The sequence below is a fragment of the Diabrotica undecimpunctata genome, chromosome 5 (genome assembly GCF_040954645.1).
Source record: "Diabrotica undecimpunctata isolate CICGRU chromosome 5, icDiaUnde3, whole genome shotgun sequence".
NCBI lineage: Eukaryota > Metazoa > Arthropoda > Insecta > Coleoptera > Chrysomelidae > Diabrotica > Diabrotica undecimpunctata.
Genome location: NC_092807.1, coordinates 30,102,993 through 30,164,676, shown reverse-complemented (window position 1 = coordinate 30,164,676; position 61,684 = coordinate 30,102,993). Strand labels below are relative to the sequence as shown.

At 33.8% G+C, this 61,684-nt stretch overlaps 1 protein-coding gene and 1 long non-coding RNA gene across 2 annotated transcripts; one reads left to right on the top strand and one right to left on the bottom strand.

The window, feature by feature from the left end:
* Positions 1-13,783: 13,783 nt before the first annotated feature.
* Positions 13,784-46,421, top strand: LOC140441225 (cytosolic beta-glucosidase-like). Its single transcript, XM_072531809.1, has 10 exons — positions 13,784-13,942; positions 19,560-19,829; positions 26,750-26,919; positions 27,032-27,289; positions 33,093-33,187; positions 35,552-35,693; positions 38,371-38,522; positions 41,371-41,508; positions 43,229-43,332; positions 46,253-46,421. Exons 1-10 carry the CDS (start codon positions 13,893-13,895, stop codon positions 46,380-46,382), a joined length of 1,509 nt encoding a protein of 502 aa, XP_072387910.1. The 5' UTR covers positions 13,784-13,892; the 3' UTR covers positions 46,383-46,421.
* Positions 46,422-50,478: 4,057 nt separating this feature from the next.
* On the bottom strand, positions 50,479-60,375 carry LOC140440583 (uncharacterized). The gene is made up of 3 exons (XR_011950873.1): positions 60,218-60,375; positions 54,482-54,642; positions 50,479-50,653 (listed from the first exon to the last, which is right to left on the bottom strand). It is a non-coding gene; the product is annotated as an uncharacterized lncRNA (long non-coding RNA).
* Positions 60,376-61,684: the final 1,309 nt, after the last annotated feature.

Sequence of the window (61,684 nt, the reverse complement as noted above, 5' to 3'; positions counted from 1 at the left end):
ATAAGAGATATTGGAAAAGATACAGAAATAAACAAAAAGATAGATGGGTAAAATTACCAAAGATAAGATAAGATAGGGAACAGGGGGCCACTTAATTTTTTGGGGTTTAAGGAGAAAATTAAGAAACCTTAGAAAAGAAAAGAGATAAGGAAAGATATTTAGGTTCAGAGATCAAACCTAAGAAAAGATATCACAGTTAATTATTGAATAAATTTGGTCAACACTCTACATAAACAAAAAATAAATATACAAGGTATTACACTTACTTACCTACGAAACTTAATAAGCCTGATCTTTCTACTGGTCAAAGGTATAGTTATATTTAAAGGTAAAAAGCAAATATATCAGGGAACGTTGTTAGGAGTCAACAAATAAAATACATACATAAAACAATAACAATATATTAAACAACAACACAATTACGACGCTGCTGAATGCAACACAAGTAATAAAGATACACCAACAACTATAAAATGGTGGTATACATATAAAAATAGGCAGAAATATAATTAGAAAATATCTTTACAAAGATATAAGTATAACACAAGCATGCACAAATAAAGTTTTGGCGAATCTCGAGATATTATAGCAAATAAAATTGAATACAAATCATAACAAACACAAAAGATAACAAAAATTAATAAAATTTAAATTTACAAAAATACAAAAAAGTTTACTGACGTGAAAACATAAAAATTTAACCAAACCGCACTTGGTTAAGTCGATTATTTGGTTCGTAACAAAAAAAATATAGAATGTTCTTTAATTGACTGCAAAATTCAGTAGCTACTCTCAATTACATTTGAAGACATGTATGATCTTTCGATACGTCCAGATAATGGGAGATGATATGATGCTATACCATGTTACTTGCCCAGATAGGTGGAGATATTAAAATTATGTCACTTACAGTAATTATTCCTGACGACTGCTGCTTTAATTCACTGAAGTTAATACTGTACTGGTATTAAACACTGAATTTATTTACCCTTGAAGGTGCTTTACAACTATACTTAAACTAATATAGTGTAAGATAAAAAAAACTCTAATAAGCAAGTGTATACACACTTATAAAGAAAATGCACAGAGACGGTAAGGTAGCAGATACGATATTGTGAACTAAGCGTCTTAACTCGACGGATGCCCACCGATAAGTTGTTTTCTCTACGAGTGCCCACCGAGAAGTTGTTTTCTCTACGAGTGCCCACCGAGAAGTAACTTGGTTCCTCTAAAATTTTACCAAGCTACCCAAGAAAAGGTGAGGGTATCTTCCCCCCAAAAATGATAGGCCAGCTGTATGTATTTCTGAGAAGATAAGGTTATAACGGCTATCGGAAAGTTCGAGGTAATTTGGCACGTGATAAAATATGAAATCCCGAGATTGGGTCTTTACAGAAAAATTACTATACGGGCCTTCGGAATATTTACAAATCTATCATAAAAGACCCGGATTAAGACGGAAAGGATTAAAAACCTTTCGGACGCAAGGAAATCCCGGGCATTCAATAAAATTTTGAAGACGGTAAACCGAACATAAGCGTATCATCACGGGGGTAAAAGGGATAAAAATAATTAATATTTTAATTATATAAAAAAAATGTTACAAGGAAGAAATGGAAATTTTTGATTATTTGCGTTGTGAAGTCGTCCACTAACTCTTATTAAATCAGATGCGTCTATAAATGTATTCAATTTTAAGATAGCCTTATTTTTTACTGTTTTCTGATGCTTTAAGTCTTTAAATTCTGATTGAAAGAATGTTATTTGAATGATTTTAACTATTCTCTGCTCAGCACCCATTAGTTTGGTAGCCCAAAGTACACCATTTTTTTGTTTTCATTATTTTTAAGGTTGTAAATATACTTATTGCAATATGCAATTACTCTTTGCAACCGAGTGAAAGATAAGAATTTACAAAAAGTTGTATATAGAGTAGGTTTCGAATTATTTACGGCATGTAGTAGTGTCTTTTATTTCAGGGACATCTGATAAATCAATATTTGGAACGAATTCATTGAATTTAGTGGTTGTGTTCATTAGAAAATGGGGCCCTTGCCACCATAATGAATTGTCTATCAGCAGGGCCAGTGTGGTACCGCGAGACAGAATATCTGCTATATAATTCCATAACGAAATTCGCTTAAATTCCTATATTTGAGTTGTACGGTTTCCTACGAAGATTGACCAACGAGAAGGGTGAGAATTTATCCACGCGAGTACAATTTGGGAGTCTGTCCACAGCCTAACCGAAGCTATGGAAGACATTTTTGGTGAAATAATAAGAACGATGTTTGAAATCACATAGGGTCTAAAGATAACCCAGCAGATATTCTGTCTCGCGATACCACATCGGCGCTGCTGATAGACAATACATTATGGTGGCATGGGCCCATTTTCTAATGAACACAAGCACTAAATTCAATAAATTCTGTGATGTATGTAAATAAGTAAATATTCGGAACGCACTCAGGTTGGTAACATTGTAAGAGTGAAGTGACGGACAGGTGCAAGGAAGAGGAAATAAACCATTCTGAATCTAGACACGATAGATACAAGTTGTTTTATTATAACCTAACCTCCACTCTCCAGAGTTAACCTATCCTATAAGCCCGACCACGTGTCATCACATGGTGCCGAAAACAAAATCTAAAACCATTAATGAATGTGCCACCATGACTTTAAAAAATGTTATTTAAATTGCAAAGGTATGATTATAATCTGATGTATAAAAAAAGAAAAGAATTATATATAGCTGATACGCTATCGAGATGTTGCTCAGAACTGCCTGTAATAAAGAATGATTTAGATATTGAACTTGAATCATAAATTTGTTTAGTAAGATTAAACATCAATGTTTCAAATAATCAACTGCAAAAAATCAAAGAAGAGACTAGCAAAGACAAAAATTAATTGATCTAAAGACTTTCACAAACAAAGGTTGGCCAACTCTACAAGAAACTGCCAAATGCCCCGAGAACAGAAGGCAAAACGTGCCAACTGCCAGGGTCAACACCCGGAAAACTTCAGAGGATGCCCCAGATGTCCAACCTGGGGAAAAAAACAGCCACAGAGACAAAGCCCCGCAAAAAAGGCCGCAACAAACATCAAGCGGACCTTCCTACGCACAGGCAGCAAAAGCGCAAAATACCGAGAACACCATCTTGATCTCGAAACAACAGCAAGACGGTCTAGTGAACTCAGTTAAGGAACTGGTCACTAGAATTGTCCACGAGGTGATTGCAGATATAAAGCTAGCACTGAACTAGTGCAAGCAAACTGGGGATACTTGAGGATAGGCTCCTGGAACCCAGGAGGCATAAGGACCAACCAGAATATACTGGACGAACTGGTCAATAGATATGAAATGGACGTCGTGGTAATACAGGAAACAAAGCTCACGAACAACATCAACATCAAGTTTCCAGGCTACGACATATACAGGAACGACAACACAGCAAGATCAGACGGCACAGCAATATTAGTGAAAAAGGGCATAGGTCACATCAGAATTCTAACACCACAACTAAATACTATGCAAGCAACAACAATAAGAGTACAAATGAGGCAAGAAGAAGTCAGAATTACCTCCGCCTACGTAAGACCACAAGACCTACTGATTGAAGACGACTTAAATACGTTCCTAAACAACGAACCCTCAATCATAATAGGAGACCTAAACGCAAGATCCCCAAACTGGAACGACAGAGCTACGAACAGAAACGGAAGACTACTAAACACATACATAGAAAATAATGACGACGTTATGGCAATGGGCCCCACAGACCCAACGCATTACCCAGGAAACGGACTTCCTACACACATAGACATTGTAGTAGCAAGAAACCTAGGACTACAAACAGAAATACAAACATTAAACGAAGGCACAACGGACCACAACCCCATCCTATTAGAACTAGGAACGTGGGAAGAAGAAAGTGCAATCAAAAGAGTTAAAAAGAAAACAAAGTGGACAAACTTTAAAAGACTCGTGAGCACTGGAATTAACATAGTTCCAGTGATCGACAACCCACGAGAAATAGAAGACAGAGTCCTAGAGTTGGAAAACATCATCCAACAAGCACTCAGAAACAGCACTACAGAAGAGGAAGTAGAAATGCACACGGGAAGATTTAAGGATATACCACAAGAAATAAAAGACTTAATAAGGGAAAAGAACAGAGCAAAGCAGACAGCGAGAAGGACAAGGAACCAGGCAGACAAAAATAGAGCAAATAGGCTAAACAGAGAGGTCAAAACAGCACTACAACAACATCGTAGTGAAAGCTGGGAAAATCACATAAGAAACATGGAGGAGCAAGGACCAAATGTGCAAAATATTTGGAGGCTCCAGAGAATACTGAGAAACAGCAGAAAGCAAATCCCTCCATTACATGGAGAAAACGGAATAGTCTACACCACAGAGGAAAAAGCAGAAGTAATGAGGAGTACTCTCGAAAGAGAGTGTACATTAAATTACCATCCAGATGAGGACATCGACTTCATAGAAGAAGTCGAAAGACAAAGAGGAAGACCCGAAAACCCGAACGAAATCATCCCTCCTACATCACCGGAGGAGTTAAACGAGCTAATTAAAAATAGCTCGCCGAAAAAAGCATCTGGTCCCGATCAAATAACGAACAGGGCTCTAAAATACTTACCAGCGAGAGCCATAGTATATCTAACAAATATTATCAACGCGATGCTAAGATTCAAGAAATTCCCAAACAGATGGAAAGAGGCTCATGTCATAATGTTACCAAAGCCCGAAAAAAACAGCACATTCCCGCAAAACTACAGGCCAATAAGCTTACTATCTGCAATCAGCAAGATTGTAGAGAGAATAATACTTATCAGACTCCAAGCTGAAACAGACAGATTAGATATAATAGCCGAAGCCCAATTCGGTTTTAGATCAGAACACTCCAGTGAGCTACAAGTACTCAGATTAACAGAGTACATAGCAGCTGAATTTAATGACAAACAATTCACAGGAGCTGTCTTCCTAGATATAAGCAAAGCTTTCAACAGAGTCTGGCATAAAGGACTGATCTACAAAATGAGACGATACGGTTACAGCGGAGCAATGACAAGACTAATCTCTTCGTACCTAAGCAATCGTAGTTTCAGAGTCCGGATAGGACAAGTCCTATCCGAACTCGGGAACCCGGAGGCTGGAGTGCCACAGGGAGCGGTACTGTCACCTCTACTGTACACGATATACACAGCAGACATACCTAGAACACCAGGTACACTACTAAGCCTCTATGCCGACGACACAGCGATAGCCGCTAAACACAGAAATGTAGACATAGCGGTAAACGACTTACAAACAGCGCTAGACGACATAGAAGAATTTAGTTTAAAATGAAAAATCGCTATAAACTCCGAAAAGACACAGGCTGTACTTTTCAAAAAGAGGCACCAACAACCAGAAGAACAGGTAACTGTGCAAGACAATCCCATCGAGTGGAAAAGTGAAGCAAAATACCTCGAAGTAATCATGGATAAGGGCTTAACGTTTAGCAAACATGTAGAAGCTACAGTACAAAAAGCCAACATGGCAAGAGCATTAATAGGAGGCCTAGCAGGAAGAAAAAGCAAACTTAGATTGAAAACAAAAATAAGATTAATAAATAGTATAATTCTTCCTATACTAACATATGCATCTCTCGCATGGGGACACATATGCAATACATCAAAAAAGAAAATACAAGCGGCACATAACAACAACCTAAGAGAAGCAGTCAACGTACCGAGATACGTAGCAGAACGATTCCTCTTTAGAGAACTACAACAAATCAGAGTGACCGACACAATGAAAGAAAAAGCTAGGATAAAGTTCGCGGAGATAGAGAACCACCCCAGCCACATATTGCGAGAGATATTGAGGTACGACGCTTTCTACAGATGGAAGCACAAAAGACCCAAACAACAAATAGTAGAATAAAATCATAATACTAGAGAGAAAATCAACAATCACACCAGAGAGAAAACAAAACACCAGAGAGAAAACACTTCAAAAAACAACAACAACGCACAATGAAGATAGTTCGTAGCTCATAACCTTGTGGACAATCGCAACGTACAGCGTGGACCCAGTAAATTTTATGTAGATAATTTATTATATTAATATGCACTAATTCTGATTTTATGTTCCAGGCATCCTACAAAAAAAATCCAAAAACAACAAAAAACGGCTTCGGCCACCTAAAAAATCAAAAAACTACTAACAAAAACCGCCACAAAAAAATATTAACAAAAACCACTAAAAACTCGGGCATGTAGGGCCCAACCCCTTGAGCACCAAGTCGCCGAACTGAGCCTAGCTCAGAGCGGAGACTTGAGGCCCAAGTAAGCAATTTTAGTTCGCGGATAAGCCACATTAAGATAACAGGAATATAGCGACAATGCGCTGTCCTGAGTTTTGAATTCGGTTAGGAAACCATGTTGGGGTTCTATTACCCAGGATCTCCACATGAAGAGCATTTGGCTGATAGTTGTGCCCCTATCGCGCATCAGAGTGCTATAGGGGGGAAAGGGATGGTCTGGAGCATTGGAGCGCGATGGAGTGACTCCTGTTTTTACTCGAGTTAATACACCTCGCTCCAATGAATTGTTTCACCCGAACGTAATTCTTAGGGGTGAACATTTCTCACAGGCTGGGTTTAATTAAATTGCTTGCTTGCTTGCAGGTTGGCCAAAACAAATAAATAATGTACATAAAGATTTAAAAGAATTCTTTAAGAGAACAGATGAAATAACCTTGTTTGATAGTTTGCTGATGAGGAATAGTCAAATTATAATTCCTCATGCAATGAGGAAAGAAATATTAAAAATAATTCACTATGGCTATCAAGGAATAAATAAATGTAAAATGTTAGCAAGACAATCATTATATTTTCCTTCCATGAAAATTGAAATTGAGAATGAAATTAAAGGTTGCCCAATTTGCCCACAATTTGAAAATGCAAAAGAGAACCTTTAACTCCACACAATATCCCAAAACTTTCCTGGGAGGAAGTTGGCTCTGATCTATTTTACAGAGGTCAAAAAAGTTATTTAATGGTGGTAGATTATTATAGTAAATATCCAGAAATTTGTCTGTTGAATGATACAACCAGTTCAACTATACTTACACATTTAAAATCGATATTTGTTCGTCATGGAATACCAAAAATCTTTTACTCCGATGGTGGACCACAATATATAGCCAATAAATTTGTTAAATTTTGCCAAGAATGAGAATTTAAATGCATAAAGTCAAGCTTAGAAAATCATAGATCTAATGGTCTAAGTGAAAGATATATTCAAACCTACAAAAAAGCGTTATGAAAATCTCATAAAGATGGTATAGATACTTATTTAACATTGCTACAACTTAAAAATGCACCAATTGATTCAAATTTACCATCACCATCTTAACTTTTAATGTAATAATAATAGTCTCCCGTTTTATACCGCTTCGCGGCTTTGGGAGTATAGCAGGGTAGTCTGCTATATCTAGGGCCTACGGTATACAAGGAAGGTAACATGGCCAGTGCTACGCTTCAACCGCCTATTATTACCCCTGGTTTTACCCAAGGTACTCATTTTATTCAGGCTGAGTCGACCTGGGGCCTATAGACACTTTTTTAAAAATGTCTAGTTGTTCTTGCCGGCGGTAGGATTCGAACTCCGGACCACCGGCGTGCGAGGCAAGAATCCTACCGCTTGCGCTACGCAGGCCCTGACTTTTAATGTCAAGAGTAATTAAAACTCAGATTTTTACTACTGACGAAATTCTAAAACCAAAATTATGTAGTGCTAAAATAGTGATCAGTAATTTTCAGAAAAGACAGAACATTCAAAAAGCTTTTTATGATAGAGGTATAATAAACTTAAAACCGCTTAAAAATAATAAAAAAGTTTATGTTAAAGATAAAAGAGAATTGAGACAAGGTCTTATCACACATAAATTAAGAGATAAAACCTACTCGATTAAATTAAGAGATTCTGATTCTGAGATTTTGTCGGAAATTGCAAGAAATAGACAATTTTTAGTGCGCATTCCTGCAACGTCTGATGATGAACATACAGATAACTAATCTGAAACTAGTGAGTCACAAAATCTTGAAAGTGTCTCTGATAATCATTCTGATCATCACTCTCCAATAAACTTACCTCCACAAACCTCTTCAGGTCGAATTGTTAAAAAACCTGATAGATTAGATTTATAAGTAATTTTATTATATAATAAAGGGGGTAAAGGAAGTATGAAACAATTGAGGAAATTCATAAATGTTTATTTAAAGATTTGTTAAAGCAATTTATTTTTATTTGGTCATTATAAAAAGAGGGGGATGTGATGTATGTAAATAAGTAAATATTCGGAACGCACAGGTTGGTAACATTGTAAGAGGGACGTGACCGACAGGTGCAAGGAAGATGAAATAAAAACGATTCTGAACCTAGACACGATAGATACAAGTTATTTCTTTATAACCTAGCCTCCACTCTCCAGAGTTAACCTATCCTATAAGCCCGACCACGTGTCATCACAAATTCGTTCGGAGTATTGATTTAACAGATGTCCCTGAAATAAAGGGCAATTTACACGCTGTAAATAATTCGAAACCTACTCTATATACATAACGAACATTCGAAACCTATATTCGAACTCATATATGCACTAACATATTTGTAGTACTCTTAATAATTAGATTTACTATTTTAAATACATTACAATAGTTCTAATTGATAATGTAATTTGTATATACTTAACATCCATAAAATCTTTATCTTAAAGTGTAAAGTTCAATATAACTTGTTAATTTTTAAAAATACCAGATGAATATCTAGCATCAGGTGACATTGTTATTTTACCTTTTTTTTTATCGCAAATTAATAAAAATATTGTAATTCAAATAGATACAAATTATCTTACTACATAATTTTTATATCTACATATTTAAAAAGGAAATGTATTTCATACGATTGTATTAATTGACTACAGAATTTTTCCGAAATATATTTTATTATATTGTCATAAATTTTATCATATTTTTTTATTCTAGAGTGTGGAAACGTTTTATGGAATATAATTATTTTTGCTGTTATTCTAGAATATTATAATAGACGCAGTAACAAGTGAACGCAACTGCATAGTTTCTTAAACATAATAGACCACGGAAGTAACGATTTTCGCAAGACACTCTTTGATACAGGTATCTAACAAAAACTTTTGATAAATTTGGTGATAACAATATTTGTAAAAAACAAAATATCTAACAAAAATTTCGCCTGAGAATGGGGACAATATCACAAATATTTAGCTATAAAAATTTCAGGAAGATGACTTTTTTCTTTATAGTAAAATGCTGAGGTGAGCGTCATGCAACTAGCGCCACGAGAAGGCGTCGTCACGGGTACCGTCACAAAATAGCAGTTCTTCACATCGATTCACTACTCTAGATTAATTCGTTTCTAGTCATCATATATTTACTCTAAGCAGATTTTAATTAAAAATTGCATGAAAAATAACTAAAAAATACAGGCATTAAATGAGAAGTAAAAAATTAAAAGAATATCTCTAAATTTTGAAAAGAACAAATGATATTTTTTATATTTTATTATTAGTTTAATATTTCGTCTAGATTTGACAGGTCTGTCAAAAATAAACAAAGTATGCTTTGTTAACACGTTAGCAGGTGGCGTTAGAAGCAAATTTAATAATAATATAAATTGTTTAAAGTATAAATGATAAATAAATAACAAAATTACTTTAATCAATTTTAAAAACAATATTTAAATTTTAAAAATGTAGAAAACATAGTATGAAGCTTCGCGCTAGTCTACAGTATAGTCTACTGTATCATTTTTTTTATTGAAAATGTTGTATGTATGTACAGCGTTAACAGGCCTTTTAGGCCCATTGCTGGATGGATAATTTCCATCGTTTTCTATTCTCAGCTAACAGCTTCCAATCTCTGATTCCCATCTCTCTGACATCTTCCATCACTGCATCTCTCCATTTCTTTCTTGGTCTTCCTCTCTTTTTTTTTGCCCTCAGGTACTCTCCAAGCAATATTCTTGACTAGTCTATTACCTTGCATTCTTTCTAGATGGCCGAGCCATTCTAGTCTACGTTTTTTCACCACATTTGTTATTGTAGGGTTAGCATACAACTGATACACTTCTGCATTAGTTCGTCTTCTCCATTCTCCCTCTACTACTTTTCCACCAAATATTCTGCGAAGTATCTTTCTTTCCCATGCTTCCAATGTGTTCTGTACGGTTTTGTTCATAGTCCATGTCTCGGCAGCGTATAGCATTGTGGGTCTAATTATAGTTTTGTATACTCTTATTTTTGTATTACGAGATATATCTTTGGCCTTAATTATTTTGCTTATGGCGCCAGCACACCTGTTGCTCTTGGTCAGTCTCAGGTTGATTTCAGTTTCTTCTTTACATGTCTGATCAATAAGAGTACCTAAGTACATATATTCATCCACCTTCTCGAATTCTACAACTGATCCATTCTCCACCTCCAATTTAAAGGATCCCCTGGTGCTTATTCCTTTTTTGCTCGAGATCTCCATGTACTTCGATTTATTAATATTAACTTTCAGTCCCATTTTAGAGCTTTCCCGAATCAGTCTTTTTGTTATATTTGATAGTTCTTTTCCCTTTCTTGCAATGAGAACCACATCATCAGCGTATGCTAAGCATTGGTGCTCCTTGTATAAAATAGTACCGGACCTATTTATCCCACTAATCCTTACAATTTTTTCTAGAACTATATTGAACAGCAATGTAGACAACGGGTCTCCTTGGCAAACACCTTTTTTCACTTCGAATTCTTCTGAGACTGTACCGTTGCATCTCACAGCACAAATGGTTTGTCTAATTGTCATTTTTACCAATCTTATTATTTTTTCTGGCACTTGGAATTCTTTTATTGTTTCTATTAACTTGTTTCTGTTTATTGTATCGTAGGCAGCTTTGTAATCAATGAAAAGTACTTGTGCTGAAATGTTGTATTCATAGCAATTGGTCAGGATTTGTTTTAGCATAAAAATTTGATCGGTCGTTGATCTTCCTTTCCGAAATCCTCCCTGATATTCTCCTAGATTCTTCTCTATATATATTTCTAATCGTTTTTTAATTAGTATGGCGAGTACTTTATACATTACTTCTAATAAGGATATTCCTCTATAGTTTGTGCATTCAGTTCTATCTCCCTTTTTGTGTATAGGAATTATAATCGACTTATTCCATTCTTGAGGCATTTCTTCGGCATCCCATACTTCTAGTATTAGCTCACCAAGTTTGTTTATTAAGACCTCTCCTCCATATTTTATGTTCTCTCCCACAAGGCCGCTCTCCCCGGGACTTTTTTGGTTTTTCATATCTTTTATTATTTCTTCAATTTCTTCTCTTGTGGGCTTTGGTCCACATGGTCCAAATATAAATTAATTTAAAATGCCACAAGAAAATAGCTTCAGAACAATATAGAGTTTACATTTGTACATGGGGTACATTGTTGCACAGATTATACAATTTAACTAGTTAATATGTGAATTGTTTATTTAACCTGTTAATTTGTTTAAGCAATTTAAAATAAATATTTTGCAAAATTTTACTTTTCCCTTATTATTATTAGTAGAAATGGGTAAGAAATAATAGGTAATATAAATATGTATGTATTATAGTTATAAATAATATATTTTAAAAATAAATTTTTACAAAAAAACTAATTTTTTATTTGAAAATCAGATCTATACGTGTTAATTTCTCTTGAATTGGGGGGCGCCAAACCATAACGTTGTAAGTGTCCAAAATAAAAGTTTTCAGTGGAGACAAAAAACTGTTTTAGTTGAAAAATAATGAACGAAATAATTATTAATATTTTTATTATCAAACTCTGGTTCAATTAACACTATTGACAAACAAATTTGAAGTCTAGTGAAATAAAATAGTGAAATTTATGCTTTATTTATTTAAAAACACTAAGAGAAAAAAACGTTGTAAGTGTGTATTTACTTGCATTGAAAAGTCAAAAGAAGAAGATCAAAATAACAATAATTATAGTGAAAATAAAGCTATTCAAATATTCATTCAAAGAAGTAAAAGTTTTTGAGTCGAATACGCTACCAATAGAAAATGAAGAGGAAGCAATTGTTGGAGAAGTAAATCATATTCCGCTACACGAAAAAAATACAGCTGAGCTTTGTGACTGGGAAGATGATATTCCAATATGACCAATAAGAGACCTAATCAAGTGCCTGACCGTGGGCAAATTTGTTGTTTGCAGATTCACTTATGATGAAGGAACAAAACATGAAACCAAAAAAACATTTCGTTGGTATTATTCTAGAGGTCAATGATGACACTTCATATTTTATACGCTGTTTAAGAAAAAAGGAAATGAATTTGTTTTTCCTAATATTGAAGACAAGAATGCTGTTACATTTGAAAATATTATTTGTGTTTAACCACAAGCTCATATTAGGCGGGGACGTTACAGTTTTGGGGTAACACTTCCGGAAAACATACAGCTTTTTTAATGTTTTCACAAAATTTGTCATTTATGTTACTGTAGCTCACTTATGTTACCACTTTTCAAAATCAGCATTTTCATAGATTTATAAGACTCTTTTTAATTGGGAACCTATTATTTGTTTTTAGAGATAAGTAAACCATATATTTTTAGTAGTTTTACGTTTATTTGGTGTGCGTTTATACTCCCTTATTTAATCAGTAACCAGTAACATATATGACTCTAATTTATGGTACGATCGTAATAATAAAAAAAAACAAATAAAAATTATTATAAAACCTTACTGCTAATACTATATTTGTGGTCTTCTATTAAATTACTTTTGTCTGTCGCCAAATTTAACAAGAAAAAAAAAACAATTTCTTTCTATTTTTTTCTGGTTCAACATTTCAAGTTACCTTGGAATTACCTATTGTTACGATAAATTCTGACCCAAAACCGTAAATATATTTATTACTAATATTCTCATTCATTCACGTATTTTCTAGGTAATGCCTACCTGACATACGATGGGTCTCCCTTTGTTATAAAAAAACAACAATTAGAACCTTCTGGAGACGAGCCGATGTAAACATACCAGTTTTGAGAACAATTCGCCGCTCTGTCTAGTCGAGAAGGCCGTCGACGTTTCTATTCTAACGGTACTGGGTACATAACAGGACTTTTTTGGAGAAAACAGTTAGTCAAGAAAGAAGCTCGCGCTCGCGTTTAAATTGTAACGTCCGATAGATAAATTATGTAATTATTAGTCAAATAAATTGTTGTGCAGTGGTTTAATAAATTGATATAAATTATTGTGTTTTAGTAAATTAAAATAATAAATTAGAATTAATATATCTACACTATATATCTTTCGATAGTGTAATGAACATTATTAGTGTTCAGGATCTTGTTGCTGAGGAACCTCATTCTTTTCATTGTCAGATGTTGTTTATCATGTATGACACTAAATTGAACAAAAGGCAAAATGACGATCAATGAGTAGAGCAGTGTTAAAAATTTTATTGTTTTTTTTATAAACGACCAATGTTTATTTGATAAAACGACCAATACTAGTTTATGTCTAAGAGAAAAAAAAATTAATTTTAATAGAAATTTTATAGGAATTGATTTTAATATCTCGTAAATATGAATAATTTTAAAATTTATCCACTTTTAAATACTTTTTGAATATGTTAAAGGATTAGATAAATACCATTCACAAGTACTTTGTTTCTCGAACTTTGTCAAAAGTAGTGAATAAAATCATTCACTTGAGATTTCTATTAAGATAAGATTTATAATTTTTTAATTTATTTATATTAAATACACTAGTTTCAAATTGTTCTCAGTCGGCATAAAGCTTCCGAGAAAAATGAAGTTAGTTGGCTGCATTGTAGTGTTTCTAAGCGTGTTGGCTCTTGGGTATGTATTATATCTTTATACGGTTCAAACAATTACTATTTTTTATTGGAAATAAGCCACAATTTAAGTTGAAAATAAGTTTATTTTTGAAGTTTCGATTTTCACTTCGGAAATCGTTCTCAAAATACAAAACATTTTGTATTTTGAGAACGATTTTTAGAAATGTAAATGATAAGTATGCCATTAGAAATATGACTTGTGATAGGAATATGGGTATTAGGCTTACTAACAGTAGTGATAATATTATAGTTAGGGGGAATATCAAAAATGGGAATAGCATTAGTAATGAAGGTAGGGAAAAATTAAATATTAGCATTAGAAATAAAAACGGTAATAAAATAAATAACGGATATAATGTTAATAAAAAAACCAGGGAGCATGAAATCAACGTTAACACCAATAATGGAGAAGAAGAATACAGTAATAAGGAAATACACCTTAACAAGACAAATCATATAGGAATAGCGACATGGAATGTGACATCTCTGACCGGCAAGGAAATAGAAGCTACGGAAGAAATGGAAAAAATGAACGTACAAATAATGGGAATAAGCGAGACAAAAAAGATAGGGAAAGGACACATCAATATCAATGAGAAATATAGTCTATATTATTCCGGAGTACCACAGGGCCACAGAGCAAAAGAAGGAGTCGGTATAATAGTTAAAAAAAGAATAGAATCAAGAATAACAAACTACGAAGCAGTGTCATCTAGAATAATCACAGCCCAAATAGAACTAAAAGACAAGATAGGAATAATACAAATATACGGACCAACAGAATGTAATGAAGAAGAGATAATGATAGAATTCTACAACGAACTCCAAAACGCATTAGACAAATTAAGAGAGACAAGAGAAAAAATAATAATCTTAGGCGATTGGAATTCAAGAGTAGGTAAGGATATTAACAGGGGATTAGGATGCATTTAGAATTTAGAAAAAGAACTATTGAGAACAGTCAAAAGAAGAAAAACCAGTTATTTAGGGCATTTGTTGCGCAACGAGAAATACTACATCCCTCAGTTGATAATAAAAGGCAAAATAGAAGGAAAGCGAGGAATTGGAAGAAAAAAATTGTCCTGGTTACGTAATATCAGAAACTGGACAGGACTTGGATTTGAGGAACTCTTAAGAACAGCTGAAGATAGACAAACGTTTGCCACCATAACCGCTAACCTCCATTGATGGAGACGGCACTTGAAGAAGAAGAAGGATGCATTGGACAATATGGGGAAGAAACATTAAATAGAAATGGAATTAAAATGCTGGAATTCTGCCAAACCAATGACCTGATAATAGGAAACACATTCAGTGAGCAAACCATTAACGAAAAATATACATTTGTGGCTGAAGAGAGAAATGCGAAAAGCTTAATCGACTATATAGTCTATACGAGAAACCTAGAACAAAATATAAAAAACATCTTAACGGAAAAGGAACCTGAACTGTCCACACAACACAGGATGGTCACTGCAAAACTGGAGGATGAAAAAATGGAGGAAGTGGAAAGAAAAGGGTACAAGAAAGTAAATGTAAACAAACTAAAGATAAAAAGTGTGCGAGAATTTTACACGGAGGAAACTAACAAAAGACTGAGACAAATAGAGCGCCAAAAAGAAACATGGACAATGGAAGAAAGATGGAATACATACAGTGAAGTATTAAAGACAACAGCAACTGAAGTGTGTGGAATCAAAAAATCTAATAAACAGTTAAAAAGGACAAGGTGGTGGAATAAAGAAGTGAAGACAGAAATAAAAAAAGAAGAAAATAGCATGAAAAAAATACCTCGAAACGAGATTAGAAGAAGATAAAGAAAAATACTATAGGCAGAGACGACTGGCAAAAAAGACAGTCACACAAGCAAAAACAAAAACATGGAAAGAATTTGGAGAAGAACTTCAGGAAGAATATATAACAAATAATAGAAACTTTTGGACGACAATACGACACATACGGCAGGGAAAACGAAAGGAAATAAACGCAGTAAAAGATACTTCAAACCAAATACAAATAAGCCCAGAACAAATTGTTAGGGTATGGAAAGAATATTATGAGAAAAAATTTGATACCGAAGTGATAAAGGAAGACAATATAATCAATGAAGGCGAAGAAAACACAGAGCCAGAGCAAATAAGTAGAGAAGAAGTAATAGACGGATTATCAAATATAAAAATAGGCAAGGCAGGTGGAGATGATGAAATTGAACCGGAAATGGTAAAATACATGGGAGAAGAAGGAATAAACTGGCTATGGAAAATATATAAAGAGGCGTGGGAAAAACAAACAATCCCTAAAGACTGGCAGAACAATATCATCGTACCAATATACAAAAAAGGAGAACATGTAAACTGCGACAACTATAGGGCAATATGTCTGTCATCGGTGTGCTTTAAAATATATACGAAAATAATAGAGAAGAGACTGAGACAAGAAGTAGAAATGGTATTGGGAGAAGAACAAATGGCATTTAGACCGGGAAGACAGACAAATGACAACATATATATCATTAGAAACCTAATAGAAAGAAGCATAGATACGGGAAAAAAACTAGTATTAGCATTCATAGACCTAAGAGCAGCATTTGACACGATAGAAAGACATATTATAGGGAAATGCTTGAGGAAAATTAACGTACCTAATGCATTGATAAAAATTATAGAAAGTACTTACAAAGAGGTAAAAGGAAGGGTACAAATAACAGGGGAAAGATCGGAAGAATTTAATTGGAAGAGAGGTATTAAACAAGGAGATAGTCTCAGCCCTTTGCTATTCATAATAGTAATGAACGAATTGATAAGAAACACTAGAGTCAGAACTAATCAACTACAGACAATAATAGGTTACCGCAGATTACAACCGGTAACAATAGAGTCCTTAATGTATGCAGACGACATAGTACTAATAGCAGATTCCGAGAATAAAAAGCAGAAACTAATGGATATATGGGTAGAACAAATAGAAGAACTTAAAATGGAGATAAACGAGGAAAAAAGTAAGATAATGATAATCAGCGGCAAAGGAGATAAGGAAGATAATCAAATAAAGATAAAATGTAAAAACTCAGAATTGGAAATAGTAACAACTTACGAATACCTGGGAAGTATAATAACTAATGATGGAAAAATAGACTGGGAAATAACAAATAGAGCAAAGAAATCAAACAAGTTATATTATGCGTTAGCCCCAATAATGGGAAAAAGAGAACTTGCACGAGAAACAAGAATAAAAATATATAACACAATAGTGATACCGACTGTGCTCTATGCAAGTGAAAACTGGACAATTCTGGAAAAACATAAGAGCAGGATAAACGCAATGGAGATGAGACATCTAAGAAAGATAGTTGGAAAGACAAAATGGGATAGATTAAGCAACGAGACTATTAGGAGAATGGCCAACCAGGAACCGATAATGAACAAAATAGCAAAGAGACAAATGAACTGGTATAGGCATCTGATGAGGATGCAATCCAATAGAATAACAAGAAAAATTTATGAAGCAAAAAACATCGGAAAAAAAAAAGAGGCAGACCAAGAAAAAAATGGATACAGCAAGTAGTAGAGGCGGGAAAACTTAAACAAAAATCACTCGAGGAATTGAAAATAATGGCAGGAAACAGGAAAGAATGGAAGAGGTGGGTAAATGGAAATTAAAATAGCTAGCCCAAATCCGACACCCTGATAGGGTAAAAGGAAGGGGAGAAAGAAAGAAAGAAAGAGAACGATTTCCAAAGTGGAAATTAAAACGTCAATAAATTTATTTTAAAGTCAAATTGTGGCTTATTTCTAATACAAATAGTAATTACATTAAGATTCCACAAGAAAATAGCTTCAGAATAATACGGGGCGAACAGTTTTGATAATAAAATCCAGTATTCCTATTATTCCAGTAATGTTTTAAAGTTCCCCACTTCATCTTATTTGAGATTTTTTTTCTCTTGCATTCCCATCATTGTCAAAATCCTCATAATCATTATCATCATTCTCTTTGCCTTTATCCCTATGCGGGGTCGGCTTCTCTAATTACATTTCTCCATAATTTTTATCTTGGGTTATATCAATATTAATACCATTTACTGACATGCCCTGCCTAAGCTTCTCCCCCTAGGTCTTTTTTGGTCTTTCTCTTATACTGCTTCCAGGAACCCGCAGATCAACAATTCTTCGTATTGGATGATTAACTTCTCTTCATTGAACATGACCAAACTATCTTAACTTATACTTTCTCATTTTGACAACAATTGGTTCCACTCCTAGACTTCCCCTAATATACTCATTCCGAATTTTATCCTTTTTTGTCACTCCACTCATCCATATAAGCATTCTCATTCCCGCCACATGCATTCGTTGTTCCCTTCTCTTTTTAACTGTCACAACATTCAGTTCCGTACATCATAGCTGTTCTTATGGCTGGTTTATAGAATTATTCCCTTCAGCTTAATTGGAATTTTTCTGTCACACAACATACCACTCGCTTCCTTCCACTTCATCCATCCAACTCTAATTCTACTGCATGCATCTCCATATATTCCATCATTACTCTGTAAGACCGATCATAGGTACTTAAAACTATTACCTTTCACAATCATTTTACCATCCAAATATATCATTCTATTTGTACTAACTCCATCTTTAAATGAACATTCCAAATACTCTGTTTTTGTCCTATTAAGTTTTAAACCTTTTTCCTCAAGAGCTTGTCTCCACTGTTCCAGCTTTTGTTCTAAGTCGCTTTCACTATTTCCTACTAACAATACATCATCACCATCCATTCAGCACCACGGAATATTACCCTGTAGTTTCGCTGTTGTTTGGTCCAGAACTAATGAGAATAAATAAGGACTAAGAACCGAGCCTTGGTGCAATCCTTCTTTCACATGAAATTTATTAGTCTCCCCCACACCTGTCCTACCACTAGTTGTTACTGCCCCATACATGTCTCTCACAATCTTTACATATTTACTGGGGACTTCTTTCTTATTGAGTGCCCAGCACAGAATTTCCTCTAGGAGGAACTCTATCAAATGCTTTCTCAAGATCATATGAGCGTTTGTTACTTTATTTCTGTATTTTTTTATCAGCTGCCTTATGAAAATTGCGTCTGTTGTTGATCTGCATTGCATAAAGCCAAACTAAACTGGTTATCGGATATTTCGGTTTTTTCACGTATCCGTCTCACGTCCTATATTTTCATGGTGTCACTAAGCAGTTTTATGACCATTTAGTTTGTACATTGTTGTACATCTCACTTGTTTTTGAAGACGGGTACTAATACACTGTTTCTCCATTCGTCTGGCATTTTTTCAACTTCCATAATTTTATTAAATAGACCTGTTAACCAATTTGTCATTGTCATCACCACCAATTTGTCATTGCATCATCGCCAAAATCCTAATTAATAGTAAACAAATAGAAAACAGTGAAAAGTGAAAGAACCTTAATCACACTTAACACAGAGACAGTTATGTTGGCAGATGTCAAAACTATGCTATTTTGGGTTGCGGATCATATTATTTTGAATTTATGTAAACTGGACAATTAACTGGTATCTAGTCAGTGACTGTATCCGTTACGTAACCTTGTTAAATTTGAAATAATATATTTCTTATTTAGAGCTGCAGATGGAGACGATGAATTTGCTAACTACACAATAACCAACCGTAAATTTCCAAAAGGTTTTACTTTTGGTGTTGCCACGGCCGCTTATCAGATCGAAGGAGCTTGGAATTTAGATGGAAAAGGAGAACAGGTCTGGGATACTTTTTTCCACGAGCATCCTGAACGCGTAGATGATGGAACTAACGGTGACGTCGCTTGTGATTCATACCATCTTTATAAAGAAGATATTCGTTGTATGGAAGAAGTTGGTGTGGACTACTATAGGTAAGTTAATTTTTATTACTTTTCATGTAGAATGATGATTAGTTGCAACGAGCATTTTTTTGTAAGATTTAGAGAAAGTTAACAAATGAAATATACTAATATATGGTGTGGAAACCACTTATGGAATAAAATCTTTTGTGTCCTTATTTTAAAAAACTACAAAAAACCCCGAGACCCTCCAATTTATAAATATAAATTAGCCATTAAGAACGCCAATCTGTCTATTACTTATATTATCTTCACCATCTCCCGTTGCGCAGAACTCACCTAGAAGTATCTGCCAAAGGTGTATTAGACCAGGGTCGATAATTTTTGAAACCAAAAAAAATTATAGTAGAATGAAACCTATTGGAAAAGGAAGAGAATATGCTAAAAATGGAAGAAAAAATAAATTCTACTCCATCCGAGGTCGAGAAGTGGGAGGGTGTGAGTTTTTAAGGGTAAAAATCGGTTTATCGCGATTTTCGGCGAAACTACAAGAGCTATGGAAAAAAGTTAAATAGCAAAGTTGTAGGTAACAAAAAGATCTACAACTTTTGTATTTACACTTTTTTCACATAACCTTAAAATTTTTGTGGAAAATTCAAAAAACTAAATTTTTGGTTTTTTATTTTTATCTTTTACAAAAAAAATTTTTTATACGAAATTTGGTGAAAACTTGCCTTAGTAAGTACCAAACACACTGTAATTTTTTGGAAATAACAAAAGTTATTTTTTTACCTGATATTGATTTAATATCGAAAAAGCACTCTAATTTTCAATCGAAAATTAACGCGTCAAAATATCAGTTTTTTTTTAAAAGTCGGTGGACTTTTTGTTTGTTAAAATCTGTACTTTCCGATAGTGTAAAAAAATATACATTACTATGTCAAATGTTTTCAAAAAACACAAAAAACAAAAAAAACTCAAATCGAAAATTTTTTTTTCATCATTATGTACAATTTTGAGATATTTCTTATAATTAATACTGTAAAAAATTATAAATCCACAAAACATTAAGATTGCAAAATGACATGTGAAAATAGCTGTTAAAAATATTCAAGATAAGATTTAAAGGGAATTTCATCAAAAAAATGTGACTGCTATACGATTTTTTTTACAATTAAAAAGCTAGTTTATTATAGTTTAATTACATTTTTGTCATGGGCAATCTTACAATATATATATATTTATGATGTATATATTTATCATAATATTTTTTTAGGGCATTAATATTTTTGCCTCTTTGATGGCATTCCTTCGTCGCCTTCTGATTCTAGAAGATCTTCGAAATCTTCAAGACCATCATTGTCTTCATCTCCAATATTGTTTTCTGTCTGCGTTACTTCCTCATCCACAATTTCATCAGAATCATTATCATTAATTTCTTCGTAGGCTTTTTCCTCCACATTATAGCATTTTTCTGATCCGTGACAACTTGAACATAAATTTGTGCATTTCAAACCATGTTTTCGGCAACCACATTTTAAATTGTTACATCCAGTTTCACAGCTGCAGCAAATAGTTTTGAGCAGTATTTCCGGGATCAATTCCGTTTCTGTAAATTTGGGCATAATGCCTCGTTGATGTTGTTTCCAGTCCCAATCTGTTGCTGTCAGTTCGTTGCCCAGTCATGTTTGAAGCTGATAATATGCCCTATAACAATTTTGTTCTGCTGCCCCTTCTGTGGGTGGGAGATTTGCCAATACGAAAAATGATTTGATTTTTTCCAATTGATATTTTTGAAATCGTAATTGATTCAGCGTTAGCTTATCATTTTTGCACTTATAAATAGATTTGATTAATTGTAATCCATTTTTTACGATATCTTGTTTATTTGCATCTTTTTCATAAAAAATGTTAGCCAAACTTGACAATTTTTTAACATCTAATAATGAATTTACGATAGTTTTCTTTCCTTTTCCGGCAAATCCAGATGTTGTATCGCAACCTGAAAAATAATGCAGAAATGCAATGATATTTTTGCAAGATTCATATTTTAAACTATTCGACGTGAAAAATTGATCTTTTACAGTTCCAGAACCTGGTTTAAGAAAATAAATGTCATTATTATTTTCATTTAATTGAATCAAAAGAACCAAAAGATCAATATCTTGACCCACAACAATGACAGTTTTATTTGTATCTGTAGCAACTTCTATCGAAGTCTTAATTATATCAGCATGAGCATCTTCTTCTGCTTGTTTACAGAAAAATCCTTGTGACTGTAATATTTTATCTTTGTTTTTCTCGTTTGATAAAAATTTTTTCTGCAAAAATGGTATTTTAGTATGGTTTTGATAATGAAGCTCTGGAATATTGTCTGAGGTTTTTCTACGACTACGTTCTCCTTTTTTAGTTGAATGAGCTGCTGGTGCTGGTGTCACAGTTACTGATTTTTCAATTTCGGGATAGCCGTCAAAAACGAAATGGCTGCCTGCTGCATAATGTTTTTCGACATAGTGCAAATATACATTCATGATCTCTTCCACCGTTTCATTTTTCTGTCAAATTACTTTGTGCAGTAAAAATCCACCGTCGACGACATGCACAATGCCGTCAGAATGCGTTGGTACATTCGTACTCACAAATAATTCGTAGAGCTGAGATTTAACGTTTTTCAATGTACCATGAAATCTTAAGCAACATGAGTAATTACAGTGTTAATTAATTAATAAATATTTCAAAATTGTACATAATGATGAAAAAAAATTTTTCGATTCGAGTTTTCTTCGTTTTTTGCGTTTTTTGAGAACATTTCCCATAGTAATGTATATTTTTTTACACTATCGGAAAGTAGAGATTTCAACGAACAAAAAGCACCACCGACTTTTTTAAAAAAGCTGATATTTTGACGCGTGAATTTTCGATTGAAAATTAGGGTGCTTTTTCGATATTAAATCAATATCAGGTAAAAAATAAATTTTTCAATTCCAAAAAATTACAGTGTGTTTGGTACATACTAAGGCAAGTTTCACCAAATTTCGTAAAAAAAAATTTTTTTGTAAAAGATAAAAATAAAAAACCAAAAATTTAGTTTTTTTAATTTTCCACAAAAATTTTGAGGTTATGTGAAAAAAGTGTAAATACAGAAGTTGTAGATCTTTTTGTTACCTACAACTTTGCTATTTAACTTTTTTCCATAGCACTTGTAGTTTCGCCGAAAATCGTGATAAACCGATTGTTACCCTTAAAAACTCACCCCCTCCCACTTCCCGACCTCGGATGGAGTGGAATTTATTTTTTCTTCCATTTTTAGCATATTCTATTTCTTTTCCAATAGGTTTCATTTTACTATAATTTTTTTTTTGACTTTTTACCTTTTTTAAAGGCTTCGACACTGGTCTATATCGTGGAGGTATATTCCAAACAAATTTTTAGTTTTATTACAGAAATTATCTAAGAATGCCTGAAAAATCATAAAATGAATTATATTCTCTTCGAATATTTTTGGACGCAGTTGGAAATAAGAATTTAAAACCTTTTAGGAAATTTTTATTATATACAGAATGAAAAAATGCTACAGACCCATATTATCTGCTGCATTTACAATTGCAGCACATCTCCTTGGAGATACGGATCGTGCGTCCGACAAGGTACAACTCTGCACCCAGTCCAGTTCACTGGCGGACTAAATCTAAATCAGGCAATAGGCAACATTGTAATTCTTTGCGTTTGGTAGTTTGGTTTCAAAGCATATAGTATGTAATTCTATTTAATTATTGAAGAAAAAAATTGGAATGGTTAAATAAATTCTCAGAATTGTGTTTGAATTTGGGAATATGGCAATAATATTATTTTTCTTAATAAATGACCACACGGATACAGGCGAAATAATATTTTCTTTACTTAAAAAAGTCTTAAATTGCAATACTTCATTTTTCAGTTCTGCTAGGTTTAAATCTTGTTCAGAAGATTTTTATTCCACTATTGAAGAGTCACTAATATCACTATCATGAAAATTGTTTTAAATTTAATGTTAATCAGAGCAGATAATGTGGTCAGTGAAGTTTCCATGTTCTGACAATTTTGTATGTACATTTTTCCAATCTTTCGTCCGTTTTTTATCATTAGCGTTGTTTGCTTGGAAAATAATTCATAGACCTAATAGTACAGTAAGTTGTTGATTTTAGTATAATCCAAGAGATCTCATTTAACTTTTTCCGAGCTATTCATTGTTCAAAAGAAGGCAATAGTTAATTTTCTTGTAATTTGTTTTGAACCTTCATTACATCGATGATTCCAAAGATTCATTTATTGCTTTAAGTAGATTTTTTATATAATACTCTAGCATGGCGTCTGTTACGTATTTTTTCGTCTTTATAGAGGGGGGTCTGGAATCTTCAAAAGACATCTCAGTCCAGGACGCCGCCTGACTAACCTTAGTGTAGGCTTCCAGCATCTTTCATTCTTACCCTTGCCGTTGATCCAGCTGTCTTTCTCCCTCTTCCTTTTTCTTGATCACTTCACGGATATAGCTGTGTATGTTAGTCCAACCTGATTTATTTTGAATCATTGTAACAAAATTCACACCTGTCTCTGTCTCTCCATTCTGTTCCTTTCTACCATTCATCGGTGTCAGCCTTTCCAAACCTAGAGACGTAGGCCCTAAAACACCCGTGTCCTGTGAGTACCTGTGTCAGGAAATAATCCAGTTGCCTGTGGCCACAGTCCACCCAATCTCTTATGTTCGGGATCAGCATTTTCGTCCACTGTGCCACATCCTCCGTGTTGTTCCATTCTTCTTGCCATCTTTCAATTGACCTTTCCCTTTCCTGTCTTCTCTCGGCCACAGTAAGGTTTGGGCTTCTTCTATTATAGAGCTCTTTTCTTTCATACGTCTTTTACGTATCTGATCATAATGCAATCTCGTTTACAAAACTCTTAGTTTTGTAAACTCTTTTATTTTATTTTTATAATTGGAATTGCTTTTTCCTGTTAGTATTTTGGCAGAATAGTTTTGGCCACAATTCATGTTTCTGGAGTTTAAACAGGTGAAATTTATGAAAGTTATGACGATTGTTGTAATTGTTCTCCATCTCCAGTTAAAAAAATTTTGGTGAACTTGGGGTAGCCTTGGCGGTCTTTGGCTTAGGTGCCTTGGTTTTTTTCATAGAACTGACTTTATTTGATTTCTTCGCTTTGGTTGGTGTTTTTACTTTCTACTGTGCGGAAGTTGGAACTGAGATGAAGATGACACAGCTTTAAGAACCGACTTCTTTAACTTTCTTCGCCTTCTCCAGCTTTTCTATGTCTTTAATGCTGCAGCTTTCATTTTTCTTCTGAACTAGGCTTTGTAGATCCAGAACAGAATGAGATAGACACAAACTAGAAGATCCTGACGCTCCTTTTCCCTTTGTTTACACCAACGGTCCAGTAGCAACTACAGCTTTTAAATATTTTTGATGAACGGTGCAACTTTTTCCGCATCTATTCTGTAATTTGCAGCCATATATTTCTTGGCAGCTTAAAGATAAGAACCACTTCTCTTGGATTTTTTCCTTCTTTTCATTTTTTGATGGTGAAGGTGTTTGTGGCATTCCAGATTTCGACGTAGCCGAAGTGGCTGATGATTGGGCTCTCGATATTTAGGAATTTCACAAAGTATTAACTATGAAGATCGGAGATCGAAGGACACAACTCGAAGCAAGTGGCGCAAAATAGAAAACACTGGATTGATTTGGGGGAGGCCTATGTCCAAAGTTGGATTACTTAAGGCTGCAGAAGAAGAAGAAGATTAACTATGAATCCAAAACAATCTATTTGCAATCAAGCCTAGGACTTAAATCTTAATTGCACAATTTTCAATTAAAACTCACTTAAGATACAATACTTAACGTTCAGAAGACTGATTTAAATAGCTACGTTTGATTTTTTAAACTCGATAGGCGCGAGACTATCGTATTTACACACATCGACACATGCGTGTGTGGATGCATAAGCACGGGAACGTTCGTCCACACTTGTCGACTTTATCAAACAACGATTCGGCATAATTAATTATGAAAATTAAAAACCTAATTTTCGGGCCCCAAAAATTACGGGTCCCATGCTCGTGCCTAAGTTGCCTAGGCCTTAGTCCGCCCCTGTGCAGTTCCGTATCTTTTATAAAATTTCTTTAGGACAATGTAAAAAGAAGGCAAGCCAGCACATCGTCCTGTCTATATATATAAAATAATAATTGATCAAAATAACTTGGATGATTAGATAGTAAATAGAATATTATACTAAACTAGCGGACCAACTCGACATCGAGTTTTTTAAATGAAATTTTTATTTTGCGAAAAAAATATACAATATATACAATGGCCGGAAGTAAAAATATTTTTATCAGTAACTCAAAAACTATAAATGATAATTTCGTGAACTTACATTTTTGAACTCTACGTTGAATTCTCTATTGATTTGACTAATAAAAATGAAACCGGAAGTCGACCTCAAAACCGGAATGCAATTTTTAGTTCATCAAATGTCGACATGGATATAATTTAGCAGTTAATTTTGCATGCTGATCACGAATCCGGTGTCAGATTTGCTTTATCTTGACGTTTTATGTGCGTTTCGGGTCACTTCCGGTGTCGGATCGCAACCGAAAGTACATATTTAGATTCGTCTCGACTAGACCTTTCGATCCATATATACATTGTGGGGTCTAAAACTTAAAGTAAATTTTAACTTCCGGTCATCTCAAAACCGGAAGTGAATTTTTGTACCAAAAGTATATCTTGACAATCTCATACGTAATACTAATAATATTCCGAAAAAATATTTTAATTATCTAATATGGTTTTTGAGTAAAGTGGTGGACAAGAAAAGGGCTTAGCGTTTTAGTATATAAGATTATGACTTGGTTCTAGTTACAAAGACTTGCTTGTGGCGAATTATTTTCTACAATTACAATGTTTTATATTTTAGCATATCTCAATTAATTTTAATTACAGATTTTCAATAGCTTGGTCCAGAATCTTACCTGACGGAACCCTTGACAATATTAGCCAAGAAGGTATCAACTATTATGTAAATTTATTTAAAGAACTGCGTGCCAAGGGAATAAAATCTTTTGTTACCTTGTACCATTGGGATATACCAACAGCTCTTGAAAAACAAGGAGGTAATATATTATTTATACTTTTGGTTACAACCTGATAAAGTTTTATTTATTTTTGTTTTTAATTTCGACAGGGTCAAGTATATTGATGATCAGTTTATATTAACTTTTACAGGTTGGAGAAATCCAAAAGTCGTTGACTGGTTCCAAGCATACGCAGACTTTTGTTTCAAAACTTTTGGAGAATATGTCGATAGCTGGGTAACAATTAACGAACCTAAACAGATTTGTCACGCCGGATACGGAGTGGGAGGATACGCTCCGGGAGTAGTTTCTCCAGGAGTTGGAGAGTACATTTGTGCCAGACACGTTTTATTGGCTCACGCTAAAACTTGGAGAATGTATGACCGTGTATATAGACAACAATTAAAATGTAAGTTAACCCATTTTTTAAATTTCATTGATAATACAATGCATTTTTGCATACAGGCAAGAATTATTGTTAGGTTTTTTGTTAATATAATAAACACATTTTTCTTTATATTCACTTTATGACTTGTGTTTAAAGGTTAGAAATTCATAAGTTTTTTTTATCTTATTGTAATGTTTATTTAAATTTATTTAAAGTCTTCTAAAACTAACACTAAAATACGATTAATTTATAACATTCATTTATTTAATCGTACAAATTTATATTTTAGACTAACTTATTAAATGCAAATGGCTTTTATATAATTCGTCTAAGTTTTCGAAACGCTTTCAGAATCAAGAAGAATTTTCTCGGCGGTACAATAACGGTAGGTCTTTATCAAAGGCCGAAATATTCGATAAGACCAGCGTGAAGCAAGGCTGGCGTAACATTGTCCCCTCCTTAAGGGATGGTTCCTCCTGAAACCTTGTCGGGACGGCAACCAGATGCTGGTATCGGCATCTGAACCCACTTTTACAACTCTCAGTTGTATAAAAGTAATAAGGGAAGTTGTATAAATGCAGATTGCAACTGACTAGTACCTAAACTAGTGTCGATGAGGTGTTCTAGGATTTCCTCCACCATATTTCGAAAAATACTCAAATAAAATTGGAGGCATTCTAGCTTTGGTATGACTAATTTTTGCACGTTGGACTCCAGCACATGCTCCCTCAATTGAAGTTATGTTTTCCGTACATCGTGGTAGCTGGCTTGGTAATGGGCACTGTCTTTTGTTACCAGATAGAAAAATGACGTGATGAATCTAGGAGTTTCAAGGCTTTCCGAGAGCTGATAGTTGACATTGAAGTTTTGTAATTCGATTGAACTTCCTTCGAAAGATGGATTGTGCGTCTTTAATACTGACCAGAATGGTATGGGTCAGTAAATAGTCATCTAGAAGTGCGAGTAGATCTTGCGTTTCTTCAGTGACAATATCATGTCATGTTTTGCCGGTGCGTCCATATGCTCCCATAAATTCCTCAAACGTGAAGTCAGGTAGTTCTTGGACTTGGTTTATTTCTATTTCTTCATCTACGTTGTGGTCTCTTTTAAATGGCGCCAGCCGATTATGGTGTACTATCATCGGTTTTTCCGTTGGAATCTGGCTTATTCGATAGATGACAACATTAATCTTTTCCCTAATAAAGTACTTATTAGGAGAACAATTATTTCGCTTCCTTATTACCTATATGCCCTATATTACAGAACCAAACTTTGTCATTCTCCCTTTTCGGCTTAGGTATCGTACCGTTTCTTAATTCTATCTCTACCGAACTGAAGATGGCAATGGATCAACTCGGTTCATCGTATATCGTCCATACCTCTTCGTAATTCTTTCACATAATCTTCACTAGCTATATCTTCTCCGGATCGACATTCAAACTCTAAATCACAAGGTAGTCGCATCTCGCATCCAAATAGGACTTTTGAAAAAGCGGAACATACTGGTACTACTCTCACTGGTGATTGGATACTATTTTTTCCAAATAATTGCCAACTGTCTTATTCATTCGCTCTACCATACCATCCGATTGCGGGTGATAGGCTGTAGTTCTTATTTTCTTCATGCCTAGTATATCGCAGATTCCCTGTCATAGATGGCTCTCGAAGTTTCTTCCTTGGTGACTATGGATCTTCAAAGGCACCCTAAATCTGCTGATGTACTCTTTGATCAACACATCTGCAATAGAGGCGGCCTTCTGGTCTCGAATTGCGTAGATCTCGACCCATTTCGTGAAGTAATCCATCACGACCAGTATGTACTTGCAACCATTTTTACTTTCTGGAAATGCCTTGGACGTTCTTTACATCGTCGCAATTATTCATCCAATAAAACCGTTCCCGAATTCTCTTTACACCCTAATGCAACCCTGATGGACTGTCGTGTTAATGACGAAATACTTCCTATACTCTACTCTTTGGAATCATTAACTGTGTTCTCATTTTGGAACCATCACCATCTCCAAGTACTCATTTGAGCAAGTGGTTTCTTTCGTAATAAAGGAGTCCCACAAGGCCCAATACGTTTTAACTACTGAGTATAATCTTGATATTTCTTGCCAAGACGCATAATGAATTTCTCCTTTCCATTTTATACTTTTCTGTAAAACTGGATCTTTTTTTGTTCTTCTCTGATCTTTGTCGGTGTCCACTCCTCGTTGACCACCGTAGTTCACTGCAACTTTCTTGTATTCTGTTTTGTTACAATGGGAACACCCACTGAGTACTGCCTTCTAGAGAGAGAATCGGCTTTCCTTTGGCTATCTCCACTTTGGTGCTCAATCTTGGTGTCGTACAATATATCTAGCTAAAATATAATATATATGTAAAAATTTTGACTTTTTTTCTTAGCAAATGTTTAAAATTTATTTAGTGTATTTTTTTCTTAATGTGTTGTGAATTCTATTGAGTGAAACAACTTGTTTCTGAATGTAGCTAAATGTAACCACATAACTTTTTATAAATGAAATAAAAATGTGAGTTCAGAGTACACTATTGACAGTAATGCTCTTAAATATTTTGATGTAATTAAATACGATACATACAGACGATAGTGATTTAGAATCAACGCATATAAAAAGTTTTAAGCAAAGGTGAGTTTATGCAGGTCTGGTATTTTAGATAAACTTTTAAGTGGTTAGACATTGTCCTGAACTGCTTAAAATAATTTACTTAAATGTTCGCTCTAGTAACCTGAGATTTAGTCGAATCCATAATACTAATTAATATGGATTTACATGCCTATATACATTTAAAGAACATTCAAAGTTATAAATATTAATGGTATTTAGAATTTGGACGTTAGACTTAAGAGGAAAGTCAGAAAAAAAGTTTGAAACAATCTAATGAAAAGGATTAGTTATGTTTGTTTGCTTTATTATATATTGTTAGTTGTAAGGTTAAATAATTTATCACCGGTTTAATCATATTTTTGCAATAATTTTAAAAATAAAGAAAAATAAAACCTCCAGTCAAAACATGAATGTTCAAAAATAAAACAAAGTCAATGATTTCATTCGAAGAGCATATGAAACTAATCCCCAAAATTTTCCTTATCTTCACTGCACTTTGGTTGATAAAACCTTTTCTTTTTCGTAACTCTCTATAATTATTTTATGGGTATGGCGAACATAATTTTTCCACTGCTCCCTAGTTACATTATTGATAGCTGTTGCCCAAACTTCTAAAACATTTTTATTCCCCAATATGTGCTGATCATAAAACCGTTTCGTTTGACTCCACACCATTTCAATAGCATTAAAGTGACAGTGATAGGGAGGCAAACGAAGTACTTCATGACCAGCTTTGTTAATTATCTCATCTACAGCATAATGTTTTGGAGATCTGGGAAGAGCTTTAATAATATTTAATAAATTTGTCTTAGAAGTATGCAGTGGAAATAGAATGCCTCTACTTCTAAGCCATCCTTCCAATTCTTCTTTTTTCCAAGATTGGGTTGGCCATTTATTTACTTGCCGACTGTGATAACTAGCATTATCAAAGATGATCATTGATGGTTCCTCCAATCTTGGTAGAAGATCTTTCTCCAACCAACCCTCGAAAATATCAGCATCCATTTCTCCATGATAGTCTCCCGTTTTGGAGCCCGATTTAAAAATTAAACTTGCTCCGTTTATAAACCCATGCTCTGAGCCTGCATGTAAAACTATGTACCTACAACACAAATAATTCGATCTAATAAAAACAAATTTCTTTACATGTAATGAAAATATGCTTTCTGTAAAAAATATACTTTATTAGTTTTGGAACTAAAGTCCTGGAACAGAAAAAAAAACCCATTTTAGTCAGTTAAGAGAATTAATAAATTATATAAGAAAACATATTTATTTACTTACCTCACACCATCACCGCTTCTTTTTCTTATTCCTTTATTTGTCCCATCCTGCCAAGATCTTCTAACGGATCCAGAAGAAAATATCCATGTTTCGTCTATAAAAATTAAGGGCTTTTTGTAAACTCCCCTTTGGTCATTTTCATGGTAAATCCTTAAAAAATTATGCCTCATCTGTACTACGTGAGGAACTTCCATGAAATGTTTTTGTGGCCTGTCTATTTTGTATTTGAATCCTATTTCTTTCAAGATCAGAAAGAGGCTTGTTTTTCCTCCCTCATAAATAAAGTTGTCTCTTAAAACCTTCAGCAGACTAGATATTGTAAGAGGCAACTCTAAAACAATTATTAATTTTTAGGTAGTTTATATTGCCGAGTTGTAAATTTTCTCGGAAAGAGTGTCAATATACGAAGCCGTAACAACAACAACTATATACTCAAACAAACTAAAATACATGCAAAATTCAGATAGTTGACAGTTTACGTAATTATTTAATTACTAATAATATAGGTTCAATCAGCAACACAAAACAAAATTATACTTAACTCTAGCAGAATTAATTAATAATAAAAAGTTTAAAAACTTTAAGTTGGTTGCCTACTTTTGGCGCAACTTAACGATATAAACTAAATTTGCCTAACTTTTTTGTAAAATATATTTTTTATATAAAATAGAAACTTACTTTCTTCATACATGCGATAAATTTCTAAGCGAATTTGATTTTTGACACTATGATTTAAGTCAGTCGTTAATTTTCTTTTGCGACTTTTCTTCTTTAACGTGAGGGTTGTATTAGGACCATCTTTATATTTCCGCACACTTTTTTCTGAGACCTTCAGACATTTGGATGTTAACTGAAATGTTTTTGATATTAAGAACATTTGTAACATTTTAACAGGGTTACCTCAACTTACCTCAACAGGGTTTTCATTCGGCAAATAATTTAAAAAAAAATTATAGGCATTTTGAATAAACCGCTGTGCAGTTTCATTACCTTGTAATTTAGGAACAGCATCCTTACTCATCTAAAAATATTAACTTTTAAAGAACATTTTATCATATTTATTAAAGAAAAACTTACCAACGCATTAGCTGATGGAACAAATGGAAAACTTTGACTATCCATAATAATAAAATTCAAAATAACTAATTAACTAAATAGAACTAACAAAAGAATTAAGCAATAAAACTATATTAAATACAATTTAATAAAACTATATTAAAAATAAACAACGCGAATAATACAAATATTTACTAAAATATGTTAAATTGTAACAACTCAAATATATTTTAAATATACAGGAAATATTTTATGGGTTTAGTATACACTTCCACTATTTGGAATAATTCTTCTTTTTTTAAAGAAAGAAGTCTGCAATAGTATGATACTTGAGCTATTAATACTGAGAAGTAGGAATTGTTGTGTTGTAGGTTTCCGACAATGAATCTGTCAAAATATGCCCGAGCTAAGCGAATGGAGTTTATCTGACCATCTAGATTTTTTTAACATTTATTTATTTAACCGTAAAAATTTATATTTTAGACTTACTTATTAAATTCTAATAGCTCAGAAGCTCAGCTAATAGCTCCTGCTAGAAGCAGGATAGCTCTCGATCGAACGCCGAAATGGTCGATCAGTGGCGTAGCAAAGCATAGTGTTTCGCATGGCTTAGCACTATTGTGAATCTTTTTCTTTATCAAAATATTTCCCCTGTAACCATATGTAAGACGAGTTAAATGTGAAACAGTAAATTAGTTTTAAATTTTAACATTTTTAAATTTTTCAAAAAAATTGAGACCAACAGCACAGAGTAAAACAATTGCAAAGATATTGTTCATTCCAAAAGACTGTCGGTTTGACGTATCATACGTTAGTAAATGATAATTACAAGTATTTTGTTTTTTTAATTCCAGCCAGAATTACAATTGTTATTGATTCCGATTGGTACGAACCAGAAACCAACAGCGAAGCTGATGAAACTGCCGCTGAACATAAACGTCAATTTGTGGTAAGTTATATAAGACAAAATAATTTGACATAAAATCATTATTTCGTGTTTAAAAAAATTATTTAAATTAACTTTAATTTTATTCTTGTGTGTTTTTTTGTGAAATTAATTTGTTGTATTGCCTTTGGGACATAATTTTTGAGTAACAATCTGTGATTCAAAAATTTCTGAAGACCAAGTGAATCAATATGGAAGAATATTTTTAATAATAAAATTATTTACCACAGATTGTTTTAATAACGAAGTTGAGAATGCAGTAGAAACTTCATTCGCAATGATGTATTCAGTTGATTGAATGGTTAACTTAATTGAATAGTTCAAAAATCGTTTATTTAATCATTTAGATGCTAAAAAGGAACTATCAAAGATTACGGCTTGTATCCAGTTACTGTTATCACACTTTAGGTGGTCAGTACATCTGCTTGGTCGGTTGCCTCTCCTCCGTAATGCTTCTTGTCTTGGGCCTCTATTCAACAATACGTCCTGTCCATCGGTTGTCAGATAATCTGGCGACGTCTCTTGCCCAATTCTATTTTAGCTACGTGATTCTTTCGATAGCATCTGTTGTTTTTGTTGTACGGCGTATATCTTCATTTACTACCTTTTTTGTGAGTGTTAATGTTTCCGTTCCATAAGTGAATACAGCCCAGGGTAATCATATGCAACGTGGAAGCTCATGTGTCTGGTTATCTTTGTCTAACCGAATTTCTTGCACTAAGGATTAATACGCAGTGTACTCAATAACTTTTCATCAACAGCAATATTACCATTTAGCAACATATTAGTCATCAATAGACCTCTAAGGACGCGTGATATAATTTTTCCATTATAATTGCATCATACGTACATTCGGTTATAAACACGGTATCATTTGAGAATCTCAAATGATTGAGCTTCTCTCCATTTATGTTCACTCCATGCACGTTCACGTCCGTCTTCTTTTAAGGATATTCCAAAAGTGTAGCGAATAGCTTTGGAGAGTCGATGTCTTCTCCAGAGAGACCGTCCGATACAGGAGAAGAATGTCTCAGTATTTCCTACACTATCATAATTTTTGGAAGAAAATGATATTACTACAAAGCCAAATGTGTTTGTCAATATAATTTTGCACTTGGAATGTCTCCAAGAAAGTTTGAATAAATAGTTCTTTGAAGATTATTCCAAACTTGACTGGATCAGAAATCTTTTTTGATTTAACAGAAGGACAGTTCCATGAAAGATGCTTTCAAATAGAAATCATTAACAGACTTCTGGATCGGATGTAAATCCGATTATCTAATGTGCTTCAGAAAAGATATGCTGTTTTGTCACTAATTACTTACGTGACAGTGGTTTTTCTGAAATGTTGTGTAGAAAAAATTAATATAAAAATAGAGTAATAAGTGTTAAAGGGGACGTAAGGAAAAATTAAGTTCAATTACTCCTACGATTGGTTCTTTACTCACAGGCAAACAGCAAAAAGTTTGACGCTAATCAAAATACACATTAACCTTTGTAGATGTGTATGTTTTGTTGATGTTAATACCGATCGTTAATATGTTATTGAATAGATATGAATACTAAATACAACTATAATGTAGCCCTGGGATGTTGGCACCTCATTGATCGAATTTCGTAAAAATAATTATACCGTCTGAATGGTCACGTTTTGGTCACAAATGGTCAGCTGGTTTCAGATTTTGGTCAGTTCTGGTTAATTTTTTATTAAGGGTTGAAAATTTTCAAGGACAAAAAAAGATGTTGGCACCTCATTAAACGAAATTTATAAAACAAATGTAGATAGAGATAGAGATTGTATTCGATAGAGATTAAAATGCTGACAAATGGTCAGATATATTGAGCGTTTGGTCAGTTTGTTTTTGCGGTGAAAATAATTATTAAAGTTGTAACGACCCTAGCACGCACGCGCAGTCCATTAAAAATTTTAAAAATACCAGGATTGCAGTTCCTTGCGACAATAAACATTTTAAAAATACTAGGAGAACAGTAGGTTCCCGCGTTTTTCTAAATCACTATGTTAATGTACATAATTGTTTTGTTTTTCTTCTGTCGTCTAGAAAAATCTTATAGAAAACTAATGGAAAAGTATAGTTTTATTAAATCTTTAATAAACATAAAATAAATAATGGATATGCTTCTAATAGAAAATGTGTTCCTTCCAATTTACATCCCCCGGACCCACTGGTGATGATGGTACGGCTAATCTTTACAAATCTTTAGATGGTACGCAGTTGCTAGAACGTTGGGAACCCCGAAACTAGATTATTTAGAAATTTAGATGTTATGTGACAATGTGTATGTTATAATAAATATTCCGTTTATAATTGGTAAACTGTTATTAATACCTGTATAATTTATTTTTAGTACGGCATGTATGCACATCCAATTGTGTATGGAAATTGGCCACAAATTATGATCGACAACGTTGCCGAGTTTAGTAAAAAGCAAGGATTTAACGAATCTCGTTTGCCAGCTTTCTCTGAAGATGAGATTGAGCTAATTAAAGGTAAAAAAAAATCCTCAAATTAGATAAATTTAAGCACTTTTAAATACAATTAAAATTCTTCCGTCCCCTTATTCGTCTTCTTCTTTAACGTCAGTTTGTGCTTGCTATTTCTTTTTTTCCATTTTCCCCATCTTCATCTTCCTTTTTTACATGGTCTTCTAATAAGCCTAGAGACTTTCCCCGTGTTTAGTTTTGTACTTTCGGATTTTGCTAGACTAATGATCTTATTCTTCTTCTTCTTTTAGTTTCTTCTCCTATCGGAGGGTGGCTATTACCACTGCTATCCGTACCTTATTGGCGGCTGCTCTGAAAAGATCTACTGAGCTGCAACTATACCACTCTCTTAGGTTTCTTAGCCAGGAAATTCTTCGTCTTCCTATGAATCTTTTACTCATGATTTTACCATGCATTATGAGCCTTAATATCTCATATTTCGCACCTCTGGTAATGTGGCCTAAATATTCCAGCTTTCTTGTTTTGATGTGCTTTATGACCTCGTAATCCTTTTATAGCCTTTTTAACACTTCTGCATTTGTAACTCGTTGGGTCCATGGTATTTTCAAAATGCTTCTATAGTACCACATCCCAAATCATTCCAACTTCTTTATATTATCCACTTTTAGTGCCCAGCTTTCCATGTCGTACAACAAAGTCGAGAACACGTAGCATCTTAAGGCTCTTATCCTCAGCTCTAGAGGAAGATCTCGATTAACAAACATTGTTTTCATTTTTATAAATGCTTGTCTTGCAATTTCAATGTGTGTCCTTATTTCTCTACCTTGGTCATTGTTTTCATTTACCCAGGTTCCTAGATATTTGTAGTTATTTACTCTTTCTACTTGTTTTCCCTCGATATCTAGCCTTCCTACTGTATGTTGCTTAGAAATAATCATGCAGTTGGTTTTCTTCGCATTCTCATGTACTTTCATTTCAGTGCTTCTAGACTGTCTGCAAAAACAGCGGTGTCGTCTACGAATCTTCCGTTACGATCGTTCCCTACGAAAATAGCTTCGCTGTCAGATTAAATAACAATGGGACAGCACGCAACCCTGTCTAACACCTCTTTTGATTTCTATAATTTCTGTATCGACATTTTTGATTCTAACCTTTGCTTTTTGATTCCAGTACAGATTGACAATAACCCGTATATCTCGACTATTCACATTCTTTTCTTTTAACAGTTTTACGAGTTTCTGATGTCGTACTCTATCAAAAGCCTTGTGATAATCTATAAAGCAGACATAGAGATCCTGGTTCATATCTAGTCGTCTTTGCGCGAGAACGTTAAAAGCGAACAGAGCCTTTCTCATTCTTAGTCCTCCTGTGAATCCAAACTGGGTGTCATCTATATCTTCTTCTATTTTTTTTGTATAGGAAATTCCTTATTAAGGAAATTGTTTTGTACTGGGAGCATTCTGTCGCATGTAGTGATTTTGGTAGTGTTACAAACGTGGACAGCAACCAATCTTCAGGTATTACTTCTGTTGTATATACTTTGTTGAACAGATCTAAAAGTATATGCAGTGTTTCTTTGTCAATGCATTTAATTAGCTCAGTGGCTATCTGATCTAGGCCTACTAATTTTGCTGTCTTTGCATTTTTAATTGCCTATTCTAATTCGGACATTATTATTTTCGGTCCTGTTTGTTCCTGTGGTTCTTCTTGTTTCATTCTATTATCTCACATCTATTGGATTATTCGGGCCATGTAGCAATATCACAAATGTTATCTTTAAAAATTCAACTTTTTTATCGAAAAATTGAATAACTAATTGATTTTTTCGGGGATTTCCGAGTTTTCTTGAAGGTGAAAATAGCACAGTTCTTATTATTTTATCAAGCTGCTGCAGTTTAAAAAAACCTTCTTTTAAAGATTGTGTTTTTTCACCATCTTTTCAGTGATCCTACTTACAAGCAAATGACATAAAAAATATCAAAGTTTTTATAAACGTTAATAACCTAAAAAGCCAGCCCTTTTTCAAACGGTGTTTTAAATAAATCAACCCACCTATCTCTCAAATAATCAATTACGATCTGCTAAATACCTCTAAAGTCATCTCTCATTAATTGCCATAATTTCAAATAGTTATATTACATGTCATTATACAAAAAACAAAGGTTACATTTATAAATTACTGCAAAATAAGGGTTTTTTGTAATTATTTTGGACAATTGTTTTAATTTCTTCTTTAAATACCATCTCCGTGGTGGAGATCTGCAATCATCATAGCTATTCGGACTTTTAAGACGGTTGCTCTGAAAAGTTCATTTGATGTACTTTGTATGTAATTGAACTTCCTAAGTGTTACAATTACGGCCTAGATAAAATTGTATTGTAAGCTCATAGTTCAAAGTTTGTTAGTATGATAGAAGCAATAACCTCTGTGCTGAGGTATACATTATTTGTGAGATTACAAATTGGGGATTTGAGCTCTATCGAGCGCAGTCTATTGTAGAAAGTTACCTAACCATCATCTGTAGTTTAATTATTAGTAGCTGTCAATAAAACCATAATTTTTACTCCACAACTTCAACGTTTTATTGTATTTACCATCGTCGATCGAGAAGAAGCGGACAAAGGGGTATTACAAACGATTCGATTCTTATATCTACATTCGAATCTGTCCACATCACAAATATCGACATTAATAATATTTATTTGCTATTTCTTTTTTCAGGAGCATACGATTATTTGGCCGTTAACCACTATACATCATACATGGTCAAAGCTCGAGCTCAACCAACTTTAATTGTTAGTTGGGATGACGACGCTGGAGTTGATGTATATCAAAAATCGACATGGGAAACTGCAGCAATTGGTTGGTTTAAGGTATATATTTTAATTATATAATATTTAGTTAAGTATTTTTGTTAAATCTAAATTGGTACCTTTATTTTATATTTCTAGATAGTACCTTTTTGTTATTTAACATCAATATAATATTCCCATTATTACAAACTTAACTAACAGAATCTATTAATACCAAATTACATTCTTGAGCATTCTTAGTTTTACTATCCTAGTTTAGCACACCATTATAACTTATACACTTTACACCGCACCTTTTTGCGCTTTAGTTTAACAGGCACTCTGTCAGATCAAGTGGTTTTATTCGTTTAAGTCATCTAATCACGTTAGTATTGTCTAAGAGTTGACGAACCTCTGGATCTAAGTGCTGATGAAGCCGTTTTTCATGGGCCTTAGCTTGTTTTTTTTTATTACCTCATAAGTCTGTATGGAGGTTATCGTTACGAACATACCAGGGGGCATCGACTATCTCTGGGACAAATACGAAATTAAGATCAGGTTTAACCAGGGCCTTTCTCAGAGTTTCTTAAGGACCTGCCGAGTTATCAAATCGTAGCCGGGGGCCTTTTTGATATTAACGTTCCTGTCGATTTTATTTTTAACCTCTTTTGGTGTGGTTAAAGGAATAACCGCATAATCTTGTCGAACAAATTCTGGGAGAGATTCATCTATGTTTACTATATATGGTTTGGAAAACACTTTCGAGATAGTTTGCAAATACTAATTCTTTTTGTTTATTGTTTTTCGCCCAACCTCCTTGTTTATTTCTTTTAGGAGGCGTTTGCATAATTGCTCTCTTTAAATTCTTGGTGGGTTTCCATAGCAAGTATCCTGTACTAGAATCATTTGTCAAATGTATCAGGAATTTGCTAATGGATTCATTCTAGTTACCTAATCTCTCTCTTTAGTTGAGAGGCAAGTTGGTTTACTTTTGTTTTGTCTTGTGTTGCTCTGGTTAGTTGCCATTTTTTTGTTCCTCTTCTTTTTTCATAGACTAATTCCAATATTTCTATCCTATCTTTAGGGTAGGTTTTTCCTTTCAATCTTCTTAGTAGATCAGGGGCATTTTCTCAGGCCGTGTGTTAAATATCGGTAATGAATTTTTCCACCTCAGCGTTTAAGTCTTCTTGAGTTTTTAATGACACTGCAAAATCAATTATTTCCTCTAGTGTAATTCTAAAGCTGTCCCAGTTCGTTTTATTGTTGACCAACACAGGCTGTAAGGTTTTTGAATGATATTTTCACTAACAGTTAATATAATGGGAGTATGGTCCGAGTTGACTTTTAAGTTCTCTTCTATTCGATCTCTTCTATTGTGATCGCAACATTGTCTGGCGTTTTTCTTTTTCGGTATAGTCATGAATGTTGATAGAAGCCATTCTTTAAGTAATATACCTGTTCTGTATATGATATTAAATAATTCGACAATAACATGTATATTGCAGTCGGCGATAAGTTGCAATATTTCTGACGGTACTTCGTCTGGCCCTACTGCTTTCCCAGTTTTTATTTCTTTAATTGTGTGTTTTACTTCACTTTCTGTTATTTCTGGCCCAGTCTCTTCAAGAATTATAAATTTAAAAAATCTATTTATTGATATATATCCATTATTCTCAATCTAATGAAGAAATCAAATATGACCTGGCAACTTTTCTGATGTCGGTTGGTGTCAGTTTAGGATTCAGTCAATTCCATACGATTACGCGTCCCCTCTCTTTCCTTGTCTAAGCTTCGGAGCATATGAAACCATCTCTCTCTCTCCAACATATTAATAGAACGCTCTCTCTCCAACACATTGATTTCCCTATGTGGGGCCATTCTGGCATAAACCCCCTACTTATGTAATTAAAATGTCTAAAAGACCATAAACTTTTTGGCCATAACCTTGCTGGACAACTTCTTCTAAATATTTTTCTTGTACTGTACGCTATGCAGTGTGTAGGCTGTAATTTATGCTGGTTGGATTGTGCGTTGGGATTCTTGTTCTGCTTCTGAGAAATAAAAGCAGGACAACAGTCAACAAATGAGGTATAGAATATAGTCGGAATGTGTGCACCTTAGCAGAGGTCTTGTCATTGGACTACAACGTCAATTTTTTTTATTTTACTCTTGGTTTAGCCTCATAATTACATACAAATATTAGTATTCATTCATTCAGGATTGTACAGGGAGGACACTTTTTACGCTCAGGTGTTCATCAGAGCGACCTCATTATAACACACAAGACATAAACCACGGTTAGATACTTGGACACCAAAGGAAATATCCATTCAAACGATCAAATTTTTCATCCACACCTTTAGTTTAATATTTTGCAGAAATACCATAATCAATTTAAAAACTTTTGTATTATCTTCACTTAATAGTACATTTAAGTTTAAACGGCATCTTTAAAGCTGCTTTTAACAATTCTTGATGCAGCCACGTACTTGTGTTGACATGTAAGGGACAGTTAAAAAATATGTGATTTAGATCAGCTATACTAGTTCCACACTCACATCTGTCTGTTGGGAAAACTCCGATTTTATGTAAATGCTTCGGAAAACATCCATGATCTACTTTTAATTTTAGGATGGTCTACACTGTATTTCTACTTAGTGCAACAATTTTCTAAAATTGGTTTCGCAGCCACTGTTGGTTGTAATTTAAACAAATTAGTGCCTATAGTTTCACTGAACTAAATCCACTATCTATCCCATTTAACCTTGCAACGTAAATTTGTAATTTATACCTCAAAATAATTATCATTAGATACTAATAACCCTAATAACAAACAGATTGCTGAATAAACGTTATAAAAAAGTATCTACATAAACTTTTGTTTTTATTTAATTTTAATTCAAATAGTCACATTTTTGTTTTCTTATAGAAAGTACCATGGGGTTTTGGAAGATTACTTCGATGGATAAAAAAGACTTATGGGGATATTGAAATTGTTATTAGTGAAAATGGTGTATCTGATAGAAGTGGAACATTACAAGACGAGCATAGAATTAAGTTTATTCAGGTAAGTAAAATTATAACATTATTTTTTTTATATTATATTATAACTAGTCCCACAGTATTTTATTTTTTCCTTTCTACTGTTTCTAGGGACTTGCAACCGAGCAATTATTCGTACTTGGTGATTGTCATGTCCATCTCGTTTTGCCCTCTCGTTTTGTCATCAACTGGTTCTACCTATAGAATTTCTTTAATATGCCCATTCTAATTATTTTCTATGATTTTATGTGTAAAACGGTTATTAATAAATTTTTTGATAGTCATAAAATCGACCACTTTTACCCGTCAGACAGAAAAATCGGAAAACAAGTTTCATCAGACACTATGAAAAGTTGTTTTTGCTGCTGTTAATGAAAGTATCCCAAAAAAATTAACGTTATCTATAAATTTCGACACAGTAGTTTTTCCGATATGTTCGAGTCGTCAGACACGTTAAATGACCTATATTTATCATCAGACAATTTTATTTCGTGTTTTTCTTCTAATTTTAAGCTATTTCATTAAAAAGAATAGCAGTATCTATACATTTTCTTCTTCTTCTTCTTCAGTGCCTTATCCGGTCCGGATATTGGCGATCATCAAGGCTATCATGGTTTTGTTAACTGCTCTGCGAAACAGCTCCGCTGAGGTCATCCCAAACCATTGTCGGAGATTTTTCAACCACGAGATACGACGGCGTCCCGGTCCTCTTCTGCCAAATACTTTACCCTGCATAACGAGTTGAAGAATTCGATATTTTTCTTCGTTCCGCATCACGTGGCCGAGGTACTCAAGCTTACGTTGTTTAATTAAATTAAGCACTTTTTCTTTTGTCATGCGCTGTAGGACCTCAACGTTGGTGACATGGTCCACATAAGATGTTTTTAGTATCCTTCTGTATATCCACATCTCGAAGGCTTCGATTCGTTTTTCAGTGGCTTGCGTCAGTGTCCAGGCTTCAACTCCATATAGTAACACTGGAAGAACGTAGCACCTCACTATCCGCATCTTGGTTCCCAAACTGAGATCACTGCAGCACATATACATTTTCGGTATGTCGAAAAATTGGAAGAAAAACACCCCAGAACCAAAAAAAGTCGCGGAGGGAAACCATCTCAGACTTGGTCTAATAAGGCGATACTCAAAGTGTGGAGAGAGTATATATCATAATCTTTTTTGCACTGGCACTCTAACTAATAGCAATCCAGATGCGCTGTGTTTGGTTAAAAAGATTAAAAAAGTTTAAAATGGTAAAAAGTTTTATGTATTTATATTTTCTTCAAAAAAAAGACTTAATAATTAGCTTGTTTAGAATCCGTATCCATCGGACCATTACAGTTTTTCTCTAGTATACCAAATAGTATACAGTCATGATAAACCACATTCAATTGGTTTACCATAATATTGGTGACATGCAACTTGGCTTTTCTCAGAATACTTTCTAAAATAAATGTAAACAGGGTTGAGAATGTAGAGTTAGCTTTTTGTACAAAGAAATTCAAACATACTATATGTTGGCAAGTGTAGAGACTACTATTAACAATTCAAAATAATGTTTTATTGGTAGCAAAAAGGTGGCGACCAGTTTCGGAGTTTGCAATATAATTCATCAGATAAGTTTAACTCAGAATTGGACAATTGTTTGCACAATAGCATCTGTTGTGCAATTGATCGTGGATAAAGGGGCTTATTAAATTCCTTATTTGAATAAACAATGAAATCATGCATTTCTTTTATTTTTTTAGTCATACATGAGTCACATGTTAGATGCAATTCATGACGGAGTAAACGTTACGGCATATACTCTATGGAGTATCATAGATAACTTCGAATGGACTCAAGGATTCAAGTAAGTAACAGCATTTTTTGTTTTTTAAGCATTTTATTTATTATAACTACGTATATTAAATTTAATAGGGAGTTCGATATCTCAAATGACAAAATATTACTATCGCGTAGAAGGACCAGGTTTGATTTTTGGCACCTGAAAAAATGTCTAAGACTACGTCTCCACTGACAGTTAGAAAGTGAAACGAACGTTCTAGAATATTCACAACCGGCCACACTAGGCTCTTCCGCTAGTCATCTAGCATGTATCGAAATAAGCAAACGTGTTGGTTTTTTATCACTAGGTGCAAGACATTTTAGATGAAAAAAATTGACGAAATATTAATGGAATCAGTTTTTGAAAGAGAAAGTCTGTGGAATCCAGCTAATGACCTCCATAAAAATGGAGTTGTCTTCAAAAAACTTTGACAAGATGGAGCAGTCCTCTTCCCATATAACCAAGGCTTCTTGCGAACCAACTTAGCAGTGCCCTAGAATAACAGAATAACAGAGACACATAGAAGCGACATAGCGGTCCAAAAGCGTGTACCATTTTTGTATACGCATGCCCGATTCTGGTTGTATTACTGTCAAAAACACGTGCTTATTCTTTAATTCTGGTTGTTTTCGATAGTCCGTAGGCGTCTATGGTAAATACTCGACACAACAAGTGCATTTGACCATTTATATAATTTATTTATAGTTAAAAGGTTATAGTTATAGTTTATAGTTAAATATATAAGTTTATAGTTATAGTTTATAGTTAAAAGTTAAATTTATATTTAAAATGGCTGGATATATTTGTGCGATTCGCGGATGTTCATCTGTGACAGGAAAAGGAATAAGTTTATTTAGATTTCCTAAGAATAATAACAGGTAATTACTATTGCTTTGTAATTATTATTAGTTATTACTAATTACATAATAGTATTGGTTTGACTTTCGAACAGTAAGCCGACGCCGACGTGTCTGTCCGAGCTATAAAAAAATAAACTTTGGTCTGCCAAGGGATACCTAGTTCAAACTGAAAACATTAAATTTGGTGACAGTGCTATTTCTTTTATTGAAAGACGCAAGTCTCCGAAGGCTCAGGTCATAAAATCAACAGATGGTGGCCAAATGTCGGCGCGCTCGAAGACAACAATACGAATATAGTATTTTTAAGAAATAAAAATATATAGAGGGTTTTATACACGGGAATATTTGATTTAAGAGCGTAGGCGCAAACTTTGGGGCAAATGTTTTTTAAATGTATTCATTTTTTTCGAATCCTGAAAAAACTAATAAGTATTTTTGAAAAATTTAAACGCAGAATGAAAGACCACATTATTACTGAGGGCCAAAAGTCCCCGAAAACTTTTATAATGTTTATTTTAATAAGTTACAGGGGTGAAAAAAAAGAGAAAATTTAGTGTGATTTTTAATTTCAAATATCTCATTCAAAAAAACTTTTTGTTTATTCTAAGGGACTTTCGGCCCTCGGTAATAATGTAATCTTTCATTCTGTGTTTAAATTTTACAAAAATATTTGTTAGTTTTCTCAGGATTCCAAAAAAATGTTAAAAAGCATTGGCCTGAAATTTTGCGTCTACGCTCTTAAACGAAACAAAGAAATTACTAAAATGCTCAAACTAAAAATTGTTGGAAACATAATTAGACCGATAATTGGGAAAATCTTAAAATTCCAACAGAACAAGACTTCAAAATTGCAAAAACATGGTTGCAAATAAACAAACTTACCTTAAATTATGAAAAAACTAAATAGGTACTCATCTACTTTTTGCTATATACAAAAGTTGTCTGCCAATTTTTAATTCGTTAAATATAAATAAAAAAGATCAAATATATGTATCGAAATACATAAAATATTTAGGAGTTTTAAATGGGAATTACAAATAAAAAATATTAAAACTTTATTTGTTGTATATCTCAATATTTAGTGACACTTTTGTGACTTCATCAGGAGAAAACTGAAAATTTATTAAGATTAGATATTGACAAAAGTTAAATATTTCATTACTTACAATATACTTAGAATATACTAATACCATAGAATAACAGTGCTAATACTCTTATAATTGTAAGTAATAAAGTATTATTTATAAATACAGAAAAAGTTCTTTGTTTAAAATTTGTTCTGTTAAAAATTTGTAGTGCCAAAGTGTGGATAGAAGCTTGCAGACGAGAAGATTTGTTATTCAAAATGGATTCACTTTATAATAATTATAGGATTTGTGAACTGCATTTTGAAGATAATGTTATTGTAAAAGGAAATAGAAGAAAAACATTGGCGCATGACGCAGTACCTTCAATATTTTCATATAATACGACAAACACAAAAATTTAAAAATCACACTAAATTTTCTCTTTTTTTTTTCACCCCTGTAACTTATTAAAATAAACATTATAGAAGTTTTCAGGGACTTTCGGTCCTCAGTAATAATGTAGTCTTTCACTCTGCGTTTAAATTTTTCAAAAATACTTATTAGTTTTTTCAGGATTCGGAAAAAATGAATGCATTTAAAAAACATTGGCCCGAAATTTTGCGCCTACGCTCGAAGAATTTATATTGTGTGATATGCCCACTGACTATTCATTTTCTGGTTGTTAGCTGTCATTGGCGGCTTGGCCACGTAACTTCAAAGAACTGTCGCTTCTCTGTGTTGGGTGCAGTGCGGCCACCGCGTATCCTAGCGAGTAGCCAAATGTAAAGTCGCTACGCTCTAGACACTAAGCAAGCCAGCTATCAGTGCGGATGTGGCTTAAGTATTTTAAAATATCGAACAAGTCCAAGTTGACTCTGCAGCATGAAAATTATTCAGTATTTAAAAAGCTAGACTATCGCTTCGTTTCTTTCTTGTGAACTAAAAATTTCAATAGTTGATATATTTTATTGTATTTTATAATTATTGCCTACTTATAATTAATTAATTTATTTTTAGTGGAAAGCTGGGCATCTACTACGTAAACCAATCTGACCCTTCACTGCCAAGAATTGCTAAGGATTCTTCAAAATACTACGCTAATGTTATTAAAACTAAATGTTTGGTAGATTCTTGTGTAGATAATTGATAAGTTTTAATTTAAATAAATTATTATATTAAACAGTTATATTGTTTTATAATTAATACCAAAGTATATCTGCAAAAGAGTATTTAAACGCACATCAAAGAAAATCCCAGCTTTAGGTGACATGAGTTTCCCGGAGTAAGGTGTTCACGTCCGAAGATCAAAGAAACGGTACCTCCCTGACCCCCAAGCTACCTACACCTCTCATCAATCACCCATATTACGGTGGGGAGACTGTAATTAATTTTATGGTCTTGGATTCCCTGGGAAATGGAGTACTGGAGGGGGCTTTCTTCGGTGATGTTGCTTTGGTAGGGAAGGCGTTATGCGCATTTCTCCCTGGTTTGCCTCTTTTCCAAATATGTACCAGTCCAGCGAGCCAGTGACCTTGATTCTTGGCCTTCGTCACTGGCTCTCCGCACACGGATTATCTGTGTCAGAGGGTCTGGCCACCAAACCCGTGCCTAAAGGTGCACGGTCTAAATGTTCAAGAATCGCGGTTGCTTCGTCTGTGAAAAAAATACCTTTTTGACGTGACAACGTCTTAAATTAGGTTGTGGCTCGGAGTCACTTATGAAAAAGTGTAACGCCCGCTCACGTCTGTTACGATGAGTCACCGAACGAGAGAGAGGCCCGCCGGACCGGCGAATGCCTTGCGTCTCTCTCCCACTGAAACATGATTGGTCCGCTGGTGCGATGCTATTTCTCCTATCATCGCCCTATCCTCAACAAAATCACTCAAATAGAAATTAGTTAAGTTTAAGTTTACATGTACAATGTTTTAGTAAACAAAATATATTTCTATAGTTAAAATTTGTGCAATTCTTATTTTCATTCAATTCCTTGTTCCTATTGTGCAATTTAATAATATTCAATATTTAATAAATATTCTACCGAGAAAAAGACGTTGTCACGTAAAATCTTCGCCCGTAAAACCGACTTTACAGGCAACCGATTTTTTTTAGTTAAAAACTCGGTCTACAATTTGTACTAAAACTCAGAAAAAAGTTGATTAAATGATGTGAGGTAGTAGTTCTTAACCTAGAGGGTGAGGCATGCATTCCCAGGTGTATAGTGCGCTCACTCGTGTATATGTTTTTGAAAGTTCTCTTTTTTAGTTTTTATTTTTTAACTGGCCTATTCTAACTGCTTCACTTGCGGGTTCAATGCTATGTTTTTCATGTTTCTCTCTTCACTCTTCGGGTTGATACGCTACTAATTGATGTCAGGGTCTTCTGTATCGTTGCCGGTCCGTTTTCATCTTAGTTCGTCAAGTTCTTTCATTCGGATAGTTTTTTAGTTCTTTGAAGATTCCATAAGATTTTTTATTAATTTTATCTAGGATCCGTAACTTTGGTTTCTCTGCATACTCTGTGGGATTCTTACTTCTTTGGTTTCTCTGTATTCGAATATTTCTAATTCGTATGTAAGCATGTTCACAGCCGTTCTTATAATATGGTTTTGGGCTATTTGGATCTTTTCGCTGTTAGTTTTACAGGTTTGGCTCCAAGCTGCTGATTCGTTTGTTATAGCTGGTATGAGGATGGTATTTGCCATTCTTAACTTCGTTTTCAGATTTTAATTCCCATAAGAGGCCTTATCTTCTTCTCTTCCTCTTCTTCTTTTTATGTAGACATGTCTGTTTTTCAATGTGCCTCCGGTAAGTTGTCGTTCCATCGTTTTCGTGGTCTTACTACTGATCGTCTTCCTATAGGGGAACCCTCTCTTGTCGTCTTTACTACTCTATTTGTAATTGATGGATTCGACCGTTACTTGATGGAAATTCATTTTATGTAACAATAAAACACTGAAAACTTTGTTTTCAAACTTCCACAAAATTTATTTTAAATTCTTATCACTACAGCTGTTTCGGCTGATTGCCTTTCTCAAGTGACCTATTTCATTAGAGACTATAAAGTGTAAACCCATACCAAAAACAGATCACTTGAGAAAGGCAATCAGCCGAAACAGCTGTAGTGATAAGAATTTACAATACATTTTGTGGAAGTTTGAAAACAAAGTTTTCAGTGTTTTATTGTTACTCTATTTGTTGTCATTCGGCTTATATGATCGTTCCATTCTACTCTTCATTTCTGACCCAGTTCTTGATGTTCTCCACTTTGCATCTACGTCGTATATTTGTACTTCTAGCTCTGTCCCATATTGTCTTACCATCAATTTTTCCAAGTGTTTTCATCTCTGCTGTTTCTAACATCCTTTTTGTCCTCTCTATGTCATTATTGGTCTGATGACTGTTTTGTAAATTCTGCCTTTCATTTCTTGCCGATATTTTTATTTCTCCATATTGTTTCATTCTGGCAGCCTGCGCCTCCGTTTTCTTTATCACTTGATCTTCCACTTTAGTTTCCAACTTTCCGTAGCTAAATAATGTAATGCCTAGATATTTAAACTCCATCACTTGTTCTATTACCTCACCTTCCAGCTTCAATTTACTTGTTCGTAAATTTGCTATTGTAACCATGCATTTTGTCTTTTTTGAGGAAATTAACATGTTAAATTTTCTGGCGGTTATATTAAATTGGTGCAGCATAAGTTGTAAATCGTCTTCACTTTGAGAGAGTAGTATTGCGTCATCTGCGTAGCGATTTTATAAGGTTTTGGAGGGCAAAAAGACATCTGTTGCCGGCCTGGATCCTGTTGTTTATTTCTTGTGATCCATTATTATCTTCAGTTATTGTTCCAAGATACTTGAATTCTCTAACGCGCTCAAAGTTAAAGTCATCGATGGTGACCTTCTGACCGATTCTGTCTCTACTTCGGTTATTGCGGCTCATATACATATATTTCGTCTTGTTTTCGTTGATTTGGAGCCCCATCTTCTCTGCTTCCTTCTCGAACCTCACGAACGTCTCCTTCATCCTTAATCGTGTGTTTCCTATTAGATCGATATCGTCTGCAAATGCCAGTAGTAAGTTTGGTCCTTCTCGATGAAATACTGTATTCGGTTTTTCGATTCTTGCACTTCTGATTATGTGTTGCAGAGCTAAGTTGAAGAGTTGTGGTGAAAGTGCATCTCCCTGTTTTAGTCCATTGTTTATTTCAAATGTCTCCGAGTATTGTTGTCCAACTCTCAACTTACATCGTAACCGTTCCATACACATCCATATCAACCTGACTAGTTTTTTTGGAAAGCCAAGTTCCTGCATCGCTGTCCACAGTCTGGCCATGCATACTCTATCAAATGCTTGTTTAAAACCTATGAACATCTGATGAAGCTCACGATCAAACTACCAGCATTTTTCCATTATCTGTTTTATTGTGAATATCTGGTCAATGGTAGAGCGGTCCGGTCTAAATCCGCATTGATAATCTCCAACGAGTCCTTCTGTGTATGTTTTGGTTCTTTCTAGCAGGATGTTTGCAAGGATTTTGTAGGTGGTGTTTAGGAGTGTTATTCCCCGGTAGTTAGTACATTGCTTTTTGTTTCCTTTTTTGTGTATTGATACAATAACCCCTCCTTTCCATTCATCTGGCATTGTTTCTTCTCGCCAAATGTCTTAAATTAGCTTGTATATAGAACTGTACAACGCTTCTCCTCCATGTTTTAAGCACTCTGCGGGTATACCATCGCTACCTGGTGTCTTATTGTTTTTAAGTTTTTTAATTGCCTGTATTACTTCTTCGTATACTTGCTTCTTGTTCTTTAATAAATATCTGTCTTACAGAACCCTAGCAAAATCTAAACTTGACACGATCATTCTTCAATCTCTTAAATGATAATGAAGTTTTCCTTAAGTAAAAATAACCATATCTCAATGATTTGTTTTCATTGATACCTAAATCTGCCGCGGTATTTAGTGCCACAATCAGACTTTCTTTTACAGTTGCGCATACTGAAATAAAAAAAAGTTGGAGCAAAGAGGTGGGCTTGCAATGATGTAGCTGTATTGTGCCCCTTTTATTCCGTGTACCTATTTCATTGCAATGTATTGATAATTCTTCTGGTCTTCTTTTACTCCCATAGTTGTGTTGAAATTACCAATAATTATTGTATTGTAACCTTTTGAATTATTAATTTTACTTACAATATACTCGTAGAATAGTTTTTCAGGTATTAAGTCATAAATAATATACAATATTAAAATTAAGCAATTTATTAAATGCTTAAAATTAACAATTTTGTGATACTAATATAAAAATTTTTGGACTGGCGTAGACAAGGACAACACAAACCACGAATGGGCATCAAATTGGAGCACTATAAAAGTATGGAATAGTAACAGTTACTAACATCCTGAACAGTTCTGAATAGGCTGAAAAAACGACTTTCATTAATTTACTATTTTATGCATATTATACAACCTAGTAGCATCTAAAAGCATAAAGTTCTAGCATCTAAAAAGACAATACCAATATTTTAGACACGCTTACCTTATCTACTATTACAAAAAATATTTCAAAAAAATTTAACATTATTAAAGTTATACTAAATTATTAGAAATAAGATAAAACCAATTTGGTCAAATATAAATTAGTAAACTTATGCTATATTTACGTTTAACACCAGAGCACAAAAAACACTGCAGTAAAAAAATAGTCACAATATGACAGCTAAAAAATCAAGACATATAAACAAAGAAAAATTCCAAAAAGTTGGATTATGCCCATTTACCAAAAAGGCCCAAATGACTGTTGCAGAAACTACAGACGTGACTAGTATACATAGTAAATTAGTAATAAATAGCCAGGAAAAAACTGTATGAAAGCCTGGTGCTTATATGAGTATACTAGTCTGATTGGTACAGCTCACTCTCACTGACACCAACGCAAATGTCTTCTTCTTTATTTACCATATCCTTTCGGAACGTTGGTAACCATTATAGCTATCTTAATTTTATTCACTGACACCCTAAATACCATGCTTGTAACATTACCATATCAACCTCGCAAGTTCTTTAACCATGAAGTCTTTTTTCGTCCTGGACTGCATTCTTAACTCCGCCGTTTCCTGGTCACAAGTCCAGGATGAGAAAGGGTGAGGATTAAGCAAGGGTCTAACTATTCCTTCTTGTAAAAAAAAACATAGTTATGAAAACGAAGCACATGCCTCGAATAAGGACGGACCTTTTAAGACGACAAAAGCGACGACAAAGGACAATCAATATAGGAACCTGGAACGTACTAAGCCTATATCGGCCTAGAGCCCTAACTCAGGTGGTCAAAAAACTTGAATCCAGACACATGGATATAACTGCTTTACAAGAAATTAGATGGACTGGAGAAGGTACACTAAAAACTAATAAATCAGTAATATTTTTCAGCGGAAGCAAACGGAACATCAATGCGGCACTGGTTTTATAGTCAGGGAAAGTCTTGTGGGGTCAGTCTTAACTTTCAAACCCGTTAATGAAAGACTCTGTTATATCAGACTCAAAGGACAACTACATAATTATTCCCTAGTTGCTGCCTATGCACCGACAGAGGAAAAGGAAGAGCATGTAAAAGATAACTTTTATGAGAAACTAGAGGAACTGATAAATAATCTACCCAAACAGGACATGCATATTATCTTAGGGGATTTCAATGCAAAGATAGGGAAGGAAGCAGCGTACAAACCAACAATAGGTAACCATAGTCTTCACGATGTCAGCAACGATAATGGAACAAGGTTAATAAACTTTGCAGCGTCCCACAACCTACTAATAAAATCGACAATGTTCGAATACAAGAAAATACACAAACAAACATGGGTCTACAACGGCGTCACAAGAAATCAGATCGATCATGTTCTAGTAGATGCCAGGAGGGGTAGTAACTGTCTAGACGTAAGAAGCCTAAGGGGAGCTGATGAAGACACGGATCATTTTCTGGTAAAAACGAAGATAAGGACAAGAATAGCGTTCAAAAAAACACACAAGAATACACCAACATAATCACAAAAACCGAAGTTCTACGTAATAAGGAGACAAAACAGAAAATTCAAAAGGCTATAAAAATCGCTCTAACACAGACAGAAGGCTATAACAACATAGACTCAGCTTGGAAAAATATCAAATTAGCTCTGACAAGCGTATCAGATCAAATACTAGGATACAAAAAGAAAACAACAAAAAAATGGTTCGATGAATGCCTGAACTCCATAACAGCAAGAAATATGGCTAGAAAGAACATGCTACAAAACCCCTCGCACAACACCAATGAAATGTATAGACAAAGAAGAACAGAGACAAGAAAACTAATGAAAAGGAAGAAGAGGGAGTATCAGGAACAAATAATCAGAGATATAGAAGAAAAAAGAAAGAACAAACAAGCGAGACAGTTCTTCAAAGGAGTTTCAGATATTAAGACCGGGTACCAAGCAAGAACAGGAAACTTCCTTCAAAACGACAGCGGGCAGCTTATCACTGATGACAAGGAATTCCCAAAAACCTGGAAGGAATACTTCTATCAACTATTGAACAACCAATCTAGAAGGAATACATCAAACATAGAGGTACATACAGTTGAAATAAAAAACCAATACCCGAATACGAAGAAATAATACAGGCAATTAAAAAACTTAAAAATAATAAGACACCAGGTAGCGATGGTATACCCGCAGAGTGCTTAAAACATGGACGAGAAGCGTTATACAGTTCTGTATACAAGCTAATTCAAGACATTTGGCGAGAAGAAACAATGCTAAATGAATGGAAAGAAGGGGTTATTGCACCAATACACAAAAAATGAAACAAAAAGCAATGTACTAACTACCGGGGAATAACACTCCTAAACGCCACCTACAAAATCCTTGCAAACATCCTGCTAGAAAGAACCAAAACATACACAGAAGGAATCGTTGACCACTCTACCATTGACCAGATGTTCACAATAAAACAGATAATGGAAAAATGCTGAGAGTTTGATCGTGAGCTTTATCAGATGTTCATAGATTTTAAACAAGCATTTGATAGAGTATGCAGGGCCAGACTGTGGACAGCGATGCAAGAACTTGGCTTTTCAAAAAAACTAGTCAGGTTGATACGAATGTGTATGGAATGGTTACGATGTAAGGTGAGAGTTGGACATCAATACTCGGAGACATTTGAAATAAACAATGGACTAAAACTGGGAGATGCACTTTCACCACAACTCTTCAACTTAGCTCTGGAACACATAATCAAAAGTGCAAGAATCGAAAAACCGAATACAGTATTTCATCGAGAAGGACCAAACTTACTACTGGCATTTGCAGACGATATCGATCTAATAGGAAACACACGATTAAGGATGAAGGAGACTTTCGTAAGGTTCGAGAAGGAAGCAGAGAAGATGGGGCTCCAAATCAACGAAAACAAGACGAAATATATGTATATGAGCCGCAATAACCAAAGCAGGGACAGAATCGGTCAGAACATCACCATCGATGACTTTAACTTTGAACGCGTTAGAGAATTCAAGTATCTTGGAACAACAATAACTGAAGACAATAACGGATCACAAGAAATAAACAATAGGATCCAGGCCGGCAACAGATGTCTTTTTGCCCTCCAAAACCTTATAAAATCGAAACAACTAACAAGACGTACGAAGATACAGGTCTATAAAACAATCATACGACCATATACGATATCGTCATGGATGATAACAAAGGCAAACGAAGAGAGGCTAAGAGTTTGGAAAAAAAAATCCTAAGGAAGATCCTTGGCCGTGTGCTGGTTGAAGCATCAGGACAATATAGGATAAGAACTAACAAAGAGCTCGAAGAACTTTACCCAGACGCCAACATCATAAAAGAAATAAAGTCCAGAAGACTCCAATGGGCAGGACACCTCAGAAGACATTCTGACGAACGAACAATAAGACTGGTGTGACGCCCTCACGCCCTAGAGGATCTTGGAATAAGGAGGTAGACAAAGCCTTAAAAATAAGTATTAGACATGATAAATGGAATAAGGTAGATATATTTAAGAGGTTAAGTGAATGAAGGCTATGTAAACCGTAATATCCTCAAATATAGTTTACTTGAAAAAGGTGGCGACTTTTGTCAATTATCTTTCTTCTAATTTTTCCAGATTCACACTTCCTAAATGTAAAATATTTCTAAATAAGCTATGTAAAGGTTATGTAATAATTAAATATAAAAACAAATATTCACATACCATAAAAGGCTTGCAACAAGGTCCATTAGCGCATGCTGTTTCCACTGGATACATACAGGGTATGTGGACTATTGGACAACAATCCGGTAAGAAACTGTTTTGCTCGAACACGGTTGGTATAAAACATGGAGGCGAGGAAGGACAACAAGGACAATAAGTTCCTGAAAATACAATTAAATTTGTATGACTTTTAAACAACTATATTGATGCTTCTATAATGATTAAGTGTTACCTAAGCTCTTTTCTAATCAAGAGGTAAGAACCCAAATTAAAGATGAGATTTTTTGTTATTAATAAGGATCTGAAAATATTCTTCTTCTTCTTTTGAAGTCTACTCGTTTCGAATATTAGGGATCATTCTGGTTATAATTATTTTATTGACTGATGCTTAACTAGGAAACAGAGAAACCACACAAAAAGAGGAAGAATTGGAAAACAAAATAGATATAATCAAAAAGCAAAAAAAGACGAAATAATGTAATACTACATGGAGGAGAAATAGATACAGAAGACCAAAATGTAATAGAAAAAAATGTCCAATATTTCTTAAGCAATGCCCTAAAAATTATTAAAAGGATAAAGAGCGCAAGGAAAATTAAAAATAAAAAGAAATATAATAGGTATATTAATGAAGACATGCACAAAACTGAAAGTATGATACAATGAAAGATCAAAATGAAGGCAAAATAAGCTAAATCAGAAGAAAAAAATGTCAGGGTAGGATTACAAAAAATGAAAAAAATAATGAGCTATGGATATGGAATAAAGATCAGGAACGATTTAAAAAATATCGATACCAGATACAATGTGTACAATAAGGTTAAAAGGAGACAAAGATACATATTATGAACAACTAGAAAGAGAATATGGAAAACCACCAGGATTTGATATTAAAATAGTAATGGGAGATTGTAAGTAACGCTAAAGTGGGAAAAGAGGATATATATGAAAATGTAATAGGAAAATACAGTATCGAATGATACCGGTTAAAGAATTATAGGTTTTGTCATAGAAACACAAATGATATAATAAAAAGCACATAACTACGCAGAAAAGGTGTATATGAAGGAACATTTTCTATAATAAAGAGGTAATAAATCAAATAGACGATATATATTATATTAATAGAGAATGAACATCCCCGCAATATAATAAATATAAAAAGCACGAAAGGAGCGGAATGTAACTCGGGCCACTTTTTGGTAAGATAACGGTATAAAATGAAATGCTAATGTAAAGAAAAGCAATAAAACGAACAAAGAAATCAGAAAACAATTCAACAGAAAAATTCTAAAAGATAATACTGCACAAAAGAAGTACGAAGAACGAATAACCAGTAGACTAAATGAAGATCCAGAAACATTAGACCCGGACGAAAAGTGGGAAAGCATAAAAGAAGCAGTTTAAAACACAAATAAGGACCCCTTAATGAAAACTAATAAAAAACAAAACAAAAAAATAGTATGATGTCAAAAAGTAGCAGAAGCAATTAAAAAAATAAGAATAGAAAATTTAACAAATAATAGTGACACTGGCAGACAAAAATTCAGAGAATTAAGGAGAACTGTGGAGAGAACATACAAAAACAAACCAAGCAAATACAATGAAAACAAACTCAAAGAGATGGAAGAAAAATTCGATACAAACGAAATAAGATCTTTTTACCAGGAAACTAGAAAAATGGAGAGAGGGTATCAGAAAAATAACCCATACATGAAAAATGCTAAAGGAGTACTAATAAATGAATCAGGGGTAATAATGAGAAATTGGCAAACTTACTTTACATAATTGATAAACAAAAACGAAGAAGAAACGGAAACAATCCATGAAATGAATATGATCACATATTAGTAGAAATCCCTACAAAGGAAGGAGTAGAAAACGAAATAAGGGGACTAAAAAACAATAAAAGCTCAGGAATAACAAAAAAGTCGGCGGAAATGATAAAATCGGGGGGAAAATGGCTATATAAAGATATACATAATCTGATAAAAAGCTTATGGAAAACAAGAAAAGAAAGTAGGCCATAGCAAGAATATGCAAAATACACAAAAAAAAATGTGACACAATGAGATGTGAAAGCTGTAGAGGTATCGCGTTGCTAGAAGTAGTTTACAAAATCATGACACAAATCATAAGGAAAGAACTAAATTTATACACGGAAAAATATTGGGTGAATATCAGATGTAGGCCAGGAAATGAAGCATTTTGGCTCGCAATTTTTTCGCTCAGCATGGATTTACTTGAAATTTTTACAGAAGGTAGGGGATGGCAACCTTGGGGTTGCCCAAGGGGGTGGTTGCCACCTCATCTCGGGGGTAGGAATTTTTCATTACATTTTAACCATGAAAATCAATCGAGAAGTAATTCTAAGAAAAAAATGTTCTTTACGTTTTCTTCGTAAAATTAATATTTTTCGAGGTTGAAAGTAACAGTTTTTCGACGAAAAAATCGACCTTTTTAGAGGGTTTTTTGAGAATAACTCGAAAAATATGCATTTAATTTAAAAAACAGTATATATCAAAATTGTATTTCTTAGAAACATAAACAAAATCCTTTTTAATAATTCTTCTACGACCAATACACTCCGAGATACGGCATGTTAAAAGTTAGCTTTTTTTCGTCAAATGCATAATTTGAAATATTCAAAGCCAAATAACGGGAAAACTTTGCATTTTTCGAAGAAAACTTGCAGAATCTTTTTTCAAAGATACAATTAGACCTTTCAACCAAAAAATGTAGCATACAAATTGAGTGACTTATGATCAAAATAAGGTCGGTACCTACTTTTATCAACGAAAAAATCAGTGAAAACAACAGCCTAACTACCCTCCTAATTAAAATTGATCACCCTTCTGTAATTCTTTTTATATATGTATTATCAATACGTCAAAGAAGTTTGACCTATTTAAAAGGCCTAATTTTAGAAAAATTGTAGTTAAAAGATAAATTTATTTTTTGCAATTTCTTATTTTTTGCCCTTTTCTTCAAAATATCTCCGAAAATACTGAAGATACGAAAAAAATGATAGGGTGTTAAACTGTAGCTTTTTTAATAACTAAAATTATTGCTGGAATATATTTTCGTATTTTATTAATAATTTTAACAAACATAATAAGGGATTATTGGTGATATGTTAAGACTTTAAAAATCCCAATAACGGAAACTTTAAGTGCGTCAGATGATTTAAGTATTTTTTAACAACAATAACTGTAGACAATAAAGGATCACAATTAATAAACAAGAGTATATAAGCCAGCAACATAGATATTTATCCCCTTCAAAATCTTATACATCGAAAATTGAAACAAATAACAAGATATAATAAGATACAAATATATAAAACGGTCATACGATCCGTAGTGATGTAAGGCAGCGAAAAATGGACGATAGTAAAGGCAGACAAAGAGCGGCTACGTGTTTAAGAAAGAAAAATCTTAAAGAAGATCTTTGGGCCTGTGCTTGATGGAGCAGCAGAACTCTGATATATAGATATAAGATAAAAACTAACAAAAAGCTCGAAGAATTATATGAAGACGCTAACATAATAAAAGAAATAAAGTCCAGAAGACTCCAGTGGATGGGACATATTAGAAGACATTCTGATGAAATAATAGTAAGGATGGCATGGGGAAAAGCTCCAACGGGAAGAATACCTCGACTCTGGTGGCGAGATAATATAGTAGAAGACCTTTAAGCTATATGCGTGGAGAATTGGATGGAGATTGCTCAAGACAGAGGAATGAAGGCATGTTGTCAAGTTGGCTAAAACCCAGGAGTTGTAACGCTAAAAGTATCATCTGTTAGCAAGAAGGGTTTGTCTTTGGATTTAGCTCTTCACATATTTTTTTGTATTGTCAAGAAAGCTAAGATATATAAATTCTTGAACAGCTTCTATGATTTATCCATTTATAATTAATTTCTACATCTATCTTTCAGGAGTGACTGGTAATGCTGCATATTTTATTTTCTGGGTGTTTATTATAAGTTCTATAATTTGAAGCTTCCTATAACTATACCAATCTTTCTTTAACTGCAGATTAACTTTTCCCTAGTGTCTCTACGTCATTTACGTATGCAAGGAGTTGGATTCTTTTATAAATACTAAATCTTATAGTTTTTCTTCTCTTCGTTTCACTCCGTATTCTTACACCAATATTCTTTTTTCTTTTGACCTGCACTTCAATATACACTTTATTTTTGGCTTTAGTAATTTCTTTAGGTTCCTCGTCAAATCAGTGATTAATTTGTACTGAATATTCTCTACCCATTACCACACCTGCGGTTCTCATTTTTTTCTCATTTTTCATTAATTTTGACACTCTCATTTTCAACTTCGATGCCTAATCTTGGCTTCCCAAAATCGTTTTATGCTATTTGTGTTTTTAACGTATATTTGCTGCAGTTAATTTTCTGTCTGTCTGTGCAATAACCAGAATGGATATTAGCTTATTCCAAACTTCTAGATACTATCCATGATCGCGGTCTGATCCGCACCTACTATCTAGTGTTACATGATCTATTTGATTATGTTGCAGCGTTTCAAGAGACCCGGTTTCTTAAGTAGATGTCTTTATCTTTGGTATATATGCTAGCTAATGTCATGTTAAGAGGCTGCAAGGTTTACTGTTTTAATTCTATTACCATTACTCTCTTCATGTAGGCTATACGGTCCATGGTGGGATAGTTAAAGGCTTTCTTCCTAAGTGAGCAGAGTCAATAAGAACATTTGTAATTATATTTCAGTGTATTTTGCGCAGCGATTAGAAGATTTTGCTGCCCTGTTTGCATGCGTTTGGTCTGGATTACTTTCTTAGTCGGCTGCAATAAGGTTCTTTCCCATTTTCTGATATTTTCCACCACACGGCTTTTTTGGATAGCGTAAAAATGCTGTTTTACGCTATCCAATGCTGTTTTGGATAGCTGTTTAGATGGATGAGTGGAGTGACAAAGAAGGAATAAATATATTAGGGGAAGTCTAGGGGTGACATCAATTGTTGTCAAGATGAGAGAGCATAGGTTAAGATGGTTTGGCCATGTTCAACGTAGACTCGTTAATCACCCAATACGAAGAATTGCTGATCTGCTATAAAGAAATGTAAGTATGTAAGTTGTAAGAGAATGATGAAAAAGGTTCGGTTTCGATAATAGCAGTACTAGAGTTATTTTTCTGCAAACTATTAGCAATCTCATTAACAACAATTCTTTTATATCCTGGCACCAACAACAAAGTACTTTGCTTCACTAGTTGATTATAATTCTGTTTGCAGTTTGCATTAAAGGACTCACAAATTATTAAACAATTAGTAAAAGTTCTAGATATAAATCATAAAGACAAATACATTCAAGCAAATAAATCTTAGTTGGCAAGTGTAGATTGTGACTCTTAAGTATGTTACCAAGTTTAGTGGATGCTGACAATGGATGCTATGGCAAAATAAGAAAATGAAAAGGAAAAACTTTTGGTGGTGAAGAATTAATTGAAACGAATTAACGATAAATCAATGTTATCAGATAAATTGTGTGATGACATTATGCCACAATAATAGAGTATATATTAAATTTACTTGTTAACGCAGACTCAACCAAAGTAGGGAATGTAGGAAAAGCGGTTGTTAACAAGTTATACGTAATTATAAAACAGAAATATTAAAAAAATGTATTTTTAACATAATTCTCTGATCAGTAAAGAAGTAAAAAATAATGAGAATACTAAAATAATAATATATGTTTTACCTGAATTACAACTCATGTTTCACAATAGAAAAAAACCTTTTGAACGTGTTAGTTGGAAAATTGAATTGAATTTTTAACTACTTGGAATTTGAAAATATTTCTAAAATGACTTTTATAAATATATTGACTTTTGTGATAGTTACTGTAATAAAAAGTATAAACCTTCTTTGTTTTTTTAATAGGCAATTATGCCAAAAACATAAAATAGGTAGCTTTGTCCGGATGTTTACTATTTTGAGTGTAAACGAACTGGATTGAGTTCCTTCAAAGAATACTCCCTACGTATTCTCTCAAGTACCTAGTTTACGAGCCGTAAAAACTAAATGCTCGGGCAAACGGAAATTCATTAAAAACGTTCATCTTTCCAACCTAGCTTATTAAATTAACGAACAAGATCAACAACACATTAAAGTATATTATTAATAATAAAATATTGAAATGGTTTGGTTTCTATAACCTTTGAATTTCAGTGGTGGTGGAAAAATAAATGAAAATATTGCATAATATGGTGGCAACTAAATGTTGCCATTGGACAATTCAAGAAATTACTATTTTACTATGGGTTTACATCTCTAAGCGACTTTACAACCGCGGCAATCCTGCTTGGCATTGTTTTTAGTAAAAATTGATACAAGTTATGGTCGAAACTATCCCATAATGCTCCTAATTTTCTCTTCAAGTCGGCGACGATTTTCTCGGGATCATTACGTTTGAAATGAAATATACCTGGCGAATATATGAATATTTAATTATTATCTCTTTTTATTTTTTAAGTAATTATAAAATTTTATATATGTGGACTGTAATATTGATTTATTTATTTACAAAAATTAATGAAAATACTTAATTAAGTAAAATAAATGAAAAACTTGTCTTCTACGGCACTCGAGCGCTTCCGAAGATTAGCAGACATCGGAACTTCACAGTGCGCTGTTGACATCTATTATTTTGTTTTGCTCTAAGGGACAATTCTAAGGGACTTTTCTCAGGAGGCTGTAGCTTGCTCCTTGGTCTAATCTACCAGAAAAGTTGACCAGAAAAGAAATGGAAGAAAGTCCTCCTCCTCAATCTTTTCTCCTTATGGTAATTAAGGACGCCACTACATCGTAATGATGTAGTGGCGTCATGTAATTTGTTATTTTTATAACTATTTCTGTCCAATTATTTCTCTCTTGTGCGTGTTGTTTTGCTTCGGAGAATTAGTAACCAGTCATCTCCTTTATTTGGTCCGACCATCGTACTGGAGATCTTCTTCTGGATCTTTTACCCGCTACGTTATCTTCAACTATCATTCGCTCCATGCCATGGAAGAAAGTACTATTATGGAAAAAACGGCGCAACAAGAGCAAGATAATACTCACAATAAAGAAAATGAGACCAGAGGTAATCAGAAAGATAGCAATAGGAAATAAAATATACCTTCAAAAAAAGAATTACACTGCACTAAATTTCTCCAGTGCCTGTAGC

Coding starts and splice junctions, on each gene's coding strand:
- LOC140441225 (XM_072531809.1), top strand. CDS start 13,893: ATGAAGTTAGTTGGCTGCATTGTAGTGTTTCTAAGCGTGTTGGCTCTT. Junction 27,290..33,092: donor ATATAGACAACAATTAAAAT/GTAAGTTAACCC, acceptor TTTTAATTCCAG/CCAGAATTACAATTGTTATT. Junction 33,188..35,551: donor AACATAAACGTCAATTTGTG/GTAAGTTATATA, acceptor ATTTATTTTTAG/TACGGCATGTATGCACATCC.